At 37.7% G+C, this 67,201-nt stretch overlaps 2 protein-coding genes across 3 annotated transcripts; one reads left to right on the plus strand and one right to left on the minus strand.

Moving 5' to 3' along the window:
* The first annotated feature begins 13,526 nt into the window (after nt 1-13,526).
* Nucleotides 13,527-18,946, plus strand: SGO1 (shugoshin 1). Of its 2 annotated transcripts, none has more exons than XM_085308236.1 (9): nt 13,527-13,676; nt 14,246-14,388; nt 14,478-14,674; nt 14,999-15,103; nt 15,749-15,831; nt 15,934-16,085; nt 16,769-17,620; nt 17,965-18,127; nt 18,359-18,946. In XM_085308236.1, the coding sequence occupies exons 2-9, from the start codon at nt 14,253-14,255 to the stop codon at nt 18,498-18,500; spliced, it is 1,830 nt and encodes a 609-aa protein (XP_085164362.1). In that variant the 5' UTR covers nt 13,527-13,676; nt 14,246-14,252; the 3' UTR covers nt 18,501-18,946. The 2 variants fall into 2 exon arrangements, with proteins under 2 accessions (XP_085164362.1, XP_085164363.1); XM_085308237.1 differs by having other exon boundaries at nt 15,767-15,831.
* Nucleotides 18,947-19,936: 990 nt separating this feature from the next.
* KAT2B (lysine acetyltransferase 2B) lies at nt 19,937-60,029 on the minus strand. The gene is made up of 18 exons (XM_085308246.1): nt 60,000-60,029; nt 59,576-59,702; nt 54,716-54,861; nt 54,087-54,176; nt 52,125-52,306; nt 48,711-48,902; nt 46,227-46,333; nt 44,482-44,607; nt 40,497-40,633; nt 38,469-38,677; nt 35,388-35,514; nt 32,182-32,292; nt 30,359-30,502; nt 28,559-28,673; nt 27,765-27,801; nt 27,439-27,502; nt 27,257-27,341; nt 19,937-22,357 (listed from the first exon to the last, which is right to left on the minus strand). Exons 1-18 carry the CDS (start codon nt 60,027-60,029, stop codon nt 22,164-22,166), a joined length of 2,223 nt encoding a protein of 740 aa, XP_085164372.1. The 3' UTR covers nt 19,937-22,163.
* Nucleotides 60,030-67,201: the final 7,172 nt, after the last annotated feature.

Consider the following 67,201-nt stretch of genomic DNA (forward strand, 5'->3'; position numbering starts at 1 on the left):
AGGATCTTTACTATATCAGATCCTAAACTTAAATAAAATTTTCAGCATCATACTAACACAGTTTACTTAAAAAAATAAATGTCATTTTCCCAAGAAATGTAAGTTTATGTGATAACATTTCACGAAAAAGAAAAAAGGGAGTTCAACAGGAATGCTGAATGTTCACTTTAAACTGAATTCAGTGATTGAAGAATTCTAAGTATTTACACTAGGGTTATGAAAATTATTAATATTCTGGAAAAAATAGGACACAAACAGATCCATTCTGTAAAAAGAGGAATGTGGGACTATCCAGGAAAAAGAATGATTTTCCCTTCAATGGGATAAATCTGAAATTCTGTGACTACACTAAGAGCCCACCCATGTGAAGATTTCACAGGTTGAGGAACTCCATGGAATACTAGGCTTTGTATGGCCTCTAAGGCTTAAAAGGGGATGCTGAAGATGTGCCAGGAAGACAAGAAAACGTCTTCTCACTTTTTCAAGTACTAGACAGGCCCTCTAGAGATGAGTACAGACCCCAATGTCATAGCCACAGCCATTGCTGTACTCAATCTGGATGTCCCTCAGATCTAAGCTAACACCAGGCAGGTACTCGTGAAGCACAGCAGCAAGCCCTTCTCTCAGTCCCAAACCGGGTGCCCACCTTGTCACTCCACAGGAGGCTGGCCTTGGGCTTCGGCTGCTGAGCTCAGCAACCCCCCAGCGCACTGGCCCAGCTTCCCTTTGACTGCTGTTGTCCACAGCACCCAGCTATTCATGAACTCTCCTGCCCCTTGGAGAGCTCATTCAAACCCAAAGCCCAACTCCATCTCTGGACTGGTATCATCCCATCACTGCACCTGAGARAGACAGAAGAGAAATTGAGACAGAGAAGGTCCTGAGTGCCTGCATCACCAGCATCATCCTGGCAGGTGCGGCTGCACAGGCCCACACAGAAACATGGCTCACCACCTCCTCCTTTACCAAATYTAAATCTCAAATTGTCACCTCAATACAAACATTTTCCCCCAAACCATGGGAGGCCAACCTGGCCCAAGACAAACGGGAAACACTTCCGGCCTCCATCTCATTACTGTCAGCCTCCCTGGACTCCAGGGCCAACTGCGGGGTTGGTCCTCTCCTCCTGGGCCTGGATGCTTAACCCTGTCCTCTGCCCCAGCCATACATCAGAGGAAGCAAAACAGCAAACTTGCTAGCTGAAAATACTAATTCCCATCCAGCCTGCACTGTCACAGGGCCTGTTTCCAAGTATTCTGGGTACACAGAACCAATGTTGCATCTTCCAGCATTAACAAAGCCCTTCTGTGCATGCAAAATGTGTGGCTTTTTTTATTTCAGATGGTCTCATTTCTTCTGTTTGAGTTTTGTTATTTTTTCATCAATAACTTTATTCCGCCATTCTACAAAATGTGTCATGTTCTTTACATGCAGATTGAACTTTCTCTTCTTCCATTTGTTTTCCATGCAGGGTACTGTAGTTTTTAATTCTATGCAAGATGCAAGTCTTGTTGCTACCCACAGTAATACATTAAAATATTCCACAAATACGGTTTGCTTTTACGATGCATGTTTTCATTCACTTGGGAAGAATGGAATTTATGCAGAAATAATTAAGAYAATTATTTAGAAAATGTTAGCAGTTCTTAATAATGTCCTTAATGTGCTTTTATATGTAAAATCTAGGAAGTTGTAATATGAGAAGTTCCTGATCTTGCAGACTTCTTTTATATAACAGAACAGAAGCAGTAACAAGTAGACTCTGCCAGGCTTGCTTGTATCTCAAGGACATGAAAATTGCAACTGTCATCTGATCTAGTGGGTCATGGAAGGAGATGCACTTCCAAGTAGCCCTGAGAGTTGTGAGTCTAGCCATAAAACACATAGGACTGGAATGCTATTATGTTGCTGGGCATTTTATCTTCTGATTTTTTCAAACAGAGATCCTTTTACCCAACAAATGTTAAGCWGCAGTCCTTCAGTGCTGTGGCTTCTTTCCTATTCTGTTAACCTGCTTGCTAAATATACCCATGAACAACTGGCCCAGCTAGGCCAACCAGCTGCTTCTGGTATGTCGGGTCACCAACCAGGAAAGAGGCTGACTATGCTAGTCAGTCACTGCCATGTTCATGGCTGGCCATGGGCCTCATTGACCCTGAGCTGCAGACTGTTTTCCCACCTGGGCCTTGACCCTGCTTTGTCACTGTGGACCTACCCAGTGATCACTGGGCCTGATCCTGACCTGTGGACTGACTTCCTGGCTTGACCTCAGACTTACCTTATCACCATGATACTGCCTTATGATCTGGACTTTTGGCTGGACCTGGCAAGAAAGACCYCTGCCTTTCCCTGCCCTGCTGCAGCCCCTCAACTTATCCTTCCCTTAGGGAGTAGTTGGTCCTTGCTGCTCCCTGACAATTATTAGTGTTTCTTTAACTAAAATTGTCCCATACATAGRTACAAGAAAGAAAAGAAACAAATTTGGGGGCAAAGAGTTGCTAATCCCAGCAAAGTATAGAAAAAGTGTTTATTGTTTGTTAGTATCTCCTTTTTTCCCCTCTTAGGATGCTCTGTGTCTACACTAGAAATAAATTAGGAGCCTTTCTAGATGCTATAAAAAGCATTTGAGAGAGATGACAAAAAAGGCAGAAATTAAAAACAGCAGAGGTAAAAAAAAAATGTGTATTACGTAAACTAACCGTTCAGCATTAACAATCTGAATTTCTTTAAAYTGTACCAGTAAGTGACAGGTATTGCTTGCTCCTCACAGGTTTGCATGTATATCACTAAATGTACACTGCACTTCCATTTTATTCTAGCAAAATTAGATAGCCTTTGCCTCAGCCAGCAAGTCCTTTAATTCTCTTGTGCTAGAGTAATTAAAAGTAAAGCTGTAAAAATTCTGATTCTTCCGGGGATTTGTTTAAATTCCCCAATTGGTTGATTATCTTTTTTCAATATGCTATTTATAAATCCTGCCTTTGAGACTTTTTATGCAAGCTATTTGCAAAACACATTCAATTTGCAGAGTAATCTGGCTCCACCAAGTGACAATTGCTGTGACTGCTAGTCTACAGCTAGAGTTAAAATAACACAAATGTGTACTAAATRCTCAACTAACTCAGTAATATTGAAATTTCATTGGAAAGCTTTCAATTTCAACAATTCACACATTTTTAAATTTTCATTTTTGTTGTAGTATAGACAGTATGTGAAAACACTGAAGTGTTGGAAAGAACTTACTTGTTCCATTTATATAGGATGACGATGAAAATTTGTTTTATGAAAGTGCCCGCTATTACTGCAACAATAGTACCTGTGAGAATCACAGAATAGTCGAAGTTGKAAGGGACCTCTGGAGATACAATCCAACTGCTCAAGCACAATTATTTCAAGCGCATTGCCCAGGATTGTGTCCAGTCAGGTTCTGAGTATCTCCTCAACCTCTCTGGGCAACCTGTTCCAGTGCTCAGTTACCCTTACAGCAAAAAAAGGTTTTTGTTATACAGAACTTCTTATGTTTCAGTTTGTGTCTTTTGCTTCTTGGCCTTTCACCGGGCACCACAAAGAGTCTGGTTGCATCTTCTTTACACTCTTCCTTTAGATATTTTTACACACTGGTAAGTTCCCCCCTCAGCCTTCTCTTCTCCAGGCTGAACTCTCAGTTATTCYTCATATGAGAGATGCTCCAGTCCCTTAATCATCTTAGTAGGCCTTCACTGGATTTGCTCCAGTAGCTCTGTATCTTTCTTGTACGACACAGCACTCCAGGTTTGGTCTCACCAAGGCTGAGAGGGGAAGGATCACCTCCCTCGACCTGCTAGTAATGTTCTTCCTAATGCAAACCAGCCTTCTTGGGCACAAGAGCACATTGCTGGCTCATGTCCAACTTGCTGTCCACCAGGACCTCCAGGACCCTTTCTGCAAACTTGCTTGCCAGCTTGTGGGCCCCCAGCCTTTATTGGTATATGAGGTTATTCCTCCCCAGGTGCAGGACCCTGTACTTCCCTTTGTTGAACTTCATGAGGTTCCTCTCTGCCTAGCTCTCCAGCCTGTCCAGGTCTCTCTGAACAGCAGCACAGCCCTCGGATGTATTAGCCACTCTTCCCAGTTTTGTATCACCAGCAAACTTGCTGAAGGTACAGTCTGCCACATCATCCAGATAACCAAGGAAGAAGTCGAACAGTACTGGACCCTGTACTGCCTCCTGGGGTAAAGCACTAGTTACTGGCCCCCAACTAGATTTTGTGCCAGTGATTACAACCCTTTGAGCTTGGCTGTTCAGCCAGTTTTCAGTCCACTTCACTGCTCATCTAGCCCATAGTTCATCAGCTTGTCTATCGAGACAGCGCCAAAAGCCCTACTGAAGTCATAGTGAACATCTACTCATCTCCCTCCATCTACCAAGCCAGTAATTTCATTGTAGAAGGCTACCAGCATAGAAGGTTAATTGTAATTGTATCAGAATAACTGCAGTTGGATAGAAGAGAGGCAGGAGTACAAATTATTTCACTCAAATTAATTCCACAGCCTTCCAGGTGCTGGGCAGGTACCTAGTCATCGAAAGTCTGATGGGGATATRAGCAAGTGCAGAAATGACCTTACTATGTGGTCTATAATATAAAGGTCCGAAAGAACATGCATTAGGAAGCTTAAAAGAACACGGAGATGCTTGCTGATATGCAGTCATGAAGCTATTCTAGTATCTGTTCTGCGTAATATTTTTGAATGAAAGGATATTCTCAAAAGAAAGATATTTAAGGAACTCCATAGTGTGAAGGCTGAAAGCCAGAGACAAACCATGCAGGGGCAGATAGTGAAATTRAGATTGCTTTGGATGATGTCTGCATCAGCTTTGTGATCAGAGATCCTGGGCTTATCTTTTGCAAGCACACAAGGGCATGAAAAGGTACATTTGCTGAAAACTGAAATTGCTATGATGCTTTTTAAATATCACTTCTTACTTAGTCAGCTATAAATTTTACYATAAACAGTAGGATTCCTGGTGTCATCACTATTACTTGCACTTCTGTTATTTTAGGTGAGGAAGACTATGAAAAGGTTGAAGCAAGTTGTCTTTTTTTCATTASAGTTCTACTTTAAAGTATTATCAGTAGAGAGAAAATGAGTTGGCAGCTATTAGAAACTATTGCAAGCTCATGCACATAGATATACACACATGTGCAGACAGCCGCGCACACACACACAGAGGATGTACAAACTATTAGAAATGAAGTCAATGTCTTCAGTATTACTGGTCTGTCATCCTCTCCAGCTACAGTGGCATTACAGAGATGCAGAGTAACACAGACAGTATTTGTTTTATTCAAGCATTCTCAGTAACATGTTAAATTCCACTGAAAAGGCTGGATGAAGTGAAAGACTCCTGAAGACAACGGGAGATTACTCTGCTTTCTCAGGGAGACAAAGTCAGAGGGACCACAAGAAGGAACAGACAAGCGAGTCACAGCAAAGAACAGACAGCCTGGCTCCAGGAAGAATAGAAAACTCCCCACAGGAGCCCACACAGAGCTACACAGAAATTGCTGCTACTCAGAACTGGCTGAAATCAAGGTCTTGCCTGAAAAGTCACGGTGGGCAAGAAGACCAGTAAGCATAAATTTCTGTTCTGTCATCCCAACTAGTCTTTTCTTTATGTAAAAATAAAAATGCAACCTTTTACTYTTAAAAATGTGGCTTCTTACTGGTTTAGAAATTTTTAGTTCATCTTCCATCTTTACTTCCTTGTAAGTAAATACTTTCTGGTTGACTACAGAATACCACAGGCTGAGGCCTGAGAAGCGCTCTTTGCTATCAAATAATGCATAATCTTGTAATTCATAAATTAAATAAAACCAGCAGAACTGGAATGAGTTTGCTGCAGGGTAAAAAGAAATAGATAGTGTAGTTCAGCCTATAGGCAATCAGATAAAATGTAATGTGCACACTGAGCTTCTATATTATTTCCAGCAGCACCATTTACCTATTTTTATGACTTCAGCTTTTTTACATCTGTATAACCAAAAAAAGGCCCAATTTAGCTGCCTTTCCTCAGCTGGCCTAGGTAGCCAACACTGTGTGCATATTGCTTTGTATTTCTTTTTCTGATTGGAAGAGCATCCTCGAGATGGAGGAGAAATAGTGTGCTTAGGAATTAAGCTAGGAAAGCTAGAAATAAGTAGTTTTACCTGAAAGTACAGAATAGAAAACTAGATGGACTCTCCCTGTTTGTCTGCATCTGTATTTCTAAAAGAAAAATGGCAGGAGAGAAATGCAGGAAAGTGACAGTAGGTTGAGTGGACCAGTGTTTGTGCTTTGATTTCCTCTACATTACAGAAACTGTCCTCCAAGGAACTCTGTTTAATTTGTGCTTATTTCTCAGCAAACTATTACCTCACACTAATTTCTTTCACGCAATTTCTACAAAATTGCTTCTTTCTATAAGATTTTGAAAGTTCTCTAACAGATTTTATTCCAACCTGCTTCTATCAGAAACTACTGGTTCAGTTACAGGGAAAAACTTCCTGAGAACACATTGATTACATCAAAATTTGTGACATAAGAGCTTAATTGTTTTAATATAATTCAAGCATTTTGCTGTTTTGATCATCTCAACTGCTATGCTCTGCTTCTATTGATTTAAATATTGCTAAGATTGAAGCAAATTGGGTCACAGTATCTTATATTTCAAATATTCCTAAATTTTAACATACTTCCTGAGTCAGACAAAATAAACTACAAGAATAATGGAACAGCCACTAGGAAACAAACCCTGTTTTTCAACATTCTGCCTCTGCATTTCCTCTTTCTTAATATAATCTCCAGTTTCTTACACTTATTGTATCTGCATACAAATATAAAATAGCAATATTGATATCATTCTTATTTCTGCAATAAAATTAAGGTAGAATATTCTGAAATGACAGAAAAACATATGAAATTGCACGGAATGAAAAGCTGTAATGCTGAACACTTATAATAGAGTTGCAAAATAAGATAACAACGATAAAAGGTAGAGAGATAAAGAGGAGTAGAAATAGAGAAAAGTGCAAAGATAACAGAGCAGGGACAATTCAGTCACTATTCAGCTTTTCTGCCAATCAAAAATCTTGTCATGTTTGAAATTCACATCAGCTACCCCTCAGTTGCCTTTCCACATCTCTTTACCACTGCTATGCCATTTATAGCTTTCATTGGTGACAGATGTGCTTCAACCATTCAAATGAACACCAGAATGTCAGTGGCAGGCTCTGCTGCAGAAACAAAACCACCTCCAACCCTTACAAACCATTTTATACCTTACAATGTCATTTTGGCTAAATAGCTATTACTTAGGCAGATCTTCAAGAAGGGTAGTTTCCAGGTCCCTCATTTCTAATGAAGAATCCACACCTTTAGTGTGAGCTGAGATACACTGTCAAAAGAAGCTTCGAATGTAGGTTGGGATATATTGATGGGATACATAGCTCTGACCGTTCACTTTGGCCTCTGCATTCTGTCTGGAATTACCTACAGTATTTCCCACAAATCGTTTTAAGTAGTAAAAGGCCTGCTTATTTTAACAAAGTCAGAATACCTACAGCAGAAATAAATGAACTACTACTGGGTAATAGCATTTGCTTTCCTTGTATACCTTTAATAATAAATTATATCTTATCTTCTCTCCATTGTTCTCTGTAGTGGGCTGAAGTTGTTAAGAAGTGCTCATGCAGGACCCGTTGTCCTTAATGTCCTTAATGACAGTCTGTGCCTGTCTTTTACCCGTGAACAGTGATTAGCTCTTTCAAAGTCATTCACCTATGACACAAATTTCTGAGAGCTGACTTCAGCAATACAACCCCAGTGGGAAGGTAAACTATTTTTTCACACTTAATAAAAATCCAACTTACCCCAATATTCTGCTCTAGAAGCAGAGCTTGTTGTCTAGATGTATGTTCCTTGCCTGATGCCCAACGTGCATGCAGATTAATTATTATTCTTCCTGCTCTTCAATGGGCTTTATCTGGAARGATTGTACAGTACCTGCTGGCATAAAGCCTCAAATATTTGTACACATCGAGTTGTGCTCAAAGAGAAAGTTAAAGGAAATGTACCAGTTCTAATCTCGAATTTGCCCACACAAATCAAGAGYATCCCCACTGACATAACAATAATTAGAGTGGAAGTACATAAGAGCAGGAAGCTGTTGGCACTTCACTCCACTAGGATCCAAGGTTTCTGCATATATTCATCATATAGTTAAAATTCATCTTTCAGATTATGACAGGTATTATCATTTGAAGAGCTACATTAAGATACTCTGTTGTACCGACACACAAGTTTTCTTCCATTATATCAGATAACACCATCATCATCAAGCAGATAAAAGAGCAATTTTTATTTATTTTTTTTTTAATCTTTGACACTGTTCTACCAGTGTCTTTGAGCTATTTTCTTATCAGGGAAAAAAATGGGAAATACTAGTGGACAACCACGCATTTGTACAACCACAAATAAAAAAAAAAAAAAAAAAAAAAGTTTTGTCAGTGAACATTGCATTTAACAGCTAATACACATACATGATTCATACAAGCAATTTTGCTATTTACTAAAACTACCTGGAAACTGAGAGCCAGTGTTAAGTCTTGCCTCAGTAATGTTGGAGCTGGGGTGGTATGAGGTTTTTGCGGGTAGACAAACTGGGGAGGGGTTGTTCTGCATTTCATTGCATACTCTGCAATGGCTACATAAYAAAAATATCCAGAGCCTATTCAACTGACAGATGTTATAATGAAATAATAAAATATATACTTAATGGAAAAAAAAAGTTTAATGTTGATATACATTTTATGGACTCATGCTCCCTCCTTTGAGCATTATATTTGTACAGTGTCAAAAGTTTCAAATTGGTAATTATATTCTTATAATAGTACCATGGGATTAAGATATCCTTCTGGGATTCCAGATTTCCCCTCTAACTAAAAGGAAAAATTTTATGGCAACTTAGACCAGTATGTATTACGGTATTTATAACAAAATTATGTCTGTAATAGAGCGGACAGCTGCATCTGACCAATGTAATAATGGATGCATGTTTTTTATTTTTTTGAATTTCTCYCATAAAGAGATCAAGATGCTTATTAATCTTTTTTCAAAATGCTTATTAATCTTTCAACTACTTACTTAAACAGATGAATAAYTGAAAACATTTTAGAATATATATGTACATCGAAAAGACACTGATACAATTAATGTAGCTATGATAATTTATAACTTATTTATTTTAGCTTAATGAAACATATGTTGCCTTACACATCAGTTAATTCATGCTTGTCCTCCTTTTGTTGTGTGTTGCTTTAATTGTAAACAAAGTATTTATAGAAAGAAAAAAATATAAATATTCTTATCAGAAAGTACTCACAGAAATCTTAGAAAAAACAGAGAATGCACTACTAATAACATAATCCAAAACAGAACTGGTCTGCAAAGTAACAACTTATGGGTCTTATTTGATAAATATTCCTGAAAATATTACAGAAATGGAACATGCGTGCATACATAAAAATATGACACCTAAATAATGCTCATGATTCTTTTTAACCTTGCTGAAGGATAAATATCAAGTGGCTGATTGTCAAGATCTTTTCAGCTCATTATTTCTACAGGATTTTTAGCCAAACTTGTTCAAGTTAGTACAAGACCTTTTTGGTCAAACAAGGCTATGTTAACTTCCTCTAAAAAATGCTTGCTGCTTTTCTGTTTTCTGGAGTGCAAGGAGTAGCAGAAAGGTGAGGGAAGGGAGCACATCCGCATCTTACAGTCCCTGAAGCTATCAAACATCAAATATTTTTAAATTCCTGATATGACACTTCCAAGTTGATGCTAGCTGCCTATGCCCTACTCAAAACTGCTTAGAACTGAAGAGTTTGAAGGCAGTTCACAAACAAATCATCTGAAGGTCAAGGACCAAAGCACTGTGAGGCAGAATGAATGAAGTGTGCAAGTCACAGGAAATGAGGACAAACCCGAGTCAGCAGCCATAAGAAGCAAAGTGATCTTCCAAAACTCCAAAAGTGACTGAAAGCACTAGAGGTGTGCTTCTCACTAGTCTCACCCTCCATCTAAAGAAGGAATATACTAGCAGCGTGCAAGAGCCACTTCTGAAGACGGAAACGCAGAGGACACTTTGCAGTATAAATTATATCTGAAATTTCACACAGCAGCATATAGCATGTAGTTTCTTTTGACAGTATGCACTTTATTGCATACATTGTAGTTTCCAACCCTTATATCTTGTTTTGACAGAAGKAGTGAAATATGGGTCATATCCACTATACTAATCTAGTTGAGCTATTCTCATGCTTTTACACCATCTTTGCAGTTGCCTGATATAAATCTGAGCAAGAGWGAACTGAAGTGAGACAGGGTATCTTAGTTGGGTTTTGGTGGGATACCTAGCTGSCCGCATCAACAAAAGCTTGCTATGAGTCAGCAGGATGTTGCTGCTGCCCTTCTGCCCTGATCATTCCCTACATGATTAATGAGTATTATYAAAAAATGAGTCTAATAGTAGGTACAGCAAGTCTAATCATCTGACCTTACAAAGCTTTACAAGTTGCACTGRTTATTGAAAGCAGTAGGAATCTTTAAACTATTTTCAAGTAAAGACTGTATTTTCAAATCCTCTCTTAAGTGCCCACTAAAAATGTTAGAAATCCATTTATTTGAAGACTTTGTCCATAGTAGCAATCAAAGCAATTAATTAACACCACATAAGGTATTTCATACTTGACTGCTTGCTTAAATGGGAAAAGCAACAACTTTCTATAAGCCCTTTACATAGATCACTAGCAAAACGTGTCAGATAACAGCATGTAACACCACATTCAAGCTCGGAYGAGAAGTATCTAGAATGCTCACAGAATCACAGGTCTGATTCTCTTAATTTAATGTAATTATATGATGCAACTCTATGATTTATTATAAGCAAGATCAAGCCTAAGATGAAAGCACATATTTTAACACTCCTCSAAACCTAATCACAGTAGCAGCTGTTTTGCCACTTAAATACACCTACCGGAAATAAACTAATCCAGACACAGATCATAGCATCAATTTTAACAAAGAAAAATATGGAATTGCTTCCAGTAATGAGTCAGTTGAGCTAGAAAAATTCATTACCTAGAATCCCACATTATAAATTGTGCAAAATAACAAAAGAGAAAGCAACTCACAAATAAAACTAATAGAAGGACAAATATCTTGAGATATGAATCATATAGAAATTAGCAGAACTTGGTAACAGTTGAAGGAGAAGATCACCAGAATACAGAAGTTAGACATTTAAAAATTTAAGCTAAACTGCAGAAAAATCCAAGTGTTTGTGAAAGCACCATAACAAAATTAGAAGGTATCATTAAATGTGCTAGAAAGAAAAAGGAAAAAAAAAAAGCAACAAGAGATTACTTAACCTTGATACAGGCATACTCAGGAAAAAAGAAAGAAAGAATAAGTAATCAAGACTAGGCCTTGGATAGCAATGACGAAAGTATTCTTTCTCAATCAACACAGGGTTCATTTAATCACAATCAGYCTGCTTGTGTCAAGCAAATGAATGACTAATGGCTAGAAGACCTTACCAGCATTGCTGCAAACCACTAATTGCTAGTTGGCTAAACGCAAAACATCTTAGCTATAAGTGAAGAAAAGTTTGTAAGAAAAGGTATTACTAGAATAAGTATTTAGCTGTAAAAAACAGAAAGCTGGCTTTAATTAGATAATTTTACATAATCTTCAGGGAGAACTAAGATGAGGTTATTAGTTGCTGTTCATTGGAGGAGTATGCCTAATTATTGCCTGTAAAAGAGATATAGGGCTGTAGGAAAGCTGATAGGGGCTTAATTGTACAGTCTCAAAAAAACAGCAGTATTTATACTGAGTATCCAGTACTTCCCTGCCTCAAGCCTGTGGGATTTTTTCTTTGGTTTTTAGGTTTGTTTGGGGGTCAAGAGAGTTAGTAGATTAGGGAAGCAGGCAGAAAGGAGCAAATAGATGTAAAGAGAAACTGAAATCCTGTTGCTTTGGCTTTATGACACTGCGGAATAAAAAAGAAGGTCTGATATATTTAATTTCCTCATAACTTTTAATGTTGGATCCTAAGGAGATCATGATTCTCTCTGACATCATCTCATGTCTCAAAAGCACATCTTCACACTGCATAAGGAAATGATTCTGCAGAGCAACTTATTTACTGAAAGAAAACACAGCTCCAACTTTGTAAGTATCTACTGGCCATAAGTTAAAGGATATTTATTTATACAATTGCAAAAGCCATGTAGATGAAGCAGCTATTCTGAGCTGAAGAACAATTCTTCCAAGAAGTGGGTAAGGATAAATGAATATGTAACAAGGACTATGGCTTCCATTCATTGAGTTTTTCCAGTCTTAAATCAGCTTGCCACACCACACTGAAGTTGTAATGAATAGAACCAATCAAGTAGGAAGAGCTTCTAGAAAAAAAAAAACAGTAGCTTGAAGATGCTCATTTGTAAGATATAAGAACACTAATTACTCCATTATTAATCACTTGTTAATTAGGATTTTTTCTCCTATTACAAAGAAGAAATTAATCCAAGTTCAGCACTCCATGTTCAGTAAACTTTAGCATATACTAATGAGTTCATTYAGTGTTAGAAAATGACGTAACCGAAGACAATAGTTTGGGGGTTCTTTTTCAGTGAGGTGAAACAGTTCTCTAATGCCTGGCTTCAASCTTGACACTCAACTGAGGCTTGCTTCAATGCTAGACTGCAAGTAAAATCACAAACTTTTTATCTTGCACTTGATACCTTTTAAAGTGTAAACTCACAAGGTAACAATTCTCATGATCTCTTATTATTAATGGAATTTTGCTATAGTTTCTTTCACAAGAGTTTGAAAAGAGGCTGATTACGTTGGTCCACTGGATGAGTTCCTTTTGGTAACTTAAACTGAGTTACCTTTACCAAACTGYGTACAGTTACCTTCCATGCAAACTGTGTCCTAAGACAAGTAGTGATTTGAGGCCGTTTCAAGTGGTTTAATTCTGCCTTTACAGTGTTTTCATGTCAAAAACGTAACAGCRTTATTCATGAGAAGCATGGTTTGAGAAGCTCTGAAAACGCTTATCTTGGTATCTGCTGCAACAGGCAATTTTTGAAGGTTAAATACCTCAGACGATTTTTTTCCCCGCCTAATTTAGCTGTTTAATACACAGTTCTCGTTCTGCCTGTTTGCTGCGCTTGCAGCATAACCACRCAAGCAACAGAGCCCGTGCGGGAGAGGGGCCCGGCCGGCCGCCAACCCCTAGCCCGGCTCCCCCGGGACCCAACCGTCCCCTGTGCAAGCGGTAACAGACGCCGCTGACTCGCAACGAAAAAATGGACGCCGCCTCGGCGCGAACGCCCCACAGGCGGGGCAGCGCGCGCTGCCGCCGCACCGCCTCTCACGCGCGGGGGCRGGGCTAGTCTCTGGCAAAAGACCCGGATGAGAGCCGCCGCTGCGGTGTGACGTCACCCGCCGCGCCCCGCCAATGCGAGGGCGCCGCGGCGGATTTTGAACAGCGGGAAGCGGCTGCAACCGTCAACCGCACGGTCGCGCGTGGGGCTGCTCCGCCGCCGGCCGGGACCGAGCGTGCAGGCTATTGCCGCCATCGCCAGGCAAGCTGGGGCTCGGGCGGGCCGCGCCGCGCCTCCCCTGGGGAGGGRAAGGGTGTCTTTGGCCGCGGAGCTCTCCTCTTTGGGCTGCGGTCGCGAACGGCGTCCAGGGCGGATCGCCTCAGGGGCAACGCCTTTCCGAGGAGAGGCGGCTGGTCGGTCGCCGTCCCCTGCAGACGGGCAGGGCGAGTGGCGGGGCCGGAGGTTTGCCGTCCGTGTGAAGGAGCTGGAGACCGGCTGCCATCCCCGTGATCTCCTGCTCTTCTCCCGGCGACAACTCCACCCATGAAGCTATCCCGATGCCGCCCCCTCACTGACCTACCTTGCCCYCTCCCAACCCGCTCTCTGGCGCGGACACGCCTGGCTTTGCTGCTCAAATCGTCATCGCGAYGATAGCCGTTCTGCCAAAATTGAATCGGAAATGACCATTTCTGTGCAGTTCCTGCATTTCTAGATCTCTTTTTATATACGCACATGTAACTAAAAAGCACTACGAGCTTTTCTTTGCACTCTTTGGTATTGAGGAGCACTCTACTACAGCAGCTTATTATTTGCCCTCTTCATTTCTAAAGGTAGAAGATGGCTGTATACTTGAAAAAACCCTTCAAAGACAGTCTGGAAGACATAAAAGAACGAATGAAAGAGAAAAGAAACCAGAAATGGATGAGGTTGGGTAAAATTAACCAGATCTCGATTGCGAAGGGCAAAATAGCAAGTAAGATACTTAAATATCTTAAAATCACAATATTTGTAAGCTTATTTATTTATTTAACCAAGTTGAAATACTCACTTTTTTTGTTGCAGCCAACAGCTCCATGCAAATGAAGAGTATCCAAGCAAATAACAGAGCTCTAGCTCTGGCATTGCAAGAAGAAAAGCTCAAACTGAGGGAAGCCCAAACTACCATCCTTCATTTAAGAGAAGAGTACCAAGGTCTGAAGGTTAAGATGTTTGATTTACAAAGGAAACTTAGGTTTGAGCAAGCACAAGGATCTGTTGAGGTATTTTTCATAGTATCTTTATAATTCAGTGAAGCTGGACATCGGAATCTACCCTAAATAATCCCCTGGTATCTTTATGAATTTAAATGTTTCCTGAAAAGCTAACAAAGCTAACTTAATATGCAGAACATGGTTTCTTGTATCTTCACCTGCTCTGATCATTAACTATATAATTATTGGTTTCATTTTCTTCTGTAAGCAAAATTTATGCTCTGTGTATTTTTAGCACAATTGAAGATACCACATACATGTTTGGTGAGAGGATATTACATGGGTAGTTGAATGTAACAGTAGCAAATATTATTTGTCTTTTTTCTCTGTTAGACTCGACTGTCAGCCTTGAATGAGATAGTTTCAAAAGTTTCTCGRAATTTACTGGACTCTGTTGATCTCCTTGGCTCAGTAAAGAATTTGTGTTCCACAGATGTAGTAAGTAYCTTTTCCTTTCTGTGAGGGACTTTTTGTTAAATATTCCCCTTACCCTGTTYCCCTTTTCCTGTTGCATATGTGCGCATAGTTTTCAGATTTAAGCTTTAGTTTGGATGCAAGATTGGTCTCMCATTTCCCAGTATGGGGTGGAGTCTCACTGTGGTGGTGTACGATAGGTTGTTAGTGGGACTGAAACTCTRTTATGAAGTGAGGCACCCAGATTTTCTATAGCTTTGTGTCTCTGGTCGCCTGTGTCTTCCTCACAGTTCCTTACTCCATCTGCTGTTTGATTGGTCTGGTGGTTGTGCTGACTAGCTGTAGCTGATTACGTGAGATTCCACAACACTTCTGCACGTTTGMCAACTGGTTGCTGCCTGTGCAAGTGTTGAAGAGATCAGGATGTATTGCTGATCTTGGAATATAACCGACTTTGAAATTTTTACTTTCCTTTGGAATTCACTGGCCAGTATCAAGCAAATATAAAAATTAGGAACTGAATAGGTAGTAATAACTGCAATGTCTTTAGGAAATAGGATGAAGAAAGTAAAAATAGTCCAGGGACTCTTTGGCCCTTCAGTGTGTAACTTAGCTCCTGTCTAGAATTTGTACATGGTACAAATTGCTTTAGATGTTTAATCACAGTAGGATCTATTTTGTCGACAGAACCAAAGAGTGTTTTCTTCAGTGCTTGAAAATAATTCTGGTGTCGCAGAACAAATATATTTTGTGTAAGTACATTTTGTAATGTTTGAAGAATTGTTTACAGTAAAGTGTTCTGAATGGAAAGAAATCCAATGTAACGTAAGTCTGTGTCTCAYTGTCTCTTAAAGAAAACCTTCTCCCTTTGCTAATGGAGATGACTGTGTACTTCAAAGTGAGATGGAGGCTGATAGTGGTGGAAATAAGCTGGCTCATTCTATGTCAGAGATCTGCCAGGAATCTGAGAATGCCATTTCCTTAATCAAAACAGTTCCTGACAAAGGTACCTAAATTTAAGTAGAAATCAGACATTATTCCATTCTGAAGTTAAAAAATAAAGTGAGTGTAAGTATAAAACGTAAGTTTAAAACTGCTTTTGAAGTAATTGTGAAATAACTTTCACTTGTTGTTATAATGTCAGCAAAAGGTAAACTTTTTGAATGAAGATGCCTAGCAAAATGAGGAAAGAACTTGGAAAAGTTTTTTGTATGCCTTCAATCTAGTTTCATTACCAACTAAACTGCTCAGCAGAGTAAATTAAATGTTAGTGGTATATTACCACTTATGCAATCAATGACTGCTAACAAAGAAAAACATACAGGAAAATAAATATTAAAAAAAMCCTATAAATTGTTATATAAATGTATTTATGCTCATATTTGTAACATTTTTATACTTAATTGTATTCATTTATGAACTTCATAATTTATGGGTGTATGTAAATAAATAAATATGAAGAACCTTTCCAAGCTAAGAGTTTAGAGGAAAATCCTCAAGCTACAGTATACTTAAGAACTGCTCTCTAGAGGCTGTCTTAAAAGTTATCTTGATCGCCCTATAACAGATTGCACAAATCTTCTGAAAAACTTCTAATAGTCTTAACTGTTGATAGTTTCAGAATAAGAACAAAACTTCTCCAGATTGTTAATATTTAGCTTAATATGAATTTCCATCTTCAATTACAAGGGCAAACATCTGATTTCCATCTGGATAATGAAGCATCAGTGTTGGAAAATGTTTCTTCAAGTGAAGAGGATAGGCGATTTGGTAATAGGTTACCAAAAAGTGTGTCCACCAGGCGTCGCTATTCAAAAATAAGAACTCATGATGAACTCTGCACTGCTGTCTTGGACCATTCAGAAACATCTCATTCAACAAGAGAGCTTTCTAAACAGGATGAAATTAGACTTGAGGAAAGTCTAGAGAAATGTACTGTAGAAAACGTAAATTTGGATATTTCTCAGTTGAATAAAAACAAGGCAGGTTCAGAGCTGGAGCTGAAGCTGGTAGATTCTGCAGCTGCTCAGGTCAATTCAGACAAGATGCCTGATTTTAAACAACATGAACATAAAAGCAGACAATACTCTCAAGTAAAGAGAGAAAAGCGTCAGAAGGGAAAACTGGAAGGGACCAAAAATATATCCAGACCAAGATCAAAGAAAAGACAGGGTAAAGAAACTTCCAAAGAAAAGCTGGATTTCTTGGGTGGCTCCAGTGATGCTTATGACTTTCATTTTGAAGAGTGTGTTCATGTTACGCCTTTTCGACAAAATAAAGTGAATGACACAGACACTGGTGTGGATAACAAAGAAGATCTACCCGATAACACTGAATCGAGCAATACTGAAGAAGATTCAGATGATAGCCTCTATGTACCTTACACGAATAAATCAAAAAACCAGAAAAGTTCAGTGGGTAAAAAAGATACCTCACCAATCCATGCAAGACCAAGATCTAAAAGATGTCTGGCACAGCGTGAGCAGACACTGCAAAATGAAAAAGGAACTAAAAGCAGTAAATCAAATGACAAGTCTATTAGTAAGTTTGAAAATTATTCTGTAATTATTGTTCTTATATTTCATTGAGGTACATTGCTTCAAGGATTTAAGCTTTTAAAATCTGTAAATACACCTGGAATGATCTTATAAAAAACACTGAAATCATTCTTCTATTTTTCCTCACAGCAAATTAATTTAAAAAGCTTAAATATTCAAAGTTGATCATTTTACCTTTAGAGTAAGAGTAAATAAGCGGAAAGTAATAGGTATAGCTGAGAGTTAACTTCATGTCTAGTATATTTCTAGACATTGTCTTTAAGATCCATATTTGCTCAAATTATCATAAATGAATACATGATAAATGATACAGTGGTTTTTTTGCAGGGCAGTCTTTTGAACCATCTCGTGGTCTTTGTGACGTTACCAACACTGTTTCATCACTCCTCACTGGGAATGTACTTGTCCCAGAAGGTGAAGAATCTCCAGCTCCAAAACGCAAGAGAAGCTGTACTCTTACTGTGAGCTATAAAGAACCAAATATTGCAGTGTAAGTGCCTTAATTTCAGGTTGATATGAAGTTCATAGCACTTCATCAAATGCAGAATTTAAGGGTTTTATTTAAAATTTTGAAATAAGTTCTTAACAAAACATTCAAAGAGGGGGCTGATGTTAATAATAGTAAATAGTTCATGTAAAATTGAAATTACTAGTTTGAAGTTGAAGTGCTTTAAATGGAGGGAGGAAAACAGAATTCAATCTTGCTATATTCTTTTTACAGGAAGCTTAGGAGAGGAGATCCATTTACAGACACATATTTTCTGAATTCTCCAATTTTCAAGCAGAAAAAAGATGCTAAACGCCATTCTGTTAAAAGAAAAAATCTGTCAAAATACAACGAGAAATTTGTTGGTTGTCGTTGAGGTTTCCTGTCACACTCGTGAAATCATGAAGAAATGAAATTCTTACCCAGGAAACTTACACAACAATATCTGATACAATATGCAATTATGTCTAGCTGTCTATTACCAGGGATATAAAACTAAGGTTAACCCAGTGACTTGTTTTTAATGAAATCTTTCGTACTGAAGACACAAGACTACTATCTTAAATCAGAAGATTCTGCCCAAACTCCTTTGGGAGAAGGCACTCCTGCACTATGAGACTGTGGGTATGTCAAACATCTGCTGGAAGAGAGTTTTCCATCTTTAGTAACTTTAATACTGGATATCACAGTGACTGGCATAGGTGAACTGTGTTTAGGATCATTCATTGGATTTTTTTTAATCATGTTTGTACAGATCTTGCTTATGTCAAGGTTGTAGTTTCACATTGAAGCTCATAATAAATGTCTTAGTGTTGAAAAGAAGTTGGAAGTGATTGGCATTCTTTTTGCATGGCTTCTATTGCTGCTTCAAATAAAATATTCAAAGTAGCACGATCAGCTGTAGGTAGACTGCAAACCAGTGTTCTCTTTCCCTCCCACATTTTGTTCAGTATAAGCATGTTCATAAGCAAGTAATTTGTTTGTGTAGCTGGAGCTCAAAAGTAGCAATTAGAGTTGGTTGGTAGTACTATGCATATGAGTTAACAAATCAAATAAAACTTATAAATTTGTTTTGTCCTGTCTAATTTTCTGTGATAGTCCCAGGGACTATGGAAGTAAAGACCTGTAAGCAGGTCTTTGCTCTTATGGAGTTGTAGAATATCATGGTTTTGGCCCAAATCTGCAAATTTATTTAAAGGGAACATCCAATACCCCTGAACTGTTACCACTTCCTATCACAATAGGTAGTATGCTAGAAGAATTCCAATAGAAACTGTCCAGCAAGACTTCAAGTTTATGTAGCAATGAAAAATGCTATTTATGAAACATCTAAAAAAAATATAACAGGTTACATCTTGAATACAGTAAGAGGGAAGCTGCATTCAAAATTTAAGCGGGTAACAGTCTTGCCAATCCCACTTCCCTAGGCACAAGATCACCGGTACCCTAAAATTCTAAATCTGAATATAAACCTTTGGCACTATAGAAACTTAGGCAGAATGATTTCTTAATTTTCAGACAGTCTTTCAGCAAACAGAACCTTGTGACTGCTGTTAACTTAAGGACAGAAAAATAACTTGATACACAGCAGCAAGTGGACATTTTTGCTTAAGTGAGTTTGATGAATTACTGCAGTTCAATCTCAAAAGTAGGAAAGATTTTAATTCTTGGTTTATGCCCCTAGAATTGCCCCAGAAATACAGCTAAGCCTTTTCTGAAATGTTCATGGAATGTCTTTCTGTGATTGGATTTAAAAAAAAAAAAAAAAAAAAAAAAAAAAAAAAACAACTCTTCACACTTTGTCATTACCTGTCAGGTATTGGACAGATGTAAGGTTTATTTGCAGTACGCAAAGTAAGTAAGTGTACCATTTGAGTAACAGTAGTTGATGATAGGTAAGTATAGGCTCAAACTGGACAGGATTTTAGTTTCATAGGTGTTAATAAGTGGCTTTTTAGTTAGAAAAAGAAAAAGAACACAGAGCATGTTCTGTAAGAGGAAAAATAAATCAAAGCTTTTGAACAGGTAAACCAAATAATTTTTTGAGGTAATAGCACAACTAGAGTCAGAGCACTGTAGCTAAATATGAAGCTGGGGATGCTATACGGACTCTTCACAGCATTTTATACTGCAGGCCATAATCACTTAAATACTCCCAGTGAACTCCTCAGCTTTCTCAACAGTTCAGCTGCTGCACTCTTGTACATTGTATGCTCAATGTATATACGCAGTATAAAAAATAGTGAAAGAAGAGACCAAAAAAATAGGGTTTTGTGTGTGTGTATATATATATATATAATTTAAAACTATTCTGTACCAGTACAATATATTAATTTTACAAATGTAAAATTCATCAGCTGTTAAAGCATTTAACATCCTACTGTAACTTTATTGCACAGTATCTATGAAAATATTAATTTTTAAATTAGAAAACAAATGTTCCAATATAGAAGAGACAATCTGGTTGAAAGACAATAAGAAAATCTACTCTGAAAATAACAAAGTTTCACAGGATACCAAGCTTAACAGGTGCATCTGTAGGCCCAATCTACAAAAYAGGATTATAGTATCCAGTACTAGCTATAAAACAACGCTCTCACTGTACCTTAGTTATAGATTCAAATGTAGACCAGGCTAATTTCATATGAAACACTGAGGCAATTCTAGTGTTAACATTTTGAATACCTTGTGTAACACACTACTTCCAGGTAGGTTCTCACATACTTACTGAGTCAACTTGTAATTTAACATTGCACAGGCATTTTGCAGGAATATATTCTTTGATACAACATAAGGTTGTTTTTTTTCCAACCTTATCACTATTGAACTTTACCAGTGTAATACCTGTAAATACAAAACACCAAGAATAAAAGTTAAATTTATTCTTCACAAAAGCAGTTATAAACTTTGATTAGAAAATGTCGGTTGACAGCTTTTTGGCTTGTACTGATCTCCATTAGGAAGTTAGGTGTACCTCTTGAATGTAGTGTAAGCAGCAAAATATATATATAATATATATATATAAGTGCCCAATTTCATGATATATGATGATATACTAACATGAGCTGTAAAATGTTAATATGCTCCTGGGTCTAAATAATCACAGTTAGTAAGTATTTACAATAAAGCTTGGTAGAAAATCCAGTTTACCACAGAGGGAAATATATAAGCTAAAAGCTGTCATATATTGACTAGTTTTGTGTACAATCATCTTATCTCTACTTTAACAATCTAAAGAATTTATCAGTTGAGAGTAGGCAATGGTGTGGATCATGAAGTGCATCAAAACCTTATCCCTATTAAGCCAATTAAAATTAAGTCTAATATATACCAACCAGGTTTTCTGAAGTTAATTTGTGTACTTATGTCCTGCATAAGCCAAGTCACTATGACATTACACATCTAACCAAATTTTTATGTAATTAGTGGTTATGAGATTGCAATTTTCAGGTAAAATATTTCTCAAAACTCCCAAATCAATAGAAAAATTTGCATCTATCATAAAGATTCCAGYAGTTCTTTCTCAGAGGTGACTGCTTTCTCTCACAGCTTCTCAACCAATCCTTTACAAAATACTATCTTATAAATAAAAAAACATATAATGAAACATGTTTCAAACCCTCACTCCCAACTGCTATTTTCTCTGTTTTTTTTTTTTTTTTTTAATGGAAAAAAAAACCTTTCAAATAGATACGGTAAGCTATAACATTCACATTCATTGTCTAGGAATTTTCTTCATATTCCCAAACATGTGCAATTTCCCACATGTTTTGAGGCTGTAGCTGAAAAACTTATGAACATACTGTAATGGGCACACAAAAGAATTTTTCATTAATTTTAAATACATTATAAAGCACTTTAATAAAATAATTTTTGAACTTCAATATAATACATGTTTGCAAAACTAAAATGGTTTTTAAAAGTGCTAATTATTAAACAGAAGTTTCTTGAAAACTTGGAAGTCCCACAGCTCCAAAATATAACAGCTTCCCTTGCCTGTAAAGTAGGCACACTGATTGGTTGTAAAAAAGACAAAGTGTCACTTGTCAATTAATCCAGCTTCTTTAATTTTTGTGTAGAAGAATTTCTCCAGTATATTGGCACATTTGTAGTATTCACTCTCGGGGGGGTTGTACTCTCTGCAATTTGTAAAGACTCGTTGCAAGTCTGCCATGAACAATTTCTTAGACACGTAGTACCTATTCTTGAGTCGTTCACTCATTGTTTTGAGATCTGCACAGGAAAAAAATAGATTAGCACTGTTTGATACATACTTTATGTATGTAATATCCCTTTATATCACTTTGCCATTTAAAATGAACCGATGGCAAAGCTAAGATTTGCCTAATCTGAACCTTGATCCTGATACCTTGTAAATCCATGGGAAAACTTCTAACTCAAACAGCATCAATTGAGCCCCTAGAACTAAGCAACATTTTACTACAAGAATAATATCATATAGAGTCTTTTTTTTTTAAGGAAAAAAAAAAAGAATAAAGCATCGCTTTTCTGTTCCCACACTACTTTGTGTTTTCGGTGGGTATTAGGTGTCCTTAATGTGTATGGGGCACAGCTACAATGAACTCTGTTCAAGGGGGCCCTAAGAGCGTGTAAGTAAGGAATCAGATGACATGACAGAATATATGTTAACTAACATACTTGCTTCAGCACAAAYAGCAGAAAGCAGACATGTCTATACTGCAAACAATACTTGTGGCTTTGAAGAGAAGATTTATTTTTTTCCATAATCTACATATATTTTAGTTACAGCTTCAAAGTTATAGTTATGTATCCCTTCAGAAAGTGATGTGAGAATTGATCTCTGCACCTTTGTAGTACAGTACAAACTACTACTGCTTACAAAATATTATTTTAAAAATGTTTTCCTTTATACTAAAATTTGTCATCCATAAAATACATAAATCACCTCAGTGTTCTCCACACAGTTCATTTCCTGGTAGTTCTTACAAGGAATTTAAAACTTGGTCTACACGGTAAGTGCTAGGAATGAGCACAGGAATTCTGAAGTGGGAGGTGCACTGGACGCCTTGACACTTCTCATCTCAGATGCTCTAACAGCTATTTCACAGCAGTATTTGAGTTCGAGCTTCAGCAGAGCCTTTGTGAATCTTAAAAGAAATATCTAAAATAGAAAAGTCTTACTACCGAAAGTCTTACTACCAACAAGCACTGCTAGCAAAGCAGAAGCTAAAGACTTCCACAGCAAAGAAGTTAAATCTCGGAACATAGTATAGTTTCAAAAGTGATATATCAAAAGTGACAGAGCCTATATTTCCTCAGTCTTTTTTTTAAGACTTGGATTTGGAAAAATAGAGAAAAGCACTATCAAGATGACTGCAAGGAATTATTTAAGAAAGGAAAATCTAAGTTTCCTGGATACTCTCAAACACCTCTTCCAGTTATATACCCTTTGCTATTCACTAGTGTTACACAACATTTTGCAAAAGCAACGGCAATCTACACTATTTTTTTCAGATTAATAACAAGCCAAAAATTCTGAGCTGATATTTGGCTATTTTCATTCTGCAACCTGGTACAGTGAATTTGTTTACTGTTTTGCAGCTGAAGACTTACTGTTCCTGATAGTACTTTGAGAAAAAAGAATTCTTGAGCTCCTCCCTCATTTTCCAGTTAGCACAGACTCTGACTGACTTCTGCAGAATGTATTCTAGTATGTCTTATCGCTAATGGATTTGTCTTATGTAAGAGCTGATTAATAAGCCTCCAGTCCTATGGAGTAAAATATGTAATTAAAAAAGAAGTTCTTCAGTAGCATATAGAGTTAGTATACAGTTAGGCCTCTTCTAATTAGAACCAATAATATTTATGCAGATCAAGGTATTACAGTGGTAGACTGAGCTAGGATTTCAAGTTATCTAAGCAAAATGTGAATAGCAAACATCTGTTTGGGAAAGTGTGAAACTGCTTAGCTACTAAAATTCCCATATTAATCTGCTTTCTTTTGCTAAACATTCCCTGTACATTGTAAAGAAAAAAAAAACAAAAACAAACAAACAAAAAACCCACCACTGACCATTTGAGAAAATAGATTCATATAACACATGCACCTTTTCAGGTTCTTATCAGATTGCTCAGTTCCATCTCTACAAGAAGCGTTTGGAAGCATTTCTGTATTTGGCCTCAGAAGCATTTCTATCTAGCCTTTGAATAAAGCTCATTTGGGAAATACTAATGCAATGATTTCAGATCTCACATTACCATTTTTGGAGAAAAATAAAATCACACAATTGAAAAATTTAATGACTTCTCTAATATGTCATTTACTGCTTGGGAGAAAAAAGTTCATTCAAACGTGAAATTATYTCTGAATAGCAAAAAATGTTTTAAATAATTCAATGCTAATGTGTCACCAATTTTTTAAGCATTCATCATATACACTAAGTTGGAATATGCAAGAGAATAATGCAAAACTATGGTAAAGTTTTAACGGTACCAGAGCGCATGTAAGTATAATATTAAAATAACACTTTAAGATGAAAACAACATTAAAACAAAGGTTCTTCACCTTTCATTTTCCAGGCCCCCTTTTCCTAGTTACAGACCTTTAGAAGCATTCCCTGAAATCCCAAGAACCAAAATGAAAAACATTGTATTAGAACTCCAAAATTTGAGCAGAATTTAGGGATTATTTCTGGGCATTTAATGAGGTATTTGTCATTGAGCAAATGAAGAGATTTATACTTTAGTCTCATCCTGATTTGTTCCTGCGTTACACAGAAGCAGCAGCTCAAAGTCACCAGAGTTAGATGCTATATGAATAGTCAACTGCTGAGAATTAAATCTTCTGAGCAGAAATAGTTAAGCCTTATCAACTGAAAAACCTCATTATGTTTGTACTCATTAAGTTTGTTCAGAAATTCCATGTATGGRCATTTAAATCAGTTTAGGAGTAATTGATTTAAACAGACGCCTTATCATCAGCATACACAAAATCACTTGACATTCCTAAATCATCATAAAAGGGCTTGCTGCAAGGGACTGCACTGATGTAGTTAAATGAGTGCAGCTTGTGTGTGCCAAAAGAGCTGCAGCATTGTGAAATAATTGCATTAAGTCTATGCTTAAATCACACAATGCTTTTCATCATTTGAATTCCTAGCTAAAGATTTGTTTCTCTTAAAATTATCCTTAAAAAAGGATTCATCCTTTTTTTGAGAAAGCTGTTTATATGACAAAACTATATGTTTTACCATAATACACTTGTCTGATGAAGCCTAACAGCAAGCTGTTACAGCTGTAAGGAAGAAGCTCTAGACGAGATTCAGCTCCCATTAAGTCTCAGATTAGGTGCCTACGCATGAATTGTATGTCCACAGTCTAACCCTGGTATAGAGCTGCTCAGATCCCTGTAAAGCAGACACTGGCTCCCTGGTCAGTTAAATCACTCTCCAGTGACTACAGTGAGAGTTTGGTTCCATCTCCCACCTAACCATGCAGTAAACAAACAAGAGGGAAAAAAAAGCACTTTTGAAAATAGTTAAGTGCAAGAGCACTTAACGAAATAGAAAAGGAAAAACCCTACATACATAAGAGGTGACCTTAGGAGGTAGTAAAAAAATTTGTAGCCATATCTCTCAAACATCCTACAACTTCTCCTATACAGAAATGTAAACACAAAAGTTAAGTTTTGTATTTGATAGCACAAGAAGAAAGCAATGCTGTTTCTTTTTAACTGAAATTACATCAGGGATTTTTGTAGAAAATCACTATGCTGGTAATGAGAGCAGCAAGAAAGCAGCAGCTGATCATGAATCAAAATATGAGTTAGTTGTGCTAGGTTCCTTCCTTGGGGGCGGGGAGGGTGGAAGGAAAACCAAAACACAGACCCCAGCTTAATCCTAAAATGAGAGCTGCTTCTACCCTCCCTTCCCTTCTTGCCTCTTTAGGCAAGAAAAGTACAGACACTATTTCTACTTTAGGCTTGCCAACCCAGGCAGCAAGTTCTTCATAACCCCCAAAAGGTGTATTCAGAAAGGTGCAAACAGCCATCCAGCCGCTGCTCAGAAAAACAGAAAAGGACTACTTTGCCAAGTGACGGCACAACATTCTTTTTCTTCATTGGCAGAGAATACACTTGCATCAGGGATACAGGGAGCTGACTACTGTTTTTATAAAGTACACACCTATCTGCTCTTTGGAAATGATTAGTTGAATATAATAATCATCAAGGCGAACAGCTAGGCACAATCAAGGATTCTACATACACCTTCCCTCTCTGAGAAACTGACTGATAATAATCTGCACTGACCTTGAATTTAATTCTCTAGTAACATTACTAGAATGCAATCAGAGAGATGAGGATGAGTATTACTCATGAAGAAATACCAGGATTCAGTTTTACATCTGCCACAATACAAACCGAAACAAGCATCTATTTAGGACAGCACTGAATCATATAAATTATATCATACACCAGTCAAAAGCAAAGAAAAAATATTATTAGCATCTGTGCACTTCCCTTTGCAAGTAATACTGCACAAACAATAGCTGTATGATTAAAAAAAAAAAGATACAGATACCTTTGTCAGATTGAAAATACAAAGTTAAAAGTTATAAACCAGGTTCTTATAATCAGCTGCATGAATCACTTTGTTAAGCTTCATTTGAAGTGAGCTCTACATTAAGTGTTAATTAGAATACCTGGTACTTTTGAAAAGTTTTCCTCTATATGATTTAGGAAGTTTAAATACCTTTTCAAAGCAATTCAAACACTCAGGTATTCCTGAAAGTTTGCCTCAGTTTTTTTTTAACAKATCAGTAGGCTTTGCAATGACCAGTCACCACACAAAAAACCATACTCTTACAGCTCACATAAACTAGTTCAATCCTAAAAGYTTCTGACTGCACTGTTTAAGAGCTTGCTAGGATTTTCTAGGATATACTAAGATTTTACATGTATATATCACAGATGCTTCACAAAGGTCAGAAAATAGTCCTGAATTTCAAATGACAGCACTGTATTCTTGGCACTTCAGAGCTGCAAGTAATATATCTTTTAATATATGAAACAATTAGTTTGCTATTTGTCTGCTAAGTCTCCAGCTATAAAGATCTTTTAACTCTATACTTAAAAAATGTTAATGTCATTACCCATGGGAAACCTTATAACTTCATAATATCCAGGAGCTTCTGTTCTCTTCACAGGTTCCATGAAGGGCCAAGCGCTTTGATGGCTCTTTGGTAAAGAAAAAAGTAAGGTATCTAATATGGATACTCTATATCATAAATCATTTAAAAATCTTTACAGAAGGTAAAATAGAACTAGCACTCACCTTCACCTGCTGCAGGATGGTTTTTAACGTGCTGTAAAGCTGATCTGGATCCTTGGGCTCTTTACTTGAAAGAAAATATTAATACAAAAAGATTAGTTTGAAACTTCATTCCTATAATGTGCCCCTTACCTAAAAGCAACTCCATGAATTCAAGCATTTTATGAAAACAAAACAAAATAAAAAAACACTTAAGAGCTTGTCCATTGCAGATTATTTATCTCTGTTTTCCAATGGATGGAAGGAAATTTCAAATGATTTTTTTCTCAGTCATCTGAAGACATTTCTCAAAGTCTCAAAACTACTTCATCACTTTTCTTTGTGCTTACCCTCTCTCTTTTCCACTTGGTTTCCAGCCAGTCTCTCCTGTATACCAAAAACATTTAAGATTATATAAGAACTACAAGAGGTCAAAACATTAACTGAGTTAATGCAACTCTAGAAAGATAAGCCATTTCAGCAATGCCACAAAATAAAATTGCTTTGTTTTATTAAAAGATAATCCTAATAAAAACCACAGCAATCTAGCTTCCAGGCTCATTTGATTTCCTACGTGACCCTTTCTCCAGACTGCTTCCAAGAGATACTAAATTATTCCTACAGGAAACACATCACTTTTTTTTTTTWAATAATTCAATGAGTATTTATTACAACTTTTGTAAAGATAAGTGATGTCAAATTTATCTTGTATGTTTCCTTAGGGACATAGAATAAATTGCAGAAGAGACAACTGAAAAAAACAATGATACATAAATTTTAATTTTGCTTTGTCCTATTCCAAATAGGTCCATATTTAGCACAGAATTTGTCCCTATACAGGATTTGAGTGCATAGCAGTGGTGCCAGAGGGAAATTGCTGTCTACACTGTGATACAAAAAAAAGAGGCGTCACATGTAAACAAAATTAAACATGTACATAAAAGAGCATTAGCCTGGGATGCCCTGGGGAAGTCCTGAATACAGTAATTATGGTAGAAACATAATCTTCACAGAAATCAAATTAAGAGACCAAAACAATTATATCTTATCAAAAAGAAATACGTGTCTACAATAGTGTTTCTAGTCTTGAACATTTCTTGAGCTGTTCTACTTCTGTTCTACATTAAAATAGGTTAATACATACTAATTCCAGGAATGCTTTCTATAGGAATCTGCCGTACTCCATCTTTGAAGCAAGAAAGGCCAGGGTAGACTTTTCGAATCTGAGCTTGTTTCCTTTCTATTAGCTTTTTAATGATCTGTAATAACAAAGCAGAGAAACAAAAAAGAGTTTGAGAGGCAAGACAGAGAATTTGCTTGAAAGGTGAACAACAGAGGATCAATACAAGATTGTGATGAACAGAAACATGCCAGCATCCCAATCTTATGGTCCCTATACACTCAAGGCTCCCATTAAAGTTGATGAGTAACAGCGAAGAGCCACCTGGGCTAACACTGATTCTGGAGACAAGGCCAGCAGAAAAAATAAACTCCTGGATCCGTAGTTTGAGTATCAAACGGGCAATTCTAATAGACACGCTAAAGGAGTATGTATTTGTTCTCAGAGAAGATACTAACCATAGATCACCGTATGATATTATAATCACAGTTTTCTTTCTCATATTGGTAGCCATGGGATCTCTGGAGGTGCAAGGCACTTTACTGCCCAATGGGATGTTTTCAGTTGCTTTGGAACAATGTGGAGAGTTCACCAAGTCAGAGAGTGGAGACTGCAAAACAGAGCATGCTAATAAAGCTGCTCCAGAGCCACAATCTTCAAAACTAACTTAAGTGCTTAAATCAAATTTTCAGAAGTGACACATCAATGGTTTGGTTCTAGTGCTGTATTACTGCRGTGGAGCATGCCTCAGATGAGCCTCTGCAACAGACTAACACATAGTATGGAGTGATAAGTCTGTTTTTTCCCCCATAACATCCCTTCACCATGGGAAAGGTGACAGGTTCTGAAGCAGGCTGGGATCTGAAGAATAACCCAACTCACCCAAGCACAAACAAGATCGGAAAAATGACGACTTGTACTATATAGAYGTTCCTGACCAATACTTTCCCAACAAGTGAAAGTACGAAGTTTTTGTGACCTCAAAAAATGTATAGCCCTCAGATAGKKKKCCKKCKGKAGKGKGGACCAKAKAGTKCKAKTAGAAGGAAAATGATTGTTTGATAAAAAAGCTTTTTTTTAAAAAAAAAAAAAGAAAAGAAAAAAGAAATGAGATTTGATGAATCTTGAAAGAACGAGTTACCCTTGCAGCCTATATTTTTTTCAGTACCCAAGAAGGTATTTAAACACAGCAGGAAATTTCTTTATTATTATTCGACTAATAAGCTGCCCACTTCATATGGAAAATTATGGTTGGCTAAATAAAGGACATATCACATTAACCTGAAAAAATGACAACCTGGAATTTAACACAATGCCTGATTTTTGCATTACTTGCATAAATAAATGTATGAATGAATAAAATAAAATCCTTTTTTCAGGTAGGCACAGGACATGTGGTACAAACACTCTCTTCAAAGGTCACCTTTAATGAACACTACAGCGATTGGAAAACAAACAAAAAAAAAAAACTTCAGAAAGTTGCAGAGTAAATCAAAAAAATCTCAAAAATTTTGCTTAGCTATCATCTAAAATGAATACATTCAGTTATTAAATACTGCTCAAAATATCAGTGCTTTTCAACAGTYGTGTTATGGTAGAGCTAAAAGGGTAGCATTTAATGCTTCAACTGCAAAGATTATGGCAACTGAGACTTGACTAAAAGATCTACCCAAATAAAAATATACTATCTAATGTTTTAAGTACAAAAGCAGAGATGTAATCTAACACTGACTGAACTATTTTAAAACTAAGAAATCATCTTAAATGTGTGACTTTGGAAGTGTCTGTTGAYGATATTGTTCAGTTCTTCACTTCAGCCTTTACCTCTTTTTGCTTTTTAATGATGACAGAAAACTCTGTGTAGGGAATCCTTGGATTTAATTCACATCCCATTAATGTGGCACCTTCATAATCTTTGATGTAGCCAACATATTTTGCTTTTGGTACTTTAATATCTTTGGAGAAACCCTGCAGAAAAAATAAACATAACTTGTCATGATGCCATTTTCTTTTTATATTGGTTTGAAATGAAAAACTAGAAAGGTTTACAACATCATAAGGTTAAAATACAGAAAATATGATGGAATAGGTTACAAACCATGGTTTATGGTATTGCAAACACCTTCTTAATGGAGCCACTTTATATAACAGTTAATTGCTTATATGCATAGGAAGAGGAAGGAGAGAAAGGAGGTAAAGACATGGAGAAAAAAAAATTCTCCAGACAAATTTACTGGAGTTTTCCAATAATTTTATATTTTAATATTAAAAAGATGCCAGTACTGTAGCCAACAACTAAGAAGAGCCTCTGCTGAAGTTAACGAGACCTTTGTCCAAAGATTACAGTAATATCAGAGCTAGAAAGAACAAAGATAGTTTTTACATTTGTATTTCAAGTGAAAAAATAAGATACTAGACCCTAAGAGAAGTTCCAAAGGCTGTATTCCAGTCTTGTGCAATTCAAAAGTTAAGTGGAAAAAAAAAACAAAAAAACCTCCCCAAAGTATTAACCAGGACCAAAAAAAAAAAAAAAAAAACAGATTAGGACTCAACAGCATGGCTGCATTTTACAACAGCATGGCTGCATTTTATTCTTTTCTTGTAGTGGTATCTATGAGACCTCAGTCAAAATCAGAAACCCAACCAGTACTTCTGTACTACAATTTACCACAAAAGGCTTCATTTCTGTAAGTAAACATACATAGATACACAGCAACTTTCCAGTTGGGGAAAGGATATATCAGAGGTGAAAAGGGTCTGTCTGCACTGATCTAAGAGCAGAAAACATCTTTTACTCATTTTGAATGCATGAAGAATGAGTGGTACTAATTATATTTAGAAAATCACAGAATAGTTGAGGTTGGAAGAGACCTTCAGAGGCCTTCTAGTCCCATGTGCTGTTCAGAGCAGGTCTTATCACATAAGTTGCTCCAGGCTGTGTCCAGCCCAGGCTTGAGCACTTCACAGGACAGAGATTCCACAACTTCAACTTCTCTAGGCAATGTCTTGCAGTATTTCCATGCACTCACAGAAAAAAACAAACAAACAAACAAACAAACAGCAACAAAAAAAAMCCCTTATACCTAATTGGAATTTCACACTATCCAACTTGTGTCCTACTGCTCTATACCTCTGAAAAGAGTCTGGCTCTATCCTCACTGTACCCTCCAACCAGGTAACTGACATCTATTTAACCTACTGAATCTATTTGACAGATTAGACATCACACTCTTCTGAACTTGAACCTCATGATTCAAACCACAAGCAGCTGTGAGAACAAGATAGGCAAGTTCTAGCCTGTAGCCAGTATGTCCGGTCCAACTTTACGCTTCTTCCAGAATCAGTGAAGGAAATGAACGAAGGAAGTCCAGAGGCAGCCTAGACATATTTTACTGTGTGGTTAAGACTTGACAAATTACAAGCTATACAGTACACTTAGTCCTAAGTTTCCCTCAAAATAAAACGCATTGGAAGCCAGTATCATACTAGATACTGAGCATGTTTAGCATAGGTTAAAAAAAAAAACACATCTTACACATAAAATTACACTATGCATTTTATCCAATCTCTTCAGTGTGTGAAGTTGCTTAGCTCATCATTACTAGATGTCTACTTCCCACATTGAGTTATTTCTTAAATCGACTTACTTGTTTTTTGAAGTAGCCAATAGCATATTCATCTGCATATGTGAGGAAGTTGAGAATATTGTGTTTAATGTGGTATTCCTTCAGATGATTCATAAGGTGAGTTCCATAACCCTGTGTGAAATGCATGAGGAAAAAGCCATTATGAAACCTTCTGCATCTGTACATATTAAAAGCTGTAGACCAAGGGATATTACAAATTATAGGCATTTCAAACACCACCTTTCCTCTAAATCCTATTCTAAAGACCTTCTGGTCTTAGTGAGTGTGTGAGGTGTGCCCAAGCTCAAAGTGTTTTCAGCCTTGGAAGAGTATCTTTATTACCTAACAGGGAACATAAAATGTCATAGCTTCTAGTTTCTGACTCCCTTTTAATCTAGAACAGAATACAACCCAGACTCTCTCTACGAGTAAAGTGCAACTCTAAAAGGTCTGTTGCTCTGGAAGTTGTAGTTAAAGGCAAACACAGTTTTTTCTAAGTTAACTATCAACTACTTATGATCACATATTTCACCGTTAACAAATGTTTTAATAAGAGGGCATTCTTTCTTAGCCATATCATTTCAAAATTACAAGGCAGTGGAAATGCCAAAACAGTTGTTTCTAGAAGAACCACAGTCTAAAATAAGGCCTCTATCTTATCAACTTCTTTACACCTGTAACAGAAATAGCCTCTGCCTCAAAGATTTTATAATCTTGTCATAAGGTATAAAAGGGAATACTTAAACAGTTATTACCATAATAAGAAGCAGAAAATTATTAAGTCCACAATCAAATAAATGCCTTCTGACTGCACATAGGAATAATTTTCATTTTCATTTAGTCCCAAAGTAAATAAAAGGTTCCATTTATTCACATTTCCAAGTAAGCTATAATTCTCCCCTTCTGCTTCAAGATGAGGAAATGTAAAACAGACAGGAAAGCCTAAAAAACAGTTCCAACTGTTAACATTATGGACAATAATTGGATACTTCCAGAAACATACACAGAGTGTTTTGGGGTACTCTTTTCTTGAAAGCTGMGAAAAATCTTTACTTATGTATATATGACAAAAAGTAAATTAGAATTCACAATTTAATAGCCCTAAAGATGGAAACAGTTAAATAAAACCAAATTAAGTAAGTGCTGGAAGCTGAATTAAAATAATAATAATAACACACRCTTGAAAAACCTACCTATATCTGTACTACCAGTACAAAATCTGTGCATCAGTCTTCCCTTTCTAGCTAGTGTTTGGCACATCTGTCATTCAGATAGTTAAAGTGAGGATCTCATACGTCTAGTTTAAGGAAGTCATTAAAAGCCATATGTTTACTTGTCAAAGCAGCACATCACGCGTGGTATTTAATATGAAGAAGTGGCTTGACACCTGGTGGCAAGTTAAGTCACACAGCACTTTCCAGAACACAGAAGTGCTCAAGATCTGAGGGGACTTTCTAACTGCAAACTCAAGTTCTCAAGAATTCTTTAAAGAGGAGAAACTCTGAAACGATATTTTTAATGAAAAAAATGTTTTCCTTAAATTCAAACCAGACGTACTTGAGCTAGCCAAGTTCTTTACTTTCCTCTTATCAATAGGATGAAAGTGACAGTGTATGAGACTGGCATTCTTTTTTTACACCTGAAACACTGCAATACATTCCAGTAATTCTTAAACATCTAATCTCTGATAACGAATGTCAACTTTGGGCCTCAAAGACATTCCAGTAATTATGATAAGTAGTTCAAATATTTTCTGTTGATCTATCATTTTTATAGCTTTCTCAGAGTTTATTCATCTGCACAAACACTCTCAAAGTCTAATAATCCTAAAGGGAAAATGTCATGTACAGTAAAATTTAAAATAATTTTATAACATGGGGTCAAACTACCTTGAAATCACTTTAGCTTTTAAAAACTAATTCTAAAGCAAAACAGTATTCATCTTCCTTAGCCTAGCCTCAAACTGAATTAAAATAGGAAATTCTTTCCTATTTTACCAAGAGTAGGCAGTGAGACCCATGTATGAACATTTATCTTTTCCTCAGTTACCTGTTGTTAGGGGCCACCTTGCTCAGAAAGGAATGGGGGAAGGCCAGTTTTCAGAAATAGTCACCTGAATGCACATACGATGAGGCACCCCAAAGCGTAGCAGAAGAAATTGTGCATTAAGATGCTTGTACGTATATGCAACTTAGGCACTCTTCAGAGTCCCTTGCTTGCTGTATTACATTTTAGGTTACCCTAGACAGCATGCATTTGGCAGTTTAACCTTTGCAGTGCAGTTGGATGTTTTAGTAAAAGAAAACACTTCTCATGAACAATTCAGGCCTAGAATAGCATTTGCTAAAACAATTTGATTGCTTTTATGATAGGCCATTGCTAAGTATGCATGAGCATTTCTCTCTAGCACTGAAGTTTAATAAAATCAAATATAGCAGAAGTACTAGAAGTTGTCACAGGCTTTCAAATATCACTACATTACCCTTCCACATCCAGAGCTCTTCCCTTCAAAACAGAACGCACAATTTCTGCACATTCAACTGTTACAAACTCTGAATTAATCCACATCTCAGCTGTACCAGTTTCAACTGAAAAATATATAGCACCATCTAAAGGCAAAATCCTGAATCAAATAGTCAAAGTTACATCTACCTGCAGTCCTTGGCCGGGGAAGGGGTAGTGAACATTTCCACCTGTATTTAGAGTGATCTACATTCCTCATCATAACAGCCACTTCTCAACACTTTGAGAACATTTTGCAAAAACGAACTCAAAAGAGTTTATAGAATGGTGTATATGCTTATTCTGAGATGAAAAAGTATACCTTTTTTTATATCTCATTTTAATGGAGTCATTTAACATCACAAAGTAGTTTAACATAAATTACGGTCACACACAATCAATACATATTTCAGTCAACTACGGGGTGTTACACAACACTGAGAAGCAATTGCTGAAGACAGAGTAGTCTATGAATGGGAGATGACTGAACACTATTTATCTGTTGAGGAAGGGTTTTTTTTTAATACCCATTAATCTTATTACATTGATGTTTCTAAGTCTGCAGATATATTTAATTAGTGCATAGTATAATCAGAGTCACTGTCTCTTTCAAGTTCCGCACCTGTTCAGCAATATTCAACAACATGCCTAACACAATTAAGAGCATATGCATTGGTGAGAACTCAAATATACTTAACAAACTCTAGTTGTAGAATTGTTTTTACCTTGACTTGCTCATTTGAAGTCACAGCACAGAAAACAATCTCTGTAAATCCTTGAGAGGGGAACATCCGGAAGCAGATACCACCAATAACACGACCATCTTTTATTAATGCAAGAGTCTTGTGTTTCCTGAGTAGATAAAAATAATAGGCACTTAAGTTCATGCAAGTAGTACAGATGTGTCATTTTGKTTTTTTTTCCAGAAACTCTATTCCTTTCTGTAACGCTAATGCAGTTGTGTATACCTCCGTTAGCTGCTTATATCTACAGAAGAGTTACTATTTTACTATCATGCTTTGAGTTTACTACAAAATTCATCATTAACTTTGTCTTTATTGCACATAAGTGCAAAAAAGTCCTGGTCTTGCCAAATACTCTTAGGTAGTAAGATAATGCCACTAAAGAAGGAATTACATTGCTTTCATTGTCTCTGTTGCTGACAGCTATACTACACAGCTCTCAGCACGATTTCACCCTAAATTAGAAATTAACGGAGTTGCAGRACAGAAAGCCCTAAGAGATTCCTGTACTCTGTATAGCAATTAGTCTCCAATAAGCAAGAAATTATACTTTGTATTTCTAATCATCCGTTCGTAGTGGAATCAACACCAGAATAAATGTCCATTTCTGTTGCACTTACATTGATTGCTAGGGAAGATACAATGAAACGTGGTCTAGATTGTTAAGGGATCAAGAATTCTACAGTCATCCCCAAGGTCGGGAAAGACTTATGCTGTACATTTTTTCTAGCTTACTCAAAACACAAGATTCTTTAAACTGTATAAATAATAAAGCAAATTTACAGCAGATATTTTTTGTTTGGGGCAGGGATTGGTGCCAAAAATGAGCCTTTTCCAAAAAACAGGTAGCCCAAAGAGGAATTATATTTTATCTGTGACCACCAAAGATTTTTTAAGAAATTTCTTTTGCTGTTATTAATCAAGGCTAATCACCTATACTTGTTCTTCATTTTCTTGTACTTATTTTAGTGCTTTTTATCTGTGGAATGACAATGGCAAAATAATATCCTGCGCTTTTAATTTTTTTTCCTCATGCTTGAGTTGTTCATTTTTGAGTTGTTTATAAGATTCAGTGAGGATAGCTACTTTGGGAATAAGAGCATCACAGATGGCAATAAGTAAGGTAATAGCTGAAAGAAACTTGGAAAGAGTACTGCAGCGCTCCTACTCCTACACAACGTAGGTCTGTGTGTACTGCTACTCAGTGTAGGTCTCCAATGCGTGCCCTTGGAAATTCGTGGTAGATACCGGAGTTCTCAGTTGGCCAGCCAAAGGCACAAGAAAGGACATTGTTTTGCTCTAGCAATATGCATACATTTTTCTTAATCCTCAACTACTCTCCAGACGGATATCTAAACTGAAGAGCACTTTAACCCCCAGAAGTTCCTCTCAATCTGCTACACAGTATTCTCTTTCAATAAAGGAGAGCCTCAAGAAATATAGGAGAAGGCCATGGCTCAGCAGTCACTACTTCACAGTTTGTTTTGATGTTTAGTTTTCAGGGAACCTGGCTTTTTCTATCAGTAGCCTCTGGTTGCAATCACAGTGCTGTTAGCGCTCCTAAACTCAGAAAAGATCCCAAGGCTCCTTCTCTCCCAAACAGTGCTCATTCCACAAAGGCAAGGCAAAAGAGTCTATGGATTGGTGCTGGCCCTCAGTGCTGTTGCCCTCTGAAGAACATAGAAGTCCTCAAGGTCTGTATCTTGTGCTATGAGAGAGTCCTCTCCAACAATCCCCAGCACTGGGCTTCTTGTGCTTCAGGGAATGTGGGGACCCAACAGCCACAGAGTTTGTTGGCACCGAGGCAGTATCAGAAGGGAAACACTAGCAACCCTAAAAGCAAAGGAAATAGTTCCAGTATTGCTTTCATGACTGCTGCTGCTGCTGCTAACATACTGGACACAAGGACAGAGTTTGGCACCATCACTGGTGGAGGCAGCATTCCTCCACAAACTGAGCAGAGCAGCTGGCTGAAGTTAGCTAGGCTACAGCTCACCTTGATGCCTACACCAACATGCAACAAGCCTRCAGGTATGCTCCACTGGAGTCAGAACTGTGGCCTAGGTTATCCTTGGCCATGAATCATCCAGAGTCCAAAATGTTGGGAGAGCATACAGGTTGAGAGTAAGCAGGCTTACAGAATGTACTGCAGCAAAAAAAGTGGAGATTTCAGAGAAGGCAGCAAAGGAAGTATCAGGGCAAGAAAGAGCCTCAGTGTATTGAGTAAAGAGGAGAGGTCTGATACCTGATAGTCTTGACACTGCAAACGAGTGTCATTAGCCAAATAAATGTTTTAAACAAAAGGAAAAAAAATAATGCTAAAGCCAGAGGGAAGATAACATCAGAAAGGGCAGAGCTCAAATAACTGTGAACTTAGCAAAAGAAACTTCCTCCTTGTCTGAGCAGCTGAGGCACAGTTAAGCCAGGACACCAAGGCTGGGCAGAGGTCCAAGTGTACCCTGTGGGTACTGCTGCAGTTGAAATGCCTCTTTTCAAGTCCTGTGCTGTACAGTTGCATCCAAAGCAAGAAAGRCAATGTGCACTATGATTTAAAGAGAAAAGCAATGTACTTTAGTGGGGAGTGAGTCTAAATTTTCTCCAGTGTTGACTTACATGCTGCTGTTCTTCATAGATCCTACGAGTTCTTCTCTGAAAAATTTCAGTCTTTTCTGCCATTTGGTTCTTCCCACCTCTGTCTGCAGATTACAGACAGAAGATGGAGCAACCTACAAGTTAGTGCAGGTCCAAAATCCACCAGCAGGCACCAGAATTATTTTCTGATTTTCATTTCTAATACCCAGAAGTATAACATATGTAAGGAGCCTTCTTCTGGCCCCCTTCCCATACTAACAAGTGACCTATTAATGCAGCCACCTAGATGGTAATCAGGTATGTTCCAATTAGACTGGCCAGGAGTTACAGGAGCTTGAAAAGACAGGCAAAGGGTGGGCATGTGCAAAGCTCCACTCCACATCACCTTAGCAGCCCACTTCTATACCGCTTCCTGTAACCTGCACCAGGCGCTCTAACTCGCCCATGAAATTCCTCTACAAAGGTACTCACGGATCGAAGACCAAGCGCGTGATATACTCCTTTGGCATCCTGGGTAGCTGATGGGAGAACACATTCTGTAAACCAACTAGCCACATCATGATCTTTTTGTTTGGCTTCTGGTTCAGGGAATTTCCCACCACATGGAATTCAATCACTCCCCTACGCTCCTCCAACCTTGCAGCTTCATCCCGGGCTGAGTGCGCTGAGAGAAAATTAGTCTGCATCATACAAAAGAGAACCAAAATAATATTTTGGAGATTTCATATCCTCTGATAGAATAACCTTAAAAAATAAAGAAACAAAAAACTCCATCTTTTCCAATCCATCCTTTTATAAAAATAGACAGAACTGCCTTTGATCTACTTTTCTTGGTTTTTAGATGAAGTGACACCATCAAAATAAGCTCATTATAAGTCTATGCTACAGTGTACAAAGGCTTACACAAGCTTGTTTTAGTAAAGATTAAGTAGTAACAGTGATGGTATTACTGAAAAAGTGACAAAACCCCATGGAGGACAACACTTATGCAGTTGAAGATTATGCCATCGTATCTTCACAGTTTCTTTAATCTAGCTAGTTTGGACACCAGTAGTAGAGGTTTTCTTATACATATTTCAGATCACAGATGATAACAGCGTTACACGTACTATCATTTTTTTTCATTTTTTCACTATTTATGCAAATATCTTAAGAGTCTAAAACCAACGTTTTAATTCCTGGTGATTTTGCTGCTATATCTGGCAATTACACACACATATATGAATGGAGATGAAATTAATGCAGTTTGTTTAACTTTTTTTTCAACAGTATTTTACAATGCCAAAGCATGCCTGCTTCATGCTGCCATCACCAAGTTTGGCAACAGAATCTTCTCTAACTACTGCTACAGAAATAAAGTGGGAAAGCATTTTTGAACAAAGTTACAAGTTTGGCTACTTTTTAAAAAATTGTTACAATATAATACTGTATTAAAAACAGATAAACAAAGCTCAGCTGTTACCCACGCCAAGGAATCTTCCACTACACAACCTTTATCAGATTCCTCTCACCTCAAAGAAATTGAAGTACATTTATTAGTTATTAAAATATCTCCATTATATTTCATATAAATTTTAGAAAGTAAGATAATTATATAATACATGAAAACCAATTGATTCTTATTAATTCACTACACTCACAGACCTCCCCTAACTACAAATTTTTCCAAAGCAACACTTATTTTGCAGGTGGTGAGGCTCACTTTCACATACTTTTTTCTTTCTAGAGCAAAGTTTGGCYGCTGGGCACTGCCAGCCCCACCATCAAGACTAGCATAGCATTTGAAACACAGTCAGCCATCAATCACAGTACATAGTCTGAGTAAAACATCATTTCAAATCTTCAACAGCCTCTAGCTAAACTTGGCAAACATAAGCTGCTGGCAAAACATAGGCTGGCGAAGGAAACAGAAGGAGAAAAAAACAGCCAAGAAAAAGAAAGAAGAAAGAAAAAGTGCAATTCTGTAGTTCCATACATGGCACAATTCTGCAGTTCTGTTCGTTTTTCTCTTCCAGCACAGGAAAGAGCAGCTGTGCAAAAAGGGGCACATAACTGTTTATATCAGCCCTTTTGCTTTAGGTAGAGGTTTTAATTTTGGATCTTTCATTCTGCATGCAATGTTTGCACCCAGTTTAATGTGTCTTACCTGCTACATCTAGGATTAACAATTAAAAAAAAGTATATTATGGATCTGTCCTATAACAAAAATACCTTGAAAAATAACCTGGAATCTCCTTCTTCAATATCACTAATCTCCAAATCTCTTTGCAAACACCACACACACATTAAAAAACAACAACAATAACAACCTGTGGAACTATTCTTCATGCTAATGATGTATTTTGTCAATATTTTTCCATACTTAAATATTTCCATTTTCTTATTATTCTTACTGACAATATGGCAAGTTTTGTGGACTCATAGCTTATCTTACTCTATCCATGTGAAACATTTATTAAAAACAGACAATTTACAAGAACATCTCTATATATTTCTCACCTCTGGTCCGAGCATTGCAGCAGGATCTGTAATTGTTGACATTACTTCATTGATTAATTCAATAGGAATATCTCCTACAACCCTTGGCCTTTTAGAATCCTCCAGAGAATAAGGTTCATTATTTTTTCTCTTTTCCCCTATAAAACAAAACCAGGAGAAATTTAAAACAATTAAACTACCAGGGACAGTTTAATCTTTCTATTCATAAAACAGAAGCAACCAGCAATGAGGGAGTAGAATGCTACCATGGAACAGCTTAAGCATTCTCAAATAAAACAGGAGGTTAATCGCTTTCTTAGTTCTTTATCAGAAAGCAGTTAATTAAGATTTGAAGTTCTCTTATCAATTCAAAAGTCAGTTTGCAACTTAAATACTAATATGCAGCCAAATCTGCTAGTATGTCTGCAGCACTTATTAGCTGTTCAAAATCCTAAATGACACAAGCCGCATGGGTGAAGAAGCACTGCTCTGAGCAATATAAGGTAGAGACTGTAAATTATTTCAGACTCCATTTCTTTGTCATTATGAATGCTGGAGCAGGACACTCTTTACTGCAGGGACCCAGAATGGAAGCTAATCTCTAAAACCAACTGCTTGGAGTAATCTAGAGCAGCACTAACCAAGTGGTCAGCCTTTCAGCTCAGGAGACTATCCATGCAGTGACAAAATCTGTATACAGCATGAAGTTATATAAAGTACAGGAGTCTTAATTTAAGCTCTTTGGTCTTTAGTTCTATTTTCSCCAAGATGACAAAGGCACCTGGTTTGTGGAACATACTGTATCTCCGCAGCAAATAGGGAAAGAATGTCTGATATCAGCTGTTTCACATTCTATTTTAAAAAAGTGTGAAATTAAACAAAAAGCACAAAAAATAGCAAGACTAAAATATTAAGATTAGATTAAAGGTATTTCTGTGAAGTATRATATTGAAACAAACATGACAGCAAATAAAAATAATGAAAYTATGATTCACCCAATTCATCTGAGTTGAATGATAATAAAAATAATAATAAAGAATCCGTTTCTCAAAGYTTCTTAAATCGAGGCCAAATTGTCATCACAAAGTTCTACTGGTGGATAACAACAGCACACAGCATGACAAATTCTTTTAGCTGACACAATTATATTGGCAAATTTCTCATTGGYGGTGTCACAAAATGGCATCAAAACAGACTTTTTGCACATTCCTGCTGCACACACAATATTGAAAATATTTCCCTTTGCACAAAACTCCCATTATATTAACAAATCATTCTTGTATTGCTGACTCTAGTGCATACAATATATGGCAAGCTACTAATAACAACACTTTGAACTCAACACATAGGCTATATGCACAATCTATCAGACAAAATTAGCAATTAACTTGTGTCAGATGAAAAAAGCAAACAATACCGTGGAATAAAAAGAGAGCTGGATCCTGAGGGTGCCAGGAAAGGTCTGATCCTTTCTGGCCTGGAAAGTTACAGTAATGATTATTATTCCCATGAACTTTCAGCCTTTTAACTATCACCTGGTCTTTCTCTCCTCATAAGCCATGCCTTGGATCAAGCTGATGCATGCTAGATAAACCAATTAACACCTCTTTYCTACCTCCTGTGACTGCCATTCTGAACAACACTACTTTTTGCATTAATATCTCAGTTATATATTTTATCCCGCCTCCRCTCTAAAATATGTTTTTCAGTTGTCATGTACCCTCGCACATATGTGCTAAGTACACATGTGTATTTATGCAAAGATTTAGGATTTTTCTCTTTTAATCTCTATAGAAAAAAAATCCTTTAAAAAGAAAAAAATATAAACTGAATATTAATATTTATCAGGGCTGCAATTTTGCTTTTGTACTGGGATATTAGCATGAACCAGGATGAATATACCTCTCCTCGTSCCATACAACCTTTGTAAACTCACACTGAAATTATTTGCTTCTCTTTTTACTTCAGCATCCTTTAYAGGGAACTTACGTGCTGCTGTCTTGGAAGATCAGTGCTCAGTACACGTTACAGTGCATACTGCCAAACAACAYGAAATCCCATTCTGGGATCCACTAGAAATAAGTATTCATTATAGATCTAAAAATCTCCATTATAGATTTTTTTTATTCTTCTTATAAACCAAGCAGCGCAGTCTGACATGTCATACATAACTGACTTAAAGAATGCATRATATTAAGATCCCAAACCAAAATATACCACATGAATTAACTGCATTATTAACTGCAGACCAGTATGTAAAATAACAAAAGTAACTAATTAAACAAATACATGAAAGAAAGGTCCATCAAGGACTATTAAGTACAATAATAATAGAGCTAGCTGCTAGCTCAGGATTTATCCAAACTGCAGACTGCCAAACTCTAAGAACGCACACAAACAGGAGTTTCACTCTATAGTTACCTTGTCCTTATCTTCCTTCCCTAAAGATCTGCTACTGGTCACTGTCAGAGGCAGGACACARACTTTTGCCTTTGTTACCATCACCTAGCAGTGAGCTAAGCTTGGGTTCCTAAGGAATAGCCACAGTAACTTCAACATCTCCCTTCTGCAACAAGCAGACATTTAGGACCAGCTACTGTGCATCCATTGACCATTTTTTTCTCCATTGCTAATGCACTTTAACTATGTGAAGATCAARTTGTTCACACACTTTCTCAGACTTTCAAAATGGTACACTGTTTTCCCAATAGAATTTTATTGTTAGTCTGCTTTCATTATGAAAACTGTTTATTCCTGTTCTTTATTTCCTATCTTTTAACTAGTTATTYTATGAAGGGATCTCCCTTCTTATTTCCSATAGGAWTTTTTTCTCTTTTAATGAGAATTTGTTGYAGCAATTTGCTCAGAGCTTTCTGGATATCCAAGTACATGATGTCATTCAAAACCCTTATCCAAATGCTCACCAATTCCCTTACAGTTTTGTACAATTCCTTAATTCTACAAAAGACACACTGAATTTCCGCACACCACATGACTCACAGGTCGACTGATTCAATCTTAATCATTTATTAATGTTTCAATTTAYTGTTTCTTCTAATTGCCTGAAATAGGAGACTTATTGACGGTTCCTTGAATTTTCTTAGAACCCCTTTAAAAAATAGTTTTGCATCTGGGATATTTCATTTCTCTYCTGCTGAGGGCAATTTAAATGACAGCTCAGCTGCACAAGTTAAGAATTAGTTTGTCAATATCATATTTCTTTTAATCCCCTCACTAAGATATCATTTTTCCTGGTGACTGCTTACTACTCATTTTACTGATCTGTAAAAAGAATTCTTCTATTTCCACTTTTCAAGATTGTTCTCCAGTTTATCCCCCATAAAGGAAGTGCCAGGCTAGGTGCCCCCTTAAGTTCATTTGTAGTGAACTCTGGGACTAAGAATTCATTTAAGCTTCTTCTTATTCCTCAAGCACTTACTTTACATGAGTGCCGGATCAACTCTCTGAACTACAAACACTYTTGACAAGTTCACAAGTTCTAAGGTAGTTGCAAAAGGAGTTATTAGGAGAATTTATGCATTCAGCAACTTTTTCCCGAAAACTCTTTTTTAATCCATCAGGCTTTAAATTTAACTTGTTAAATTTAGAACTGGTGTKTACTCTCTTTTCTTGATTCTTCATCTATATGTAATCTCAATGTCCTGAAGTATTAAGAAAGGATAGTAATATATGTCATTTTTCTTTAGACAAAACCTTTTTTTGTGAGCTATAAAACATTTACCCAAAGTAAAATGCTTTCTTACAACCTGTGTTGTGTAGAGACCTTTCCTATTTTAATCAAATTTAAACAAACTGATTATTTTTTAAATACAGGTGCCATTTCTGCTAGTTAAACATTGCTATAGTGGATAAAAAGCATGTGCATATGCGTGTTTTAGCAAAAACCTCAAGGTTGCTATTGTACAGTGAACACAACGACCACTATCACACCATAACTACTGATAACATAGACAGAAGCCAAAAARTGAGTCTCTCTCTCGGTTACCTAAATTTGGGTCAAGGACAGAAGAAACTTTGCAAGCCGGACTCATATTTCCACTGTTGGGTTGCTCCAGAGATGAAGGACTTGCACTGTAYGAAACAGATCTTGCAACAGGAGGGGGACTGATAACTGCAACAGCAAAAAAGAMAGAAAGATTCAGAACAAGGAATCCACTGCAGCACTTGCTGAACCACTGTTGCTGCTATGGACCCAACTCCACAGCCATCCACTGCAAAATAACAGATAACTGTACAACAAAACAGCACTGCTGGTGAGCAAGTAGAGACACTGGATCATCATCTCAATGTATTTTTCTAAACTGCCACCTAATGTGGGACTGAATCGACAGAGTTAACTGGTTGACAGAATTGGTTTTACTTCATTACATATATCATACTTTATTATTCTGCAGTGCTGGGCACAAGTTAAGAAAAAAAAACTTCCTTCACATACCTGCCAAGCCAGCTGGCGTTCAGCCTTATCAAAAGGCTTTTTGTAGGGCTCTATTGAAAAGTAAGATCTCATCATTCAACTTCAGCTGTCCACTTAAACAATGTTCAAAGACTGGCTGCACAAACCAACCCAATAAAAGGGGGACCAGTTGAGAGGATGAAATTATTCTTTTAAAAAGCCTCACACTATCATCTCTCTTAAAAAAAAAGAAAAAAAATCCTAAAATATCCATCTTTCATCTGTGTCAGGACTTTGCACAGGCGATAATGTGCCAGCTCACAGTCTGAACACCTGCAGTCTTTCTCTCTTTGCATGCATTTATTTTGATGGCATCACTAGCAACAGTCAGCCTCACTAGCAACTTGTTCATGTTATATTCATGCTGAGAATCCRGTGCCTGAGAGGGACACATTAAGATCTGAAGCCCTGCTGAAGATAACATGATAGAATGAACCCTGTGAGCAAGATCATTTTAGAGTTGCAATGAACACATGCCTAAGGCAAAATTCATCAATTCATGAAACAAACTAGGAATTTCTCAAAATAATCTCTATCTGTCACAGACGAAGTTTCCTCACTACACCAGGAAATCCAYTATCAGATAAAATGTCAGCATAATGATTTCATCAACTGATAATCAGCAGTAATAACAAAATATGGAACTAAATTTCTCCAAGTTTCACTTCCTAGCATACCAAAAATTGAATTGTAAATACAACTGAGCAGAAAAGAGGRGAAAAAGGAGAAAACAATCACTGTCTTCCTGAAATATTAAGGATGACATAGACCTCTGAAGTACTCTAACTCTGAGGGAAAGTGGTAAGAGCTACAAAATAGCTATGAGGTAAACACAGCACACACAAATAGGAAACAGTTCAAGGAAAAGTTCTACAAAAACAAGAAAATCAAAGGTATATGTGTAAAGGCAATGGGACAGCTGATGATAAGATACTGATAGGAAGCTGGAAAGGTAGCGAGGGTCATCATGCAAGYGGACTAACGTTCAGCAAGCCATCCATCCCATTTACTTGCTTATTATTCTCACTTGCACCACCTGAATACTCAGGTGACATGCCTCAGCAGTCAGCCTGCTCTACAGACACGCTCACATAGCTGCATTTCAACAACAAAACATGCAGAAGCACCAGAGAGTCAAATACTTGGGCCTACTTGATGTTGACCTATTTCAGTATAGCCTGCTATGTGGAAAAGCTGCATGTCTAAGTCGCCTTGCTTGGAATTCATCATTTGCATTGGACTGGATTTTATATTTTCCTTTACTAAACGCAAATTACCTGTCTGGATTCCCAGTTGGCCAGTGCGGGAAGTAGACACCATGAAATCCTGATCCCAAATGGGAGAATTCTGGCTGTACACTTCTTCTTCCAGCATGGACAAAAACCTAGATACAAAAAACAATGAAACATTAATTTAATAGGATCATGCAAAAAAAGCCAGACTAGACATCAAAMATCTAGCTGGGTACAGTGTGCTTCTACTTATGAAAATTGATCATTGATTACAAGCAAAAATTATTGAATTTGAAAACGCAGAAATAAACAGAAACCATTTCTACAGAACAAAAAAGAGCATTAATAAGAAAGAGTTCACAAATGGGAAGGTACTGATGTTATACAATGATGACAAAGAAATGTCTGTTTATCCTGATAAACTGGTATTTTGCAGATGCAGATTTTGCTTTCTACCTCACACAAATTTATAAAATCCCAACAGCGTTAGTCATTAACAATGCTCTTAGGACGACATTTCCAGTCCTTAAAATGTGGCACCGTAACACTGCACATTGCACATTAGGGCTTGCAGGACAGTATTTTTTAATTTTAGTTTGGTATGCTTACAGAAACGGCATGATTTTACACCTCTCTGTATTACAGGAGAGAGATCCCACAGATCAGACTCTGGGRCGTGCCTGCCTTTACAGGGCCAGTACATTAGCTCCCTTTCAGAGGCGAGATAGCTGCTTATCCTGCATTGCACAAAAGGGGTTCTCAGACCAGAAGTCGACTTGGCACATTTTTACTCTCTAGAGTCACCTGTATGTACAGAAGCTGTCCAAAATAAACCAACACGACCGTGGAGTAAGACTTTCTGAATACAGTAAGGATATTCAGGGTCAAGTCATACTGCTTTATTCTACATAGAGCGAACTTATACCTAAGYACAGCACATGTGGCATTAGCTGCTGTCTGGGCAGCTGATAATCGCTTGGAAGTTTACAACAGCTGCTTGGCCATCGCTGACAAAGCCAAGGCATGAGTTAAACCTGAGCAAGGCAAGTTAAACCTTGGCAAGCAGCAGAGCTGCCGCAGCCTGACCCCTCATCAGCTGCCTTGCATCAGCGTCGCTGTGCCAACAGGCTCCGAAAACCGCCATCCTGAAAAGCCTCCTCAGTCAATGCTTCTCCTCTTTCTTGACGGTTTAATACGGGGCTTGGTTAAGGGGGTGTTGGTCACCTGCACTGCYGACTGCCTGCTCCCAGACATGTCCATTACAAGTCCCCAAAAGACCACTTGAGATCTGCAGCCACCCAGCTTGGGAAACCCACGTTGGGGACCGACGTGGAGAAAGCYGGGCTGCTGGGGAAAGCTGATGGCGCTGCTTTGAAAGCAGGACCCTCCATGTATCTGTTCTTCACATAGGCACAGTGTTATATCCTTTACCTATCTCAGGGCAAGACCACGATCCTATACGCAGACACTCCTGTACCCGTAACAGCTGCCCCATATACGGTCTACCCTCCCTGAAGCATTAAAAGGCATTATTAATAAGCRTAAGGAACAACAAAACCTGGCTCTACCCAACTTTGGAAAGTTCATGTTGTTTTTCATTCCCATTAGCACTAAGCCACTCTAGTGCTGGGCAGTAATTTGCATACACCCAGCATCACCATCTTGCTTGTGGACTCGGTTCCCTCGTTGTAGGAGAGGACGGGCTTTTAACATATGGACTGGAGAGCTAAGCTATCCTMACAAAATAAGGATATTTTTGAAGAGAGAAGCTATTTTAACAGAAAAAAATACAAYGAGCAATCTAGTCACCCTCCTTTAAGGGTCAGTAAAACATCTGACATTTAGGCTAGCCAAAGCTGAGACAACTCATTCTCATGCGTATCCCAAGATGTGAATATTGCTGTTTAACTGAGGGAGATTCTGTTATCAATGTGCCAGTACTGAATCAAGCTGTCACTATTGACTTCATGAGTTTAAGGTTCATAAATGCAGCTTTATATTGACAACCCTGTTTTTAATTAAATGAGCAGATCTTTTCTGAGGGCGAGGAGAGGAACTACTTTGTTCCCCATTACAATGCTGAATGGAAATGAAATTCTTAACTGTAAATAAACTGAAACTCTATTTATTTTTTACTGTTCCACCATAAAAGCAGAATGAAGCATATGTTTTTGGAGATCTGGATCTGTGTTGCTTCCAAGGATTACTGAAAAGAATATAAGTGACCGACAATATATTCTAATCGTCAATAAGCACAATCCCCCAGGCAAGACAAATAATCTCAGTTACAAAGTAAAGCCCTAGGACAAAGCCAAACAGTCAACATTTATTCATTATATATATAATAAGCAGTCACATATATAAAATACACTAGTTCAAGTGACGGAAAAAAAACTGCAATATCTATTTGCCACTGAATAAATGATTTTAAGCTGTAGGTAAGAGAACTAATCACATTTTTTTTCACTTCCATGTCAAAGTTGCATACTACTGGTTAACCTTGTATGTAGCTGAGTTGTGACTCCTTACTTTGGAAAGTGGGTGAGGATTAGTGTTCGTTTCTCTTGAGGAAGTTTGTCTTTCTCTTGCCGAGCCTGCTCCAGCAGTTGCCGTCTCATTACAGTAAAAACAGAGCGAAGCAATGTCCTACCAAAAACCTGCGTGGTTTCATATCGAGGTAGACTGTCACAGAACTGAGGGACATTGCAGTAACAAAGCCATCTGCAAAGGGGAGAACAGCCAGATAATTATTACCACCTAAAATACATATTAATAACCTAATGTGATAAAAGCACAAGTTATCTTAAGCCTCCATATATTCTTTTTTCTGCACTGTAGTTTCTACAAAGTGCCTTTCAGCCAGACAGTAATTATATATCACACAAAATTTGTGTTGATGTCAAGGATTTTCTCCAAAACTCATTTGTTCAGCCTCCTGTGTCTGCTGCCTGTGGCTCCAAAGACTTTGCCCTTAGCCTGCTCTGTGCCTTGTTTTCTGCTCTTTGAACTCCCATTTTCCCAGCTATATGTAAAAGGGATGACATTTCCAATTAGTTCCATCCCAGTCTAACAGGACTTCCAGCCTGGCCTCCCACCAATTGGCTTTTTCCCATTACATCTTGGCCTGATACTCTTTCATTTACTACCAGCTCCTTCAATAGTGAGTTTTGCATTAATATGTGTGTGTGTGTGTGTGTATGTATGTATATGTGTGTGTATGTGTATATACATATATATATATATTTTATATATATATATATATATAAATATAAATAAAAGGTCCTGTTACTGTTCTTGAAAAGGGATCATGGTACAGAAAATGTATACCTGCAGTAAACTGACTATGTTGTGTCACCATATCTGTTAATTTTACAATCAAAATTTTAATATCTATGTGTAAGTGAACAGAGTCAATGGTMTCTCTAGCTTTAGCAAAAATCAGATTACAAGCATTACCAAAACTCCATCCATGACAGAGAGGAAGGGGGGAAAAAAATGCTGAGAATTGGATATCTGGCTGTGAACAGATTATGCTGGATTCTGCACTGTGTTTTTCTCATACAGATCCACAGCACAGTCTCTCTCAAATTGTTACCTTCTGCAGAGCTGCTGCCTTTGCAGCCAGAGCAATCCCTCTAGCTATATTATTACTATACAGTGGGGAGTGAGTTTGGAGAAAGGCAGCAGCTCAGACTGAAATGAGAATTAGAYGGAAAGAGGCAGCATTACAGGAGCTTTAGGGACTGAGGGTGTGAAGGTATGAGAAACAGCAACTGATGAAATAGCAATAAAATCACCAACCAGAGCCCAATGTTAACTATTGATTCTTAATAAAAGTTGAACCCTACCAATCCTGGCTATCTGACATCTTTATCACAAACAAATGGAGGACAAAAACACACCAAACAATTTTAAGAGCCCCATTAGATTATCAATTACTCTCCTTTAGGCCAGGTAGTTATTTGAAGTGACAGGTCTGCACATGGCCATATTTCCCAACAGTGCAAATGTGATCTGGACCATCTGGGAAAACTATTGCATTTTGGTCAAATTACTTAGAACATCATGCCGTGCTTTCATGACAACTTCATGTTCTGATGCACAGACAGATCTTGATGGGTTAATGCTACACAGACTTGTTTTACGGCAGGTGAGTGTCCACTAGTAAATAGTTAACCTCCACCAATTTCTTTGAAATGATGTGAACCAGCAAAATAAACATATATAGACCAGTCTCTTGCCTCCTAGCATCACAGGATTTTTTGATCTGATGCTAGAGAGCCAAAAGCACACTCTACTGCTACCAAAGACAGTCTCAAAACAACTTTTACTGATACAGYTTATGGAGCTTAGGATTTTCAGATAAAAGACCACTAGAAAATGGATAGAAGTCCATACTCATTGTCATTCAGAAAAAATATTTCTGATCAGTCCTTGGAACACATTTGCTTATAGAAACATTAACTATCATCTCCATGACAAAATATGGGAGCTGGGAGGAGTGGCTGATACACCAGAGGGCTGTGCTGCCATTCAGAGAGACCTGGACAGGCTGGAGAGCTGGGCAGAGAGAAAYCTCTTGACGTTCAACAAGGGCAAGTGCAGGGTCCTGCACSYAGGGAGAAACCTGCACCTAGACACCAGTACAAGCTGGGGGCTGACCTTCTGGAGAGCAGCTCTGCAGAGAAGGACCTGGGAGTGCTGGTGGATGACAAGCTGACCATGAGCCAGAAATGTGCCCTTGTGGCCAAGAAGGCCAATGGTATCCTGGGCTGCATTAGGAAGAGTGTTGCCAGCAGGTTGAGGGAGGTGATCCTGCCCCTCTACTCAGCCCTGCTGAGGCCTCATCTCGAGTACTGTGTCCAGTTCTGGGCTCCCCACTACAAGAGAGACATGGAGCTACTGGAGAGAGTCCAGCGTAGGGCTACGAGGATGATCAGAGGGCTGCAGCATCTGCTCTATGAGGAACGGCTGCGAGAGCTGGGTCTCTTCAGCCTGAGGAAGAGAAGGCTGAGGGAGGATCTTATCAATGTGTACAAGTACCTGAAGGGAGGGTGTCAAGGGGACGGGGACAAACTCTTTTCTGTTGTCCCCTGTGACAGGACAAGAGGCAATGGGCAGAAATTGAACCACAGGAAGTTCCGCCTGACCATGAGGGGGAATTTCTTCCCTGTGAGAGTGACAGAGCACTGGAMCAGGTTGCCCAGAGAGGTTGTGGAGTCTCCTTCTCTGGAGATCTTCAAGGCCCGCCTGGATGCAACCCTGTCTAACATGCTCTAGGTGACCCTGCTGAGCAGGGGGGTTGGACTAGATGATCTCCAGAGGTCCCTTCCAACCTTACTGATTCTGTGATTCTATGATAATTCTATTACGCTATTTTTTTACTACAAAAGCAAGAATTAAAAGAGATCTAGCTTTTTATACTAGTTTTTCTTCCCCCAGTGATGAAGTTTCTCCATCAAATCCTGAATAAAATAYTTAAAAGTCATATAAAACCTACCATTTTAAGGAACCTAAAAATATCCAATAGCTATTTATCACTCAAACACTTATGAAATTATTTTCATTTTCCAAGCCTGCCATGATTTGGTTTCAATCTATGATGCTTTTCTATATTTATTTTTTTTAAGTTGAGTAACAGTCTTCCTTATTTCATGTACTAAAATTCAGGAGTTTATACGAGGCGCATATCTTTATCAGAGGGAAAGCACCTTTGCAAACACAAGAGTTACTACAGAGTTGTTAGATATAGCTCACAGATCTCTGCACTATGTTCTTGGCTGATAAAGCAYACTGCAAAATACAAGAATATGTGTGGAACTGATGGCCAATGGCTACGAGAATTCACATGGCTCAACTACAGTCCACAGGCACTGGTGTGTTCCTGAAATGCATATATGTTGTATTTGTAAGCAAGACCTTAATAGGCAAAAGCACCATTACCTGGTATAATTCACTTTATACTCCGCAATATCATCACTGGGTGATCTCAGTCTTCGCTGAGAAGGAGTCTCCAGGTGCCAGTAGTTAATGCGGTTCAGAAACATTTTAGCCAGTTCAACTATTGTTTGCCTTTCCTTCGAGGGTAAATGGCTAAATTTGTACTGCACAAAATTATTCACACCCTTGAAATAGAAAAAGAAAAYGATGTTTAATTATTTAATCATATTTTTAGTAGGTGTGTCCTTGATCATTATTCACTTTTATTAATGCTGAACTTGCATTGCATGGAAAAGAAAATAAACACTGCACACTGAACTCCTTGCTCTGTTGCATGTGTAATTGCAACAAGCCAGTTCCCCTGTACAGAGCATCAGGTACATTCAAATAATTTTTTTTCTATTTCAGTAGTAGACTTAGAGGGAGAGATGGAAAATTATTTTCTCTTTTTTTTTTCAAAGCATAAAAATTTTGATGGGAAAGTTTTTTTTTTTTCCTGTATGCTCCCATTGCACAATTTTGCTGCATGATTTATTCATTTCCTTTGTAAATAAAGTACATACTTCCTCATTACTTAAAAACCTCTCTGGCTATTTTTTAACAGTAGACTGAGCCTTGGGGACTTCTGCTACAGATTTGTCTACAAAGTATATTATTTCTTCAAGAAATGGTGGTGTTGCACAAGTAGGTCACTTCATTGCACTTTGTATACTGCCCACTTTAAAAATACTATTAAGGATAAGTTAAAATGTGCAACTACAATAATAATAATAATAACCTGCTGCAATACACAGATCTTGTAAAACATATACAACACTGCTGCTTAACAAATAATTTTGTGTGATCAGTTTGCTGAACTGCTAAAAATAAGTGGTTGAAAATAAAGGTCTATCTTAATTATTTCAAAATAAGCTGTAAAAAGAGTTACTCTTTGATCTTAATGCTTTACCTTCTTAAACAAATTGATTAGTATGAAAAACATGGGGAAAAATAAATATATATATTTTCACACAAATAGAAACACATATAAAATATGTCTATGTGTATGTATACACACACACACACACACATATATATATAGTGTAAAACTTTTTTAGTAGTATATTTTAAGGCTTTGGAGTGTATGATATTACATACACCTGTGTATGATATTACATACACTTACTCTTGGTTTATACTCAAAGCAAAGGAGCACAAAAGGTGAAATCTTTTTAACAATTCAGCAAAAAAGAGTTTTGAGTTTACTAAGACAAACTGATAGTTGCAAGGAAGTACTTACTACACAAAACAGAATCTTCACATTCAAAATATCCCATCAACCAAAGGGAAAACATACAGTCCCTAATGTAGTGAGGTACTAAAGCCTCTGCATAGTCTCACTGGAGTTAATGACTCTACTGGCATGCCAGAAGAGCATTCTTAGGTGCTTGCTAAATCAAAATCTGAATTTGTCGTATATTCTTTATCCACTGAGAGATTTATAAAAGCTTCAGTTATTCTTTGTTTTAACTGGTTTTTGCTATGTATGCTTTGAAAGAGGAGACTATAATCTCACTACATTGGACTGCGACATTATCATGGATTTCACCGAAGACAAAAGTCATTTTAATATTGAATTTCAAAGTCTCAACAGTACTTTTCATCACTCAGGACAGTGAAAGATTAGAACTGCCAAGCATAAAAGTAGCATTTTCAGTTTCATTATTTAAAATCACAAAAAACTGCCAGTTTCATTAAAGCATAAGATGAATGATGAGAGAAGTCAAATAATGTAACTATTATACCAATATTAAAAGAGGAACAGAAGTCTCCTTCACATTCAATCTTTGTCCTGAGTAATAAACAAATATGTTTGCCAACTGCCTAAAACAATGTATATTCAAAACTAGTGGTTACAGAAAGGACAGCATTTGCAAACATGCAAACACACACACAAAGAGCACACACACACACATTAATTTTTACCTGTTCAATGCTAGGTTTCTCAAATGGGGGACTTTCCAAGGATCCTTCTACTACAGGTTTCCCCATCTGTAAAATGCACTTCCTCAAAAGCTGTTAAAAACACACAATTTTTTAGGAAATTAGCATGTTACATTCCTAAGATCAATGGCAGTCACAGTTGCGCAACACTTCACAAGCAGTGCTGAAAATCTGCTCTGCAGCTGCTGGCTTAGTCATCTAAATTTATTGCTACTTAACTTCACTGTGTATTGCTTCATATATCCCTCGAAACGCATATAAAGGGCTGCTCTGTTTAAGTGTAGGCAGCTATGTTAGCATTTACGTCTACTGACTTTTCCTGATTTGTAAGTGAGGAGGGTAAGGCCTGCAGAGAGAAGCATACATAGTTTATAGATGGGACTTAGGGTGAGCTTCAGACACYGTCAGGACGACCTGGGGCATAAGACACTGTACCTTGCATGGGCCACACAGTCTAGCCCACAGCGAGCCATTATAGCTTCTCACTAGAGAAAAGAAAACCTCTCACAAAACAAAGTCAATATACACATAAGGGGTCAGTGGACAGTGAAATTAGCATAGATGTGAAGGAATGAAAAAAATCGAAAAGATGCYGCCCAAGTTCAGCTTACTTTGAACAGGTAGAAATAGACTTGCTTAGTGTCTGCATCTTCTTCTTTGTGGACACAGGTGAAGAGATACTCCACATCCAATACAATCCCCAGGAGCCTGTTCATTTCTTCYTCAGACACATTCTCCAGGTGAGAAACATGAGCAGCTAAATAAAATAATTAAAAAAAAAAAAAAAAGTGAAAAGCCTGAGAGAACCAAAAGCATAACTATTTCCTGAAATATCTGAAACTGAGTGCTAATGGGAAGAATATGGATCCTGTAATTGCCATATTTAAGTAGAACTTGCTATCAAAGGCTCTTTAAATATGTCACATGTGAGCAGTTTGTAAAGCTAGTCCATGGATATAACTCCCACAGCAGAGCAAAGACACCTGACTGGAATCACAGTGCACAGCCATACCTAAAATGGATCTCAAGGGATGTCTGTCTGTATTAATACCTTGTAATATAAGTAACCACATATAAAGAATTTTGCTTTTGAGACAAAGTTTCTTGATTAAATCCTCATCTGTTTCAGAACCCACCTGCTCATTCAAGTAGCGCCCTGCTCKGTGAAAATAAATAAGTATAATAAGTAAGATAAGTAATCAGCTCAGTAAACAGTGGACACAGATGAGTAACTCTCACAAACATCTTCATACTGTGCAAGTTCAAAMGATGCTTTGGGCACATTATATTGACAAAGCTTTTGCAGATTACACATGCCCATTTGTTGAGAAGTTTGCAAAATGGCAGCTTTGAAGACGTCAGAATTTGCATGAAACAAACTTCTTTTATCACCTCTGAAGGCAAATATAGTTCTACATTTACAATTTTCCAAGGTTTGAGATTTAAAGTGGGACATCTATTTAAAGCTTATTTGAACAACTGGCCCCACGAAGAGAGAAGAAAATTCAAAACAAAAATCAATTCCTGKAACAAAATATTTGCATTACAATAATGTTTTTAGCTGACTTCAAGACAATGTAAATGGTATGCATATCTTTTCCCCTGAAATTTCAAGAAAATATCCTTTAAAATCAAAGGAAAATGATTGAAAAGATTGAGCATATTAATTTTTACATGGTTTAACAGCATTTATTTACTGGATAATTATCATATTATCCTAAATATGATAATGTGGTTATGCCTGGTAAGACATTTTCAACTTAAATCTGATTCCTTAAGGAGAAAAGGAGTGGAGAGAAATAACATTTGACTTGAAAATGATCATTTTTGTTGGCCACTCAGCAAAGATATTTGTTTTGGAAAGTCTGGTATGACATCTGTCAAAACATTTAAATTCAACAATTTTGTGCAGCTTCAACTGAAAAGGAGAGCTTCTTTGGCTCAGAATTTTAAAAAAGTACCTGCATTCACTTCCACTTAAATAAGCATTTATGATAGAATCTCTCCAAAGCTCTGAAAAACTCCATCTGCAAGCAAGACAGTCAGCATGGGCTTTCTTTAATTACAAATATTCAGCGTTCTAGGCAGAATAAAACGATTTTATTTCAGTCTTTGAACAAGATATGAAAGTTTAATAATTCCAGCTGTCAGTTCTGATCTTGCTAAAATAAAGAATTCCCTCCTAGAGGAGCATTGCATTAGATAACATAGTCTTGGATTCAACTAGTAAATGGATAAAGCATCAGCATAAGCAGCCATTTCCATCCATATTCCATAAAAATACTGAAAGTTACCTTGACTTCTGCATGGCTGCATTTGAATATTATATTATACTATGGAATTAATACTCATGCAATGAATCTAAAAGTAACATAAGCATATTACCAGCAGGTATTACTACAGGTTACCATTTATCACAGTCACACATGCTTGCATATTAGTTCAACAAACTATCTTACTTGAGATGTTCACAGCTCATTTCCAGATTCTTGTGGCTAATTTTAAACCTTTCATTAAAATAAAAGCTTTTGTATACTAACATCAAATACTGTGCCACTCTTGAGTTGTACAATCCCATTCRTCTGCTTTGCGCAAATGACACATCCTTACTCAACTGCTGTTGCACTTATTAAAGAAAAAAAAATCACAAGTATTGGTTGCTGCAGCACACAGGAGAAGAAAGAAAGCAGAAAGAGTAAGGCCAATGCAATAATATGAAGGCCTGTAAAATAGCAAGTCAATTATTTTGGTTGTGCAACTTCAGTAAGAAATTACTTGAGTATATGAATAAAAAGCAGTTAGAAAACAGAGTACGGAGGAAGGTATCTGCAGTCTTTCTCAAAATTAATGAATGTCTGCATAAAAACACTAGTAAACCATGAAGGAGGACAGGTAAATGAAGAAAKACCAAAATATGCTCTACATAGGTACACAGCAGGAACTGAATACATCAATCACACCAGGAATAAAAGGAAGYCTGAGTGTGTACTTAGTGTATTAACATGTTAACCAAGCTGCTTTAAGAGTGCACAATAGACCTAAAACTGAAAATTATTAACAGGAAAACATGTCCTGTAGCACAGAAGAAAGCGATTAAATATAAAAGAGAGAAGAACCTCTCACTACATAAACACCCGGCCTTGAGGCTGCTGGACAGTGAGTTCTCCCTGCCCACAATTCAGCTGCTGGTTCACAGTATTATGTTAGTGACCTAACACATTGCCCAGACAAAAGAAATATCCATAACAAATCCAGTATTGAGCCAAGCTGTGTGGCTGAGGAAATCCAGACCATAAAGAAAAGGACAAGAGAAGCAGGCTGTCTAGCAGCAAAACAGCATACTGAAGTGCTAAGAGTAGATGAGGGTCCTAAGAGGGCCAGAAAGCTCTGGAGTAGTGACAAGCAATTGTGCAAAAGCAAGTCACAGAAGCAGCAGCCAGTATATTTTGGTGTCATGATAAGTTTAAAAGCCTCAGTCAGTAGTAGAGGTGGTACTTGTGGACAACGCAACTATTTTAATTGCTTTAATGAAAAGAATGTATGCTGTAGGTAAGTCAACAGAAATAAGCATAACAAGCTAATGTGCACCACCAAACAGACTTTTGCACCAAAATCTGCACTGATTTGAAGATCAAATCAACTGCAGAAAGATGTCTCGAATAAGGCAATGCCACTGATGCCTAAGAACCTTCCAAAGAAAAGAAAATAAACAAACAAAAAAACCCTTACRTCTTACTTTTTAGAGATAACCAGTGGAGGAATTTCTGCATAGCTATTTCAAAAGCTTCCTGAGAAGGAGAAAATGCAATGCAGGTGATGGATCTGAAGCTTACACACCTTGTGATCATTCTAGTTTCAAAGACATTCAGGAGGAACASACTAACTTAGAGATAAACAGGTAAACTATCCAGGAAAATACTGCTGAAAGACATTTATTTTTTGACTATAGTATGAGGAAGCAGGCAGTAACTCATTTCAGTTATTTCAAATGAAGTACCATCCTAATTAGCTGCAGCAGGCAGAATGAGAAACTTTACTTTTTCTAAAAACAGCAATAAAGTTGAAGTAAATAAATTACATTTTGTTCTGTAAGATATATTAACTTCTAGGGTGGTTTACTTTAGTTCCCCAATAATGAGTGATTTAAGATTTTAATTGATAAAAATAAATAAATAAATAAATAAGGCTCCTGAGGTGCTGAGGTTTTTCTGCAAAATACCTAGCATCCACAAATTCTACTTAAAAATAGGGAAATGACAGACAAAACATTTTGTAACACCAAAGAAAAGAATCCTATGTCTTCAAAGGCCAGGAATGAAAGAAATGGATAACACGAGTTACTCTAACTGCATAACCAAAGCCAGCTCAGAGAATCTGCATGATAAAAAGCTGAATGAGGTAAATTTGCTAAAGTTACTGAACTCTCTATGATACTATGCATTTGATAATTTTCTACAATCAAAACTAAGTCTGGGATATAAGGAAAGGGAAGAAAACTGCTGTAAACTCCAAAATAGATCAAATGTAATGAGGGCATAGAATGAGAAGGGAGAGAAAAAAAAAAGAAAAAGAATCAAAATCCATACCAAAAAATAGGTTAAGTAATTCCACACAAAGTACATTATTACTTTCAAAAATAGATACATAAATAGTCCTCTGTGAGGATTTTACGTTTCCCTCTTCTTATTTCACTGTTCTAAATTTTGGGGTCCTATCAACAAAAAGCAATGCTTCTTTTCAAGTAGTTTTGAATTTATTATGGTTTAACTTTTACTAAATAGAGTCATCAGCTTTTGGTCTGAATAACTGCAATTTTTTAAACAAAAAGTGAGACTGTCGTCTCATTCTTTTTCAGGCTACGCAAGTAACAAATCATTCTTTTAGTCTGGCTAGGGGAAAGGGGGGAACCACAGTAGTTAACAGTGGATTTTGAGCAGTTGCTTCCAAGTTATGCAAGCTGTCTGCACAGTAACTTAGATAATCCTAAAATGCACAACTCCAATACCATTTCCTGTAATGCAGAAAAAGCATGGTTCTTTCTCTAGGTAAGAGTACTTGCTTTAACAATGTCCATGAATTTTTTACAGTTTGTTCTATAGTAAGAAATGGAATACAGTTTATACCCACTAGAGTCACTCTATGTTGTAACTAAAGCACCTGACAGATGAAAAAAATGTGAGGTTAATAAATGTTATATGAAAGACTACAATTATTATGAGTAGGTTACAATGCATTTGCATTTTAGCAACTTAAAAAATACTGATTTTTGGAAGTTGTGTCTCAGTTCAATTTCTTTGAAAATCACTTTAGGGTTTTCCCAACATATTTTAATCCAAATTAACTGATACTTGGGTCTAATCATAACCTGACATAACCATTAGAACCTGACATGCCATCTTGAATTTTATCTTGCAACAGCAGAGACTTTTGGGTATAAACACCTGGATTCCAGCAGAAAGAGAAAAGCTTACCTAGCGCATGGCTACAGCTGCGACACGGCTCGGTAAGGCTAACGATCGTCTGCTGCAGGTCTGCCCGAGGAGGAGTAGGAGGTGGATTGGGGTTTTTCCAGCCATTACATTTGCAAGATTCCTCAGCCTAAAATCAACATAGAAGAATATCAATACTATAAAAAATAGGAGCTTGCTGAGCCAGTGTCATTTCAGGAGTAATAAAAAGCAGCATAATTAATTGCAAGTTTTGGTTATCTTCCACATAGCTAGACTTTATTGACTTTATTTGTTAGAAAAACTAGTACCCCAAATGGACAGATTAACACAGTTCTGGCAACCAAAATCTGCTCAGAAAAATACACATTTTTTCAAACAATGGCTAATTCCTTTACAGAAAGCCCTTACTCTAGTTCCTACATGAAAGAAGTGTTCAGACACTTACTGATATATCAGCACTTACAGATTCTGCCATCTAGCCACTTTTAATAATTTAAATACAAAGAGGATATCCAACAGGCAACACATATATCACTACATTATCAGCTGTACTGCTGATACAGGAATCCTACAACTAAAAATAAGCACATGACAACACAAGCAAAAACAGGAATAAGCAAACAACGGTTGCACTACTCAACGTCCATGGAAAGGCTTGGCCAGCTCATTAAAGGCAACGAATGCCCGAATGCCCGAGGCAGTGACCCCACCAACAAAACCTGCTGCTTACGCTGGAAAGTTTAGTTATGCACACTGGCTGTGAAACACCACCGGCAGCTAAGGGAGAGGTGGTGACTTGAGCAATCGTGTTTCAAATCATTCAAAAGTCTGAAATACCAGTTTTGGTCAGCCAAAGAGCAGCTTTGTGGGAGGGGATTTTCTTTTGGATATCCAAGGGGCTACMGCTATTTTGACAGGTTCTTCTAACAGCATTCACGTTCCTATTTGAAGATCTAATTATAAGAAAAGCATCCTTTTCTACTGCTCAGTGATATCTTTGCACTGGGCTGAAATGAGATACTCATGAATTTGCAGTGCCAAGACCTTACTGAGGAAAGTATGTCAACTGCTGCATAATATTTATGGCTCTGAAACACTCTTAGGAAAAATTGTGATGTTAATATACCTAGCACAACCGTGTCATTTTTCAAATGGATTCTGAACACATTTAATACCATCTATTTCAGGAACCCATTTTATTTTCCTTTTGTGTTTCCAAATCCCATCTTACCTAAGGAAGAAGCACCTAAGAGCAGCAGCAGAAAAGAACACAGCTTGACAGTTCCCGAGACTGACAGCTTTGCAGACTGGTGGTAAATCGCTCTTCCAACCCAATTTCAATGTTCAGCAACCTGAGCACTAAGAAAGCTGCTGCCTATATTTAGCTGAGCCTCACATGGTGTTTTTAGCCTCTCTAAAGCTTCAGCATTCACCTGGATGGACTCATGACCCTACATGCTGTGGAGTCTGGCCAGATTTGGTGCAGTCTGGCATGTGAGAAGATAGGCAAACGGTGTTTCCAGAAGCTGAGGCCACCAGAACGACTCAGACTTCCAACTGCTAGTTCCCAGCAAAACTACCCTTCACGTTCTTCCCTTGCAAAGTTTATGTCTCCCAAGCCCACTGACCCTCCAAACTTACTGCGTGGATGCAGAATATCTACCGCAACATGTATTTATAATGCGGCATAAGGGAGATTTCAGTATGAAATGTGGAGAAGCACGAAGAAGATATAATATATATATAAAATATATAATATTATTTTAATTTATATTTATGTATATATATTTTATACAGATCTTGGTGAATTTTAGGTTATTTTCTATCATGTTTTCTAAGTGTAATACAATTGGCAGAGAATTGAGGAAGTCCCCGATGTTATTTTACAGCAGACACAGTCTCTTACAGTTTCACAGGCATTAAGCCAATTTTMCTTTTGTTTGTTATCCAAGCCTGTAAGATCTATTAAAATTTTATGACTAGGAAGACAGATCAGTGATTGAGTGACACCTGTGACCCAAGGATACACCCTGTTGTGGGGACTTTGGACAGCTGTGAGATGATTTGATGACACATTCTCAATTAGCATCTTGGGCTAGACAAAAACCAATGCCAAATAAACTAGCCAATTTGCTTTGTGCAAGAGAATGTTGCCATGAGAGTTTTCACAGTTAAATCAAGGAGAGAAACTGTCAGAAAGACGCCTGTCAGCAAATGAGAATATTGCCAAAGTAAATTCAAAAGAATCATAAAGAAGTTCCCAGAAAAACAAATGATTGAATATTATTTTTAGGGAAGTAAGATTTGATCCTTCCTACACAGCTTTAGGGACAAATGTTCAACACTATAAATAACTGGCATAATATAATGCTTATTATTATTTGCCTTAAATCATACCACAGTAAAACATTACACACACACAATACAAGCATTTTGAGCAACTTTTCCCTGAGTGGAAGCAGCACTTCTCAGAAGCTCACCACATTATGTTTACTATAAAGCCTAAACTCTATAAACAGTGAGTAACTACACAAACTTTAGTGTCACACAATAATTAACAGCAAAGATGCAAACAAATAGATGTATGAATCGTGATAACAGCTCGCTTAAACTGCCAAAAATAAATATCAACCCACCCACAGAAGAATAAAAACAGTGTGTTCAACAGCAGATTTTCTGCTCTCAGTAGTACTTTCTTGCCAGATCTTTTCAAGCAGACATTAATTTGTATTGTTCAAATTATTCCAGAGATCTTTCTCAAACTATCAGTTTATTTTTTTTAATCTCTCTATAAAACACCAGAATCAGCATAAAAGTGCTGTAAACAAAGGAGAAGCACAACCTGAAAAGGTCCTCTTTAAAACTAAGCTTTCATTATAGGTCTTGACGGTGCAAGTATTTTGCACTGAATGCTCGATGTACATTCCTCAGTGGCTTAAATTGCTGAGCTATTTCAAGTCCTCCACAGTGTTTTGTTCATTCATTCCTTTCTTTGACTGTCTTCAGCTTTTCTCTTTCTTTTTTATGTCACTCATCTGCTTTTCATTAGAAAATAAAGTATGACTTCACCTCCTCAAAAACTTAAGATCATAAACAGTTTTGAGGGGAGGAAGGAAGAGAAACATTTGAACTGGTACATCCAGTCCTTGGAGTCTTGTTTTCTGGGACATCTGCAGAGCTTTGATAAAGACACTGAAGAAAGTTAGGCTCTTTCGCCTTACTGAAGTTTGCAAGGTAATGAATGCCATCTTTGAAAGACTATGAATCATGAACACTATCTTAATTGGTACGTTTTAATAAAATTGGGTAAGTTCAGTATAATAAAATACAATACTCACACATCACTGCCCTCAGAAAAAACAATGAAGAAGTTATGTACATTTTGCACGGTATGCCATTCTCTCAACAATCTTTTTTTTTGTGACCTTCCCTGTTACATGKAGTGCTGTAGTGTAGATTTTGGACAGTTTAATTTTCTAAGGACAATGAAAACAGTAGGTCTGGWCAAATGAAAGTTATTGTTTTCTTTGAATACTGAATAAACTGATACTGAGTTAAAAATGAATAGCAAAAGAAAACAGCATATTTATTTTAAGATACATTGTTAACATTTTTATTAGAAAGGAAAGTATTTGAAAGTTACAACACTAAACATCTAGGTCCCTTTTCAGTGGGTTTAGATGGTCGAATAATACAAAAGAACTCTAAGTAACACAAATGGATAATGTTGCAGCAAATATTCTTCGCATTTTACTGATGGTGAAATGGGCATAGGAAGATGCAACCTTCAAGCTAACTTACAAAGCAAAAGAYCTGAACAATCTTAAAACTGGGTTTAAATTTTGCTATTGTACTTAGCTTTCAACTCAAAATCAAAGATTCCCCGGTCTAGTAACTGAAATGCAAAGCAGACTCAATAGATTTTATACATATAACATTACAAATCTCCTATTTCAAACAAGTACAGGTATTCTAGAAAAATTATTTTTCTTCCCAGCATAAAAGCTGTGTAGTGTACCCTATTACAAAATGGTGTTCTCTCATAAGCAATAATCTCAAATTAATGTTTTAACAAAGAACATAACACAAAATGTAACAAAAACATTGATGAATTTATATATTTTTCTTACTGAAATGTACATACAAATCTATGAAAACATTTAARTACTGCTTAGATATCTACTCATACATATCAGGATATTAGCAGAGCCATTTGTCTTTAACAATAGAAAATAATCAGTTCAGTGTTCAACTCTAAGGCCATTTTTTTCCTTTATTCATCAATCCAAGTATTTTAGTCTTTATTTTTTCCACTGTTTCTCTCACCTATAAAACAGACATAGGCTACCATATAAACATTTTTTTTATTAGTAATAAGGATTAAAATTCCACCTAGTTAAGAAATCTATCATTATTTTAACTTAAGGATCTTTAATTGGACCTGTAAGACACTGTGAAGCAGATCTGCCCCACTATGGAAATGATCACAAGAAAGCCTTAAATATCCTCTGCATGCCCTAGATACTTCTGATTTCTCCAGAAAACGACCTTAATACATCTTCAGTTGAGCTTCAAGGAGCTGTATTCCCACCACACAAGAGTCCAGTAATGAGTCTGCTCACCTTCATCTACTTTAGGAAAGCTAGGAATATAATATTTCATTATGGAAACAGTGGTACATAGTTACTTTATAAACTATTTTTCATGTGCAGGAACAGGAAAACACTATAGAGGTCACTCCAGGATCTGAATATGAAATGACTAGTGGGAAGCACTGCACTCTACCAAGGTCGAGCCTTGGGATACAGCCTGGGAGAACCAGCTCTCCCTTTGAACTCTGCCACCAACCTGCTGCATGGCCTTGGACAAATCATCTCATCTCTCATCAYGCCCTTCTGACTTTTTGTGCACATTTGGGGGACCTTTTCTTAAAAAAAAAAAAAAAGGGGAAAAAAAAGCTTTAGGAACATATTAGTCTCTAAGTGCCTTAATCCACTAGGCTCTTAATTACATTTGTAAGCATTACTGTAATATGTATAAAATGAGAAATAATCAATTTTACAGAAAATACTAGTGTACAAAAATAGTACATATTTAAACTGGTTTAAAGGAAAGGCTCCCAGTGGGACTGCAGAGGGGACTATATTTTCATACACAGTTAACTAATAGGGAAAAAGAAAGCCAGTAAGACTTCCTCCTGCATTTTCCTTAAATTTATTTACAGGTGTAAGCCACACAGTGCTGCTTTTATATGAATGCACAGCAAGCTCTGCAAAGCATAAAAGAATACTCTGTATTTTCTAAAATTCATGAGAACTGTGCCAATTCTTAACATATATCTTACTGTTCAAAATACCTTTCCTTCTCCCTCTTCCCCCACACTTGGGTCATTTAAAAAGATATTTTACATGGAATAGCTTTTTCTCTCCCTTCTGTCCCTGAGCACCTTCTTCACAGGGAGAAACAGTCAAGCTTGACAACTACAACTCTCCTGTCTTAATTCTTTTTCTGGGAAGGAAAAAAAAAGGACAAAAGAAAACCCCAAAACAACAACAACAAAACATTTCTACAGCCCTAGGTCAGGGCAGCGGCTCCCTAAACTTATTCCAAAGTCCTCAGTCTAGCTCTGCTAAGATTATACGTACACTGAAGAYATCTCTGCCAGCAGTTTTTGGCCGTTTTTCCCCAAAGGCTGAAGCAGAGGRATTGCTAAAGAGTGTCAAGGGGGTCTCGTTCCCTCCTTGGGCCGGAGCAGCCTGCTCACCCCGCGCGCGGCCGTCTCATCCGTCTCCGGCACATCGCCGCCGCCAGCGAGGACCAGCCGCTGGCCGCTCTGCCACCGTGCTCTTCCCCTCTCCTAGCGCCGCTTCTCTTCAGCCCTAACGAAGGAGCTCGCTGCCTCTACTCCTTCACACATGCCCACTACTTGAATGAAAACATATGTTACCTTATTTTGGCACTGGAGATGGTGCGAGTGTTTGATTTCTCTCTCTCTCAAACAGAAACACACAAAATAAACAGAATCAAAGTTTCAGCCCAAAGTTCAAAGTTATTCCCTGCACTGCTACAGCTTCTTGCAAAACACTAATGTTGTGAGCCAAGCACTGCAGTTCTGGAGCACCTGCCAGTTGCTCAAAAAGAAAAATAACACATTCTTCTGCTCTCCTGCCTCCTTGTCCCATAGGACAAACTGCTTGATTAGTTTACAAGAAGCTTCCTGTTTGTCTACTTGCTTATGTTTTGCAACCTGAAAGAACGCTGTCTGGTATTAAATTACTGAAGAAAAGCGAAGTAGCACAGGTTGGTTTTGCATTTTAATCTGAACACAGAGTAGTGCTTAGTTCTGCGGTTGTGCCTGGCTCTGGGGTGCCTCTAGCCACAGGTYGCATGCCCTCAGCTCACTACAGCGCCAGCGGTGGCACGGCCCTGACTTCCCGCAGAAGGGCAGGAGCCTACAGCCGGTAACACTACCTCCTCATGGCACCCGCAACGTGAGCTGCCGCTGCTCTGCGTGTGACTGGAGATCCATGAAGGGAAGAAAAAAAGATCTAGCTAAGGAAGGAAAGAGGGACAATCATATCTAGCCCCCCCACACACACACACACACACATCCCTCATGAAAATCTCACACCTTCCCTGTCCAATGCTGCTTAACAGCACCATAAACCTTGGTAACATTAAAATACTGTAAGGCAGAGGGGAATAAGCACCAGAAAGTTTTGAACCATGTCATCCATCCTTCAATGAGGGCTTCAAGTTTCAAACACACTAACTGTTCTTTCACGTTACTGACATTGGTGATGTCTTGCCATGCCCCATATACGCATCAAGCCTAAGAGGAGATGCCTACATATTTGTCAATGGCTAAGAAATTAAAGCATGTGTGTGGTTAATTTGATCTCATATGACTTCGCCTTGCAACATGCTTTCAGCCTAAGTTAAAGCACCTCGCATCACCAGACAGGACCACAGAGCCATATTATAATACTTCCTTATGTACATTAGCATTTAGGTTGGCCTTTCATTTAACATTTGCCCTTTTGAAGGTTCCAATGTAAGGGAATAAAGAAAATAGAATACTCTTTTTCACAAACAGTTCAATTATTTTCAATGCCAAAAATATTACTAGATTTCCTAACACCACGGCCATCCTGATCTTGTCAGACTCGCTGTGCACCTGTGAACGGTCACCACAGCAGCAGTGCAGCCGACGGCCCGTGCTCAGAGCACAYTGGCCCTGCGCTGAGTGCAGCGCAGTCCCTGTGCCCATGCAYGGACAACACCACCAGCTGTCACATGCAACTCTGACCAGGTTCCCTCATCTCCAACAACAGTCAAGTCCTGCTTTTCCCAYCCAGAAGAAAAGTCCAGACAGAAGGAAAGATGGATGCGGGGAAACCTAGGGCGGCGCTGGGGATGCGAGAGGCCTCCTGTCCGCACCGACGTGACCAGCAGGGACAACTTTCCCAAACAGAGAGGCCGCTGCTCTGTGCTCCTCTGCCAAAGCTGCTAGCGACGCTGCCAGCCCCGCGTCGGGACGCGGGGCCGGTGCAGCCCCCGGGAGGAGGGGGCCTCGCTCCGGCCGGGCTGGGCTCAGCCGGGGGGCCGCGCAGGGAGCCCGCTGCCCCCGCGGCGCGCACCAGCACC

Source organism: Rhea americana, unplaced genomic scaffold (genome assembly GCF_003343005.1).
Source record: "Rhea americana isolate MKP2758 unplaced genomic scaffold, rheAme1 scaffold_271, whole genome shotgun sequence".
NCBI classification, from domain to species: Eukaryota; Metazoa; Chordata; class Aves; order Rheiformes; family Rheidae; genus Rhea; species Rhea americana.